General features: G+C 37.1%; 5 protein-coding genes across 8 annotated transcripts in view; 3 read left to right on the top strand and 2 right to left on the bottom strand.

Annotated features, from left to right (window-relative positions):
• Positions 1–1122: 1122 nt before the first annotated feature.
• Positions 1123–7644, bottom strand: LOC106077339 (uncharacterized). Its single transcript, XM_056041198.1, has 5 exons — positions 7571–7644; positions 5598–6136; positions 3139–3244; positions 2362–3000; positions 1123–1308 (listed from the first exon to the last, which is right to left on the bottom strand). Exons 1-5 carry the CDS (start codon positions 7642–7644, stop codon positions 1200–1202), a joined length of 1467 nt encoding a protein of 488 aa, XP_055897173.1. The 3' UTR covers positions 1123–1199.
• Positions 7645–9517: 1873 nt separating this feature from the next.
• Positions 9518–39464, top strand: LOC106059379 (uncharacterized). Of its 3 annotated transcripts, XM_056042006.1 has the most exons (14): positions 9518–9800; positions 23676–23743; positions 23913–24096; positions 26591–26720; positions 27528–27629; positions 30016–30189; positions 31567–31727; positions 32718–32856; positions 33152–33259; positions 34280–34376; positions 35836–35996; positions 36906–37068; positions 37831–38907; positions 38974–39464. In XM_056042006.1, exons 2-14 carry the CDS (start codon positions 23721–23723, stop codon positions 39335–39337), a joined length of 2883 nt encoding a protein of 960 aa, XP_055897981.1. In that variant the 5' UTR covers positions 9518–9800; positions 23676–23720; the 3' UTR covers positions 39338–39464. The 3 variants fall into 3 exon arrangements, with proteins under 3 accessions (XP_055897981.1, XP_055897979.1, XP_055897978.1); XM_056042004.1 differs by having other exon boundaries at positions 23679–23743; positions 37831–39464; XM_056042003.1 differs by having other exon boundaries at positions 9519–9800; positions 37831–39464.
• On the top strand, positions 16792–17808 carry LOC129928176 (uncharacterized). Its single transcript, XM_056041197.1, has one exon. The coding sequence runs from the start codon at positions 16792–16794 to the stop codon at positions 17806–17808; it is 1017 nt and encodes a 338-aa protein (XP_055897172.1).
• Positions 39465–45000: 5536 nt separating the features above from the next.
• On the top strand, positions 45001–54131 carry LOC106054428 (uncharacterized). 2 transcript variants are annotated; one of them, XM_056042215.1, is made up of 8 exons: positions 45001–45113; positions 46470–46581; positions 47972–48035; positions 48938–49075; positions 49501–49690; positions 51382–51499; positions 52820–53264; positions 53952–54131. In XM_056042215.1, the coding sequence occupies exons 2-8, from the start codon at positions 46477–46479 to the stop codon at positions 54038–54040; spliced, it is 1149 nt and encodes a 382-aa protein (XP_055898190.1). In that variant the 5' UTR covers positions 45001–45113; positions 46470–46476; the 3' UTR covers positions 54041–54131. The 2 variants fall into 2 exon arrangements, with proteins under 2 accessions (XP_055898190.1, XP_055898191.1); XM_056042216.1 differs by having other exon boundaries at positions 45048–45113; positions 46476–46581.
• Positions 54132–55910: 1779 nt separating this feature from the next.
• LOC106059385 (uncharacterized) overlaps positions 55911–60948 on the bottom strand; it is a 19814-nt gene continuing 14776 nt past the window's right edge. The window contains exons 7-8 of the mRNA XM_056042375.1: positions 60432–60762; positions 55911–56355 (exon numbers count right to left, since the gene is read on the bottom strand). Coding sequence (XP_055898350.1) covers positions 56177–56355; positions 60432–60762 — 510 coding nt within the window. The 3' untranslated portion in view covers positions 55911–56176. The remainder of the gene's footprint in view (positions 56356–60431; positions 60763–60948) is intronic.

Here is a 60948-nt window from a genome sequence, read left to right as displayed (position 1 = left end):
CATAAACACACACATTGACACACACACATTAACACTCACATAAACACACACATTGACACTCACATAAACACACACATTGACACTCACATAAACACACACACAATAACACTCACATAAACACACACATTAACACTCTAGATGCTCAATTTAGAACGATTGTTTTGCTTTTTATTTTATTTTTATTTCTTAAAGATTATTTTTTATTATTGAATTAGCAATAAGATAAGTATAATCTTGATGTTGTAAGGTTTTTGTATAAGACAAAGATCTAGTTGAGTTGATATGTTTGTTGGGCGCTTCGAACATTCAAAGATATGCAAGAATAAATTTTAGGCGTGACACAAATGAATGTAAACCATTGCCAAAGATAATCAACAAGGGACGTCTTTAATATTAATAAATAATAATGCATTCTTCTGTGAAAATACTCTTCTACTTAAAACTCAGTTCAAAATATCGAGAAGTCTTTTACTCCTTGTTCAGAATGGACTAGCGAATTGTTTCGTTTTACATAGGACAATAAATGAAAAGTAATTTAAATTTTGTATTACTCTTATTAACTATCGAGATATAAATATCCATTCACATTACGGTAGAGGTAGCAGGGCCCGCCTTAGGCAATTGTAGGTCTTAGAGAAAGTGAATGCGGTGGCCCCCAAGTGAAATAGAAAAACAGGAAATTACGACCGAAAAATACGGAATGAATTAAAAAGATTCCTGTATCTACATTTAAATCAACAAATAAGTTAAACTCATAAAACGCCAATAGCACGATATGTGCATCATGGTCGATTCATGATCACCAGCACTAAAGAAATAACTTTCTGACATTTCACAAGAAAAGGAAGAACCAAAGGTCTTCTCACATCGATTTCTGCTGTGTTTGAGATCTGATCCTTATTTTGCAATTATTTTTTGTTGGTTTAAAAAATAATTTTTATTGATTCCTTGTTGCCTAATATGCCTATGCCTAAGGACGGCCCTGGTGGTAGATCTAGTGAAAGAGCACATCAAAGACAATTTTTACGGTGAATGAAACTCCAGACTGAAATCACTTGCGACATACACTTTTGGGAATGTCAATTCCAATATATATATATATATACAATTTTTCGCCTTGACGAGTCCATGTTTAAATGTAATTTTAATGTTTTGAATGTTGTTAATATTTGCTTGTTTTTCTCTCACTTGTTCCCTTATTAATCAACATCGTTGGCATCTTTTCTGTCACATTTGTTCGGTTTCCTGTAATCTTCTTTGAAATTGAATGGTTCACTAGAATCTGGACCTTTCTCTGATTGAATCATTCTAGATGGGATGACAAAAAAAAAAGTTTTATTTAATTTCAGAACCAATGGTATCACTCTATCGTTTTCAAACCGAGAAATTTAGTGAACGCTGAAGCATTACCTAAAAAAGTAAAGTTGCAGAACTTGTTATCAATCTATAAGGCTGATAATTTGAAGATCATATTTTTCTTTGGCCAACGGTTAACGAGCAGGGTGTCATGTGGCCAACACAACGACCAACCGCCATTACTTTCCCTAACTAAAGTCAGGCACCCATTGGTGTTGGGTGGACTTTACCTAGCATTACCTAGAAACATGTTATCTCATTTTAAAAAAATGCATTAGGGTGAAACATTTAATTTGTATTTATAGAAAACACTTGACTGCTAAAAAGAAATCTTGCGATCTGTCATTTTCCGTGATGCCGTAGTTTGTTGAAGACATGGATCTACTGAACTATCAATGCATCAATAATAAACAGACAACTTACTGCACAGAAGGTCCAGATTCAATTAATTTTTTAAAAGACAATGAGGGGTACTGTCACAGAAATTAGATACACATTCAGTAATTTGAAGACCATAAGGTACTGACCTACACATTAGACTATGAGTAGTTTGAAGATATACTAACGACTGATTCTTGTAGAGCAAAACATGCATTCACAAAGTGCAAGGAACTTTGCAAGTTTTCAAAACATTGGCTGTGTCTAACAGATTTCATTACCATAAGTTTTTAAATATATGTTTAATAATTGTACCCATACGATAGGGATCATAGGATGCTTCACTAATATTTAAAATTTCGGAAAATTTTAAAATTGTTTTCTTTACAGAGCCGAGACAAAAATGGAAACTAGTTCTTTTTTTTTTCAATAACAAGTCAATATTAAAGTGTTAGAAACAGTAGAGTTTAAAACATTTAATTCTACAGTGCTAATATGTGGACGAAATTATAACATACATTTTCAAACATAGCTTGTTTACATTAGTTTACACCGGATGCACAAAAAAGATTGGTATTTTTTAAAGGTTTTCCGAATCTCCAATATTGAGTACAAATAATGGCATACCTATTAGGGTTGATCCTGTTAACATCGCCCTTAGCGTCAGACACCAAGACCGTCTGCCCCTTTCTGCCTCCAATGTCGATCTTGTCATCTGGACTCAGCGATTTGAAAAATGAATTCGGATCTTTCATTCTGTTTACAGTTCGTATGATCTTTGACGTGTCTTTGATGCCTCCGGCTCCGCGATTTCTGTCCATGAAGTATTTAAATGTTTCCTTGATGGTCACATCAGACATTTTATCCATGTAACTGTTTAAATGCATCTCCTGAGCTTGGCGTATGATGCTGCTGGCCACCTTCGGCTCCATCAAAGTGTTGGAGAAGAAGAACACGCTCATAGAAAAGTGCACAACGTCCAGCGCAGTGACCTCTTTTTTCGACGCCTTGTCGATCAGTTCCGCGAGTCCAAAACCAACCATGACACCGTCTACACCGAGTGTGGTGAAGTTCAACATAAAGGCTAGATTCCTTATCGAGTTGCTATAGATACGACCTTGTTGGGCCCCAGCCACGAGCCTAGCGTTATCAAAAGAGGAAGTGAACTGCAGTGGTGCCGCCACGATTTCCAACCAAAGAGTCAGACTTTCAAAGTCAACAAGACTTTCCCCATGCACGCCTTTGTCGTAAAGTCGACTTGCCCCTCTGCAAGATATGTACATACGAGGTCCAGAAGTCACGTTAGGGAAGGAAAGGTTTAAGGAGTTTCAATTACTAAAAATATGGTTAGATAATTTTGAATAAATCTAAATAGTTTTACGCCTAGGCTCCACAAATACTCACCTAATAGCACTATAGGCAGTTGACGTAATTCCTGCTCTGACAGCAGTTGCAAGCACTACAGGCCCCAATGGAGTGAAATAACCAGCTATTGCCACAATCCCAGAGCCTTAAAGTTAAAATATGATTTTTAAATGGCTTCATCTTGGATGCACATATTCCATTGTTAAATACAATTTGAGTATAAGCTAATCAAACATTGATACACTATGGTAAGTAGTTTACTATAAGATAGGACTTATTTACCTAAATCAGCATCATTATTCCTGCATAAGGAGGCGCGGTGGCTTAGCGGTAAAGCGCTTGGCTTCTGAACCGGGGGACCTGGGTTTAAATCCTAATGAAGACTGGGATTTTGAATTTAGGGAACTTTGGGCGCCTTTGAGTCCACTCATCAGCTCTAATGGGTATCTGAGTTAAGGAAAAGTAAAGGCGGTTGGTCGTTGTGCTGTCCACATGACACCCTCGTAAACCGTGGGCCACAGAACAGATGACCTTTACACCATCTGCCCTATAGATCGCAAGGTCTGAAAGGGAGAGCTTCACTACTTTTTACTTATTTCTCCATAATTGAAAATGACATATATCGGCTGTGTGGGGAAATGTTTCACTATCCAATATAACAAGCGACTAGTGTATGACGTCATTTCTCTTATTTTCTAGACCCTAGATAGATAGCTAAAAATAGCTAATAAAACTCTGAGACACTAATTAGAAACATAAGGTATACATGGAGCTTGGCTTCCGATCCTGGTGTCCTGGGTTCGAATCTCGGTTACGACTGGGATTTTGAATTTCGGGATTTTTAGGGCGTCCCTGTGTCCACCCAACCCTAATGGGTACCTGACTTTAGTTAGGGGAAAGTAAAGGCGGTTGGTCGTGGTGCTGGCTACTTGACGCTCTGCTTGTTGACCGTCGGCCAAATAAACAGATGACCTTAACATCATCTGCCCTATGGTCTGAAAAGGGAACTTTTCTACTTCCCTATTGCAGTGTATCCCAGTGGAGCTTCAATAGTTGCCTCTAACCACTCTCTAGTCTTCCACAGGTATTTAGCTGCATCATCACTTCAAAAAGAGAACACAGGATGGACGTGTTTTATTTTGCAAAGGGCAAGGGCCCATCTTACTGGCATAGTTTTCTCACCCAATTACAAGAGAGGACTTATGTAAGATTTAAGATGCCAGCGCTGCTGTTGAGATATACTCCAATATCGTAGTTATAAGGGCCGGTCTTAGGCCATTGCAACCTATACGGCCGCAGTGGGCCCTGCACATTCATAGGCCCCGCGCAAAGTTTTCTGAAATTGCAAAATTTACGAAAAAGTCATGAAAATCTGAAATTATTAAAATTTTCTAAAAAATCTCCTTCAAAAACAGACAAAATATCATTTCGGGGTTTCACTCAATATGGAAAACGCCAATCCTACTCGCGATAAAAAAAACGGCATTGTCAACTTTCATTTAATAAAAATGTAATAATAAGGCGAATATTTACCAAAACAAAAAGTTAAAATACTTTATTTACTTTAATAGTCTACGGCATATAAATATGTATCTATCTCGACCTCTTTAAAAAAAAATCAAAAACGATATTTTGCTAGTCGATAGTAAATCTAAATGGCAGATCTGAATGTTTATCGGCTTTTTGTTTAGAAACTACTATCTACTGTAGATGGCTCGTAAAGTTAATTTGACACTGATTTTGTACTTAGTCAAGTAGGTGAATAAAATGGAAAGACGAATTTAGTTTCTAATACAAAATCTTAATTTTCACTTAATACCCTTATCAAAACCTAGAATGGGCCCCATGCAATCCGTTTCGAATAGGGCCCCGCAATCTGTAGGACCGCCCTGTTAGTAATTACACTTTTTCCCCATTTCTTGACTCTCACCGCGTTTATGTATGTTATGGGTCTCTCATCTCTTGAGACCTTGACGACATCAAGTGACAAATGTTACACTACTTTAATTTTAATCTTCTCTTTAGTTTATACTTCTAAAGGGACTGGCGTTGCGGTTCATACTTGATTGTTAGTTGGTGTTAAATTCTAACATTGACGTTTACAACAAATGATACTGAAGCCAACGTCACACATTTGTGACATATCGTCTTGTTGTAAGCCTGAAATGCTAAATGAATAACTCCTTCTAACATCAACTTACGCATTTCAAATATTTTTCTATTTTCAGACATAAATACTATTCATTATCGTCGTTTAATTTTTAGTCCTAAAATAATCTATTTTAGTCCTTTACTTTTTAAAGTTTATTTTCTTTTGGATTAAGATTTTTAGATCAGCTCAACATGCTAGAAATGATCAGCCATGCAGCATTTAAGATGGTGTTCAATATAAAAGGTTATGAAACAGTGCTTTAAATGTTAATATTGGCCTCGTTGTTGTTGTTGAAAAGTATTATATTTAAGTGATGGGAAAGAAAATTAACAACAACTAAACTTACCAATAAAAGTTAATTTTGAGAGGGTATCCGTCCGGCTCAGAAATTGCGATGAAGTCTTACATGCTGGAGACTTTCCAAACTCCACATCAGGATCACGTTCAGCATCAAATGTGTAGCTTTCATCTCCACTGCATGTAAAGAAACCTCGTTTAGGATAGTAGTACTCAAGCTCGGGAAGACAGTTGTTAGATTTCCAGTCATCCCAGTCTTTGTAAGTCCGGCCCTGGAGGTCTAAAAAGGTTCTCAAATCTCGACCAGACCTATCTGGGCCGACAAATACGGAAAACACAGGAACATGGAACTGTTTTACGCCATGCTTGCAGCACACAAATACGAACCCAATTCGAAATTCGCCAAACATGGCGAAGCAAATCTTGGCCCTCATGATATCGTTGTCCGTAGATTTGTCGAACTGGTGCCACTGGGTCCCAGAAAAACCCAGATAATAAGACTTCAGAATCTTTTTAGCGGTTTCTTTCCAATCGCCGCCATCATCAGGCTGATCTTTTGATGCCAAACCTGGAACTTCCAGGTGGAGACTATACAAGCAAGCAAACACCAAAGAAATTCACAACAATAGTGGCCTATACATATCAAATACATATATAATTTCAATCTCTGATTAGCATCAATGACTAGATAAAGACAATGATTACAGAAAAAGAACAGGGCTTAGAAATCCTAAAATAAAACATAAGGCTCGGTAAAACGACTACCATCTTCCAACTGAACTTCCAGATAGAATAAGTTTCTCTGGCTGTTATTGGCAGCATGGACACGTCATATAGTAGCCCATACTGTCAATAATATAAACACAAAATGTAATTGAAATTTTCTAAAAACGATGTTTAGATTTTGTATATTTGTTTAGGTACAATCTTATAATAATGTTAAAACCAGAAATGTACGTACTCAGTAAACAAAATAATTGACAGCCAAACCTGAATCGTTCGTCGAGGCCCCAAACCTTCAAGTGTTTGTAGAATTCAGTCTTTCGATGTATTTCCAAAGAAAGGAGACACTGGACGACGTTCACGGCATAGTGTAGGGCCTAATACAGGGGTTCTCAACCTGTGGGTCGCGACCCCCTTAGGGGTCGATTGACGATTTTCCAGGGGTCGCCGAAGACCATCGAAAATATGCATGGTTTTTGTCTATTCTTCTATTACTGTATGGATGGGGGTCGCCGCAGAGTGGGAATTGTAAAAAGGGGTCGCCGAGCTTAAAAGGTTGAGAACCGCTGGCCTAATAGAACGTTATTCTTTATTTAGAATTTTCCGAGAAAACGAGGAGGTTTAAACATGACCTACTTTCTATGCATATATGATTAATGTTTACACCCTGATAGTTTATTTTTACCTATGTGATGATTAATATGTCTTTGTTAGTTACACTTGGGGCAGCTTTATAGACAGGCCAGTCGAGGGTTATCACCAAACATTCATTTCTAGAACTTATGTAATCATTGTTTAGTGCTCTGGAGAACCAGAGATTAAAACTGTACTCTGTGATTGGCAGCTAGAGTCCACTATTTAATAATAAGTTATCTAGTCTACAGTAACTTATGGTAGCCTGCAAAATGTAAATAAAAGTCAGTGCTGTAGATATAATTAATGTCATAGTTTTTTCCTTAAGTGGGGAAAACTTTAAGAAGAAAAATAAATTGGGCATTAACATTATGGGCAACTTATAAACTACCATCTCTCAACTAACCTCTGCCTTTGGTCAGAGGCGGCCTTAGGGGGTAGCGAGTGGGACAACCGCCCCAAACATCGCACCTCCGGGGGGGGGGGGCACGCGATAAAGAGAATCACCGTCAGCCCATCGTACAAGATATTCGTGGCCGTGATATGAGCACTGCAAGGGCCACTTCTACCGTGGGCATAGGCCACCAACCAGCTTCCTCCTGATGTCTCGGCTCCTCTTGCATTGGAAGTTCCAGGTTTGGCTTGTGATGTTGGATGCGGGCCTACCCATCGCCAGCGTCTCTAATGATATCTTCAATAGGCTGCTGCCACAGTTTCTTATCTGAGATCTTTTCAGGCATAAGGATCATCAGGATCTTCCTGAGGCAGGAATTTATGTATACCTGATTTTTTTTTTCAAGTTGGAGACAGCGGTTCCCCAGGTCTCTGCTCTGCTTAACAATGGTGTTGAAGTCCCTGACCTTAATGGTGGTTCTTATTTCCACATATCTCTAAGTGTTGTTTAGCTGACGGAAAGCTACTCAAGCTTTCACAGTGTGGGTTATGACATTTTCATCTGTTCCTCCATGCTTCCAGGATACTGCCAAGATAGATGAAGCTTTCCACCTCTTCCAGCGCCTCACCTTAAACTGTAAATATGAAAGGAGTAAATAACATTGTTTTAGTTCCTAAAAAAAATAAAATAATAAACACAACTTATTTCCAAGAAAGAAAATGACGCAGCCGAATTCTATCCATTGAAGATATAATACACATACACACACACATACACACACACACAGCTAAGAATTTCAGAATAAAAGAATTAAGCGTGACATGTACTACCTAGGGGAAAGGGGAGGGGGGGGGGGGCTTTTGAAATCTATTTATTGTGTTCAACTGTCTGTTTAAAAACATCGTATGCAGGTTTCCTAGAAAACTTTGAGGGCTAAGCAACGAAACAAGGCAGAGAATAAATATAGGCAATTTGGCAAATTTGCAGAAAAGAAAAATTAGCAGTCCCGGTTGATATATTTTTCTAACATCTTGTTTAGATTGATATTGTTACAGAGTACTTTTTCGAGTGTACACCTAGGTGGGTAGCGGTATAGGTAATACGAGCCGTGCCTTTGTACTGGCTCATCTGTGTTGTTAAAAGGGTGGAAAACATTTTCAACGTCTGTTATTATCAACATTCCAGTCAAAGAAATAACCCTCGCATAGAAAAATGCATTGACGGAGATTTTAAGTGAATAACATTTTCTTTATTTTACCATGTATCAGATGTGGTGTGTGTGTGTGAGAGAGAGAGAGAGAGAGAGAGAGAGAGAGATTCGTAGGTAACATGCTGTTCATTGTACCTGTGAACATTATGCCTTGTTATTTTGTAGTATTTTGTTATAGTGTTGTATGTTATAATATACGGGTACAGTCCATTAGGTTTCTTTCTCACTTCTGAAGATGAAGAATAAACCAAGGACTAGCCAGGTATCATTGTGTTCAATTACCAACCAAGTTAACACATCCTTTGTTGTATAGCAGAGAATGAGTACAACATGAACTTAAGAGAACAACAACAAATTAAATCCTTTTGTTAAAAAATAAAGGGAAAAAACTCCGTCCTTAAAACTATATCTTCAATAACGTACAAGTCATTTCCCTTATTCGATATCAAAGAAAATAATCAATTATTAATAATTAATTGACTGATTGAGTATTTTCGTTTATTGATTCATGTTTTGTTAGGTACAATAAATAATTGTTTAAACTTCAAGTCTTACAATATTTCGTAATAGAACATATAAAACAGAAGTGAGGGACTAGTTGATTACAATTCAAATTATCAGATCGGATTAAACTGGCTTTTATCGAAGAAGTTATTATAATTGCAATTTTTATCTTTCTGTGGACACCCTACGCTCCCTAAGGTCTTCACAATTTGAGAAACATTGGAATAAATGATTGATACATCCCTTAAACATCAAATTGATTTAATGATCTGGAGATAATAAAAAGATGTATAGAATTGTATCACGTCCAGAAATAAAAGAAACATGACTAATTGAGACATAGGGCATTGGTCAGTTTTAGACTTTATAAATAGAACTGAAAACGAAGTGTCTTCACTGTAATAAACACGCCATACTTTTGACCTAATTATTAATTGCACTCTTCCACAAATGCTCGTCAGATCTAGATCTACGGTGTGAAAGACATGTACTGAGATGTTAGAAGCAGTCTAGATGTGGCAGTGTGTGTGACACAGCGTCTCCAGTATACTAGTACACTGCTTAAATTGTTTATCCTTGTAAATACCGAGAACGAGTTGTTTATGATAAAAACTGACCCCCATGACCAGCTATCAGTTAGAAACTCCCCCCATTCCTTTATGTTTAAAAAAAATGTGAGGACGCAAACACTAGGTGAAGCTACTGTGAAGTCCAGAAGTGTACTCTCAGGAATAAGTTCTGCGTCTTATGATTGAAAGTAGAACTACCAAATAGACTGAGACAACAAAGTATGTAGAATGTTTTTACTTTAAAACTGCATTGCAATTTTTTTTTATTGCGCGTATTTTTTAGACGTTTGGTTATTTGTGTGTTTAGACGTAGGTTTAGTAATATATTTAGTTGTATATTTAGTTGTATATTTAGTTGTATATTTAGTCGTATGTTTAGTTGTATATTTAGTTGTATGTTTAGTTGTATATTTAGTATATTTAGTTGTATATTAAGTAATATATTTATTTGCATATTTAGTTGTATGCATAGTCGTATTCTTATTTGTATATTTAGTTGTATGTATAGTTGTATTCTTATTTGTATATTTAGTTGTATATTTAGTAATATATTTAGTTGCATATTTAGTTGTATGTATAGTTGTATTCTTATTTGTATATTTAGTTGTATGTATAGTTGTATTCTTATTTGTATATTTAGTTGTATATTTAGTAATATATTTAGTTGCATATTTAGTTGTATGTATAGTTGTATTCTTATTTGTATATTTAGTTGTATGTATAGTTGTATTCTTATTTGTATATTTAGTTGTATATTTAGTAATATATTTAGTTGCATATTTAGTTGTATGTATAGTTGTATTCTTATTTGTATATTTAGTTGTATGTATAGTTGTATTCTTATTTGTATATTTAGTTGTATATTTAGTAATATATTTATTTGCATATTTAGTTGTATGCATAGTCGTATTCTTATTTGTATATTTAGTTGTATGTATAGTTGTATTCTTATTTGTATATTTAGTTGTATATTTAGTAATATATTTAGTTGCATATTTAGTTGTATGTATAGTTGTATTCTTATTTGTATATTTAGTTGTATGTATAGTTGTATTCTTATTTGTATATTTAGTTGTATGTATAGTTGTATTCTTATTTGTATATTTAGTTGTATGTATAGTTGTATTCTTATTTGTATGTTTAGTTGTATGTTTAGACCTATGTGATAAGTATTTCATTGGCTGAATGAAATATCTTTTGATTTGTTTACTTCACACACTGCCTAGAATGGTACACACTGCTATAATATGTAAGGCAATTTACGACAAAGTAAACATAGAGATGTACAATGATCTAGGAAACAGGTGGACAATAAATAATAGTCATTATTGAGCCAGTAAAAGTGACCTGGTCACGGATGTGGTAAACGGTTAATCTCTTTCGGGCTTCTGTATTGGACATTTCGACTTCATGTGTTTTTAACTGTTTCATCATTTTGAAATTTCCGAAACTCTTGTAAAGTCTGTTTTCTTTCAACCGTATTTACATTATTTACAATTATGGTTTTGTCTGAATTTTATTAACAAAAATAGGGGGTAAAATCCTAATCATTGTAATAAAAAAAAATTATCAGTAATATATTAGGTTTCCATTTACTTTCTTCCTAATTTTGGATTGAATTGAATAGAAAGAAGATAAATAATCTTTAATCTTGAAATAATTAAAACTAAATAGCTATTTGTACAAAGCTTATATCAATTCACAATGTTTGACTGGGTGGAATCTAGTACCCGGTAATTCTTCCATTTCCCATTCTCGGATCAAGTCCAAACTTTGCACTATAATTGAATGTCGATGACAACACATGAATCAAAAAGGAAACAATTAACTGGCCTAAATCTACTTGTCGTGATTAATTTTCGTTTGTTTTAATAAGAAATGTTCAAAGAAGAGACAAGCCTTCTATAAAGAATAAGAAAATATTTAAATAATAAACTTATGTAGACTATGAAAGCTTCCACTTTTATAGAAACCTAAATAGTTTAGTGGCTAACGTGTCAGACTTTCCTCGTGGAGGCTCGAGACCTCGAGTTCGAATTCGTGCCTTTTTTTGTTTTCAAATAGTTTTTGAAACTGCAGCACAGAAACCTTTTCCCAGATGTCCCCCTCCCGCCAACTGGTCCACAATAGTGATTCATTTGGATCATAGATCGCTAAGCGTGCTGTAAACATGAAGGTTGTGCTTAACGAAAACAATTATTACAAATATTTCCAATCACACAAATGTATTATTGTTAGTCAAGATCTGTTAAGAATTAATATTAACACTTTCTCTCCTAACTGACGATACCAGCCTTGATTCGACCAGAATGTGGTAAATAATTACGGAGAGAAAGATTGATTCAAAATAATGGATGCAATTTCATTTAAAAGTTATATAAGCTTTGTTTTTTGTTTTTTTTTAAAGTATTTTGTATATCCTACTTGATAAAAAGTATATCACATTTATGTACAAAGGATAAAACTGGGATGGTTAGGATCGTTGCTGACTTGAGGGTTCAGAGACAGTAGCGCCCTCTCTCCTATTTCTTTTACTTCCTTAAAGGTTGAAACCTTGAACAGAACCGCGTGTAGGTTCAAGAGATTTAATAACAGGTAGAGATAGTACCGCGAGTTATTTTGAAACCTAGCAGACGATGGGACAGTTTGAGTTTCTCAAGTCTGCTGCCACTTCCCACCTCCTGGAGGGAAAAACGTTGTTCTCACCCAACTTGTTTTTTTATCTAAAAGAGAAGTGATACTGAGGACTAGCTAGTTCTCCACTACTAAAAGAGAAGTGATACTGAGGACTAGCTAGTTCTCCACTACTAAAAGAGAAGTGATACTGAGGACTAGCTAGTTCTCCACTACTAAAAGAGAAGTGATACTGAGGACTAGCTAGTTCTCCACTACTAAAAGAGAAGTGATACTGAGGACTAGCTAGTTCTCCACTAAATACTTCTTGTACTTTTTGTGTTTTCAGTGAACTAATTATGTAATATATATTATTGTAGGTGGAATGTTTTTTCTTTATTCGTATTAATAATAGACATTATATTTCAAATATTTCAATTTGCATAATTTATCATTAAATGTTGTCTAAACCAAAAAAAAAATATGTATAGAATTGTGTCAAGATATTTTATCCTATTAATGTTTTCTACTTCAATCTCCTTATCTTATAAAATACAGACGTTACTATAGCATTTAGTTCACTATTTGACTGTGATTGTCAAATTTCGTATCGTCTAATGCTGTCAAAACAAAGGTATTCTCAATAGAAATTCTATTAGCTCATGAAAATTCTGAAAGTAACCACCTTTTTTATTCATGTATGAATAAATCGTTAAGCAATAAATCTGCACAAATTTCAAGCTAAAGAAGATTATCTCAATCTGCTCCAAAAAAAGACACCCAAAATTAAAATATTGTAACATTGTGGTTGAAATAATGTATCTCGAATTTTGTTCATTGTTGTCTGTTTTAATAATAGAACGACTATGGTTCATTAGGCAGTGGAGCCCTGTTCTCGAGAGTCACTCTCGTACACATATAACGCAGGTCGCCTTCTCTTGGATGGTAGAGCAGCCATTTTTCTTTTGGCAATATAGTGCTGAGGTCAATGCTGTTTCGTTGTCCATAACTTTCTTGGTCACCATCTCTCTCCACATAGTGCGGTCATGCGGTCTAAGGTCTAGGGCTGTCTTCCAAGTAGTCAACATTAATATCCACTGCTTGATGGTGGCGTTTGATTACATCCATAGATCGGAGCTCGGACGATAAGTTTTTCTTCGAGCCTTTCACGAGTTCTCCATAAAGGATGATTTTTGGGATACGATTGTCATCCATCCGGCAGACATGAAGGACACGTCATCTTATATGTAATGTGTTTATGTTGTCCACTTGTCTTTGTGAGAGATAAACAATTAGATAGAGCCATCGTTTGTCTAATACATGCCTAACGGCTGTCTGTGTCGGCTCTATCGAAGTTGTTAGTGAACGGATGCTGCTAGGGTGGGGGAGGGGCTAGCTGGAGCTTGTGACCTTTGACCACTGGGGGTGGTAATTTGCATACGGGCGAAATGAGTCTGGATCAGAAGAATGTTTTTTTGGACATTCCGATGGTCTAGAGGCTAGTTTCGCTTGGTGCGTTATCGCTAGGCGGTGGTGTCGAATCCAGTGTCACAGGTTCGAGCCTCGGTCGGCGCATGCCCTTATTTTCGTAGCATTTCATTCACTACTTTCTCTCTTGGTCCCTGGTGCTGTTATTCATTCATGTTTAATATATGTATGTAGAAGACTTACATGTACGACTTCTAGGTTGTTTTCATCATGAGACTGGAGGGGTAGCATATGGTCCTCTCTCTTGGTTTTCTTCGTGCTAATGGTTAGCCCATTATGCATGAGAGAAGCGCAATATTAGTGTCTGAAGCTCCTCTTGTGTGTGTGTCACAACTATTGCGCCATCCTCGAATAACAGAGTCTGAAACTGCACTTTTTGTTGCATAGATTTTGGTGAAGTGTTCAACTCATCTGTGCATCTGTTGGCTCTTGTCTGTGATCATTTCGGCCAGTGGTTGATTTAAGAGGTGATGACTTGTTTTGGGACGTTCCAAGAGCTTTTATGTTTCCGTCCTACATCCCTCTTAAATTGCCTGCTTGGGCTGCATTCGGAATACTTTCACTGAGCTCTACCCACATTCATTGGCACAGTTCCATGCTGCGCGTTAGCTCTAGCTTCTTTCAGAGTAAGCAGATATCATTTAGAGGGATGCGCCTTGTATGCAATGAGTGCATGTTTTTTTTCTCTGATGATAGATGCTAGTAAAATCGATTAAGAGTTGTATCAATCATTCCGCTTTGTTATTTTTCTTCCAAAGATGTCCAGGCAAATCTTTTGTATGATGGACTTAATTTGTTCCCATTTTTCTGTTGCTGTGTTTCCAGGAACATTTTTATAGTCGCGTTTAAAAGATTCCGCAAACTGAATTGGGAGATCAGGGCGGCACATCTTGTTTACATCGGGTCGATGTGCTCCGTTCTACTCGGTAAGTTGAATTTGTTGAAGCAAAAGGTTGATGTTAAAACATACCAAGGAGTGGTCTGTGTCGCAGTCTGCGCTGGTGTAGGACCTGTCAAATGTGAGTCTTACCATGATTAGATCTAATTGGCGCCAATGTTTGGAGAGATGATGCTGCCATGATACTCTGTGCTATGCTTTAGTTTTACAAGAGGTATCAGTGACGCAGAGACAATGCAGAGAGCAAGACCCTTAAGTAGAGTTGTCAGATCTAACGCGTGGACTGAGATGTCCAAGCTTGAAAACCTGTTCAGTGTTTGGAATATCAGTGAAGACAGACGAAAGGTGACTGTAGAACATGTCTTTGGCCTCTGATTTTAAACATGTCTTTGGCCTCTGATTTTAAACATGTCTTTGGCCTCTGATGTAGAACATGTCTTTGGCCTCTGATGTAGAACTTGTCTTTGGCCTCTGATGTAGAACATGTCTTTGGCCTCTGATGTAGAACATGTCTTTGGCCTCTGATGTAGAACATGTCTTTGGCCTCTGATGTAGAACATGTCTTTGGCCTCTGATGTAGAACATGTCTTTGGCCTCTGATGTAGAACATGTCTTTGGCCTCTGATGTAGAACATGTCTTAGGCCTCTGATGTAGAACATGTCTTTGGCCTCTGATGTAGAACATGTCTTTGGCCTCTGATGTAGAACTCAACGTAGGAGTTTAGGCTTTTATCAAAGTCACGTGTCCAATAGATGTGTTTAGACGTAGTGACAGGAGTATTTCTGAATCATTGTACTTCAGCTCTACTCTGTTCATCTCTACTGTGTTCTGCTCTACTGTGTTCAGCAGTGTGTTCTTAACTGTGAAACCAAACGCCGTGTTCCCTTACTTCACTTTCTGCTTTGCCTTGCCAGAAGACGGTCTTGTCTTTTTCTTTGACTGAGAGTCAGCTAAGCGAGTTTCTTGGAGGGCAGCTATGTCTACCTTCAGCCTGGACAGTTCATCATTTATTGATACAGATTTTCTAGTATCTCAGCTCATTATAGAAATGTTAAGGGAGATAAGGTTTAGAAAGTTAAGGGAGATAAGGTTGAGAAAGTTAAGGGAGATAAGGTTTAGAAAGTTAAAGGAGATAAGGTTTAGAAAGTTAAGGGAGATAAGGTTTAGAAAGTTAAGGGAGATAAGGTTTAGAAAGTGTTCTTAAGAGCTGATGTATCGTACAACAGATTTTTTTTTTAAAATTGTCTATTAGAAATCAATGTCAAAGTACAGAACAGGGGAGTGGATGGGGGATTGCGTTTATTTTACCGAGTACAAAATGATAAGAAAAACAAATCTCCATATTTTAGTCAATAACAAAAGGAATTCTAGTCAACAAGTAACCGTGACAGTCGACTCACGAGGTGATTGCTTTATTTGTCTGTCATTCTATAATGACCCTGTTCTGTGGGTGCTACATCTACATTGACTGACTTTAAAGTACTTACCATTGAAAACACTCACTGTACACATTGATTTAGTTCCTTTTCTATGACGAGGAATTGCAATAATGTTACTGGGACAAAATATGTCACGGGAATTTACTGCATTTGTTTCTTTCCTTTGTGCCATACTTGGGCTGAGAAGTGATTGTAACTATTTTACTCAAAAATTGATCTTTGAAATTATAATAAGAACGCCTTAAAATAATAATTGGCCTCAGAAAAATTGATAGAAATTATTTTGAATTGCATGTAATCCTGTAAAATCTGTGCACGAGTTGTTGTTTTTTTTATACTTAAAACTCATACAGTGTAACTAGTGTCAAATTATCTTCCATTATAATAAATGCATGAACAAAGGTCTACTCTCTTAGAGGCTACGTTTTTTGTTTTTACATCCTTTTATTAATTACTAATTACAATTTCTAGAAAACAATTGTTGTCACGAATGTACACACATAAACACACACATTAACACTGTAGATGCTCAATTTAGAACCGTTATTTTGTCTTTGTTTTTGGTATTTTATTTTTATTTCTTTAAAAAAATATGTTTTTATTAAGTTAGCAATAAGAATATTTTTGATTAATTTTGGTATAATCTCGATGCTGTAAGGTTTTTGTATAAGACAAAGATCTAGTGAAGTTGATATGTTTGTTGGGCGCTTTGAACATTCAAAGATATGCAAGAGTCCCATTCGTAGTGAATATATTTCAGGCTTGACAATAATGAATGTAACCATTGTCAAAGATAATCAACAAGGGACGTCTTTAATAAGTCAGAACTATTATTACTGGGGCATGGGAGTACTTCATGTCGCTATAGTAGCCTTTAACGTCTTGGGTATCGTGACCAACGCCATCAACACCGTCGTCTTTGTTAAGCAAGGCGTGACATCAGACAGCATCAGCGTCTCTCTGTTCGCCATGTCCGTCTCAGATTTCCTGTCCAGCGTCCTGATGTTCCCTCAGCTGGTGTGCTACTACCTGGACACGTTTGATTTGACCTCAGAGAAAGGTTGTTACATTGTCACCTCTGTGGTCACCACGTACCCGCATATCATGTGTACGAAGTTTACCTGCTTGATTCAGACTTATATTAGCCTAGAGCGGGCAGTGTGTGTGGTTCTCCCGTTACACGTGAGACGTGCTTTCAAAGTGAAGAATACTGTTATAGTGAATGTCGTCTGCTGTATTGTCATCTTTATCATATTCACCCCTTATACCTTCACCGTACAGTTCACCACAGTGCGAGAGAAGAGCAACTCCACACACATTGTCCTGATTCTTACCAGCCTCGGACAAACCCTCGGATATATCAACTACATCATCAGTTCCTTCGTCATCAACAATACGTCGATCTGCGTCATCAGCGTAGCAACCGTTGTCACGTTAACGCGTCTGAACGTGACCCGGAAGTGGAGAGAATCCGTTTTTCACTCGCAGCGGAACACTGATGACACCAAAGCGAGACGTCTGTCCGCAAAGAGTCTGGAACTGACCAAGACTGTCACAGTCATCACGACCATATACCTGATCTGTTTACTTTGTAGCCAGCTGCCTGCGATGACCGTCTTTTCCCTGCCAGGGATGTCTGAGACAGGAGAAAACAAATATCTCTATCAAATTGTGTACACATTGAGGTTTGACATGGAGGCCATGCATTCTTCCCTTAACCTATTCTTCTACTTAAAACTCAGTTCCAAATATCGAGAGGTCTTTTACTCCTTGTTCAGGATGAACTAGAGAGTCTCTTCGTTTTTACATAGGACAATAAATGAAAAGCATCTTTAATTTTGTATTTATCTCAAATATCGAGATATAAATGTCCATTCACATTACGGTAGAGGTAGCAGGGCCCGCCTTAGGCAATTTTAGGTCCCGAGAAAAGTGAATGCGGTGGCCCCAATTGAAATAGAAAAACAGGAAATTAAGACCGAAAAATACGCAATGAACTAAAAGCATCCCTGTATATCTAAGTCAACAAATAAGTGAAATTCCTAAAAGGCCGATGGCATGAATCATTGATTCATGATCACCAGACTAAGGAAATATATTTCTGACATTTCACAAGAAAAGGAAGACGCAATGGTCTTCTAACAAATCTTGTCTAACAAGTAGATCTAAACATTCGTGAATAACCCTTGAATCCTAGTAGAGACTTAGAGCGAGGCTAGTAGCCTTCGAGTCCTGATGTGTTTTTGAGATCTAATCCATGTTTCACAATTTTCTTTGATTCCTAGTTGCCTAGTATGCCTATGCCTAAGGCCGGCCCTGGCAGTAGATCTAGTGTAAGAGCACATCAAAGACGATCAGTTAGATTTTACGGTGAATGAGATTCTAGATTGAAATCACTTGCAATATAAACTCTGGAAATGTCAATTCCTAAATGTTTCTTTTCAATCTACAACTTTTTCACTTGACTAGTCCATGTTTAAATGTAATGCTACAACTCTAAAGACTTGGCAAGATGATATATTCATGATATAAAATAAGATAATTGTACTGATCTAAATAACAATGAAAATTGAGTTTGGCTACAGTTGTCTATCTCAGCAATACTACTACAAAAAATTAACGATATAGATTGTTAGACACCTTATTTATATAGGTTAGTTATTTAGCGACGCACCATAGAAGACGCATATTGAACGGGACTAGTGACGTTTGGGATATGTTGGGTTAGAGACCGGAAAATCAGTTAGCGATAGAATACTCCAGGGTAACGACGTGTTTAGTGACAGAGACTTCTACTGTGGCCTTTTATTAGAATAAATCCATGTGAAATTGTTCATCAGTGTTGACTACATCTCTTCACTCGTTAAAACTGGTGTTAATTGTTCCTGTCTGTATTGTTGTTCAACTACACGGAATACACCCGAACATCTATACCCAAACGCTTGCAGAGTAATTGGTTGAAATTCAACAGTCATCCATAGTTGACCTCAAGACAGCCTGAATAAGCAACATCACAAGATGCAGATTCAAACAGTATACAAAGAGAAATCACTCGTACCACCAGGGCTTGATAAATTTGGCCTTTACGTACTTCTCTATGACGACCAATGACTATGAAACACTCTGAAGGTGGAATAAAGAAGTTTTCAACTCTTTTGTTCTACCCTTGATGGAAAAGAGTCGACCACTGCGTCCAGATCAGAAGTAACTTTGGTTTAACCCTTAAAGTGCTGAGCTGTTTTACAAAATGGAGTTACAATTCTGATGTTTAGAGGCTAAACTGCCACACGCGTTTTAAGAGTTAATGGAGACTTATTAGAACTTATTATAGTTTGGAAAGTCGTTTTCATAAAATAGTTCTTCAAGGGAGCCGCAGTGGCTGAGTGGTACAGCGCTTGGCTCTAAACCTATTCAAGACTGGGATTTTTACTTTCGGGATGACAACGTGAGTCTTGGAGATAGTGCTGAACAAAACCGATGAGAAAGAAACGTGTTTTATTTTTGTTTGTGTTTTTCTGGTGTGATAAAAAATATAAAAGTTTGTTTCGTTTTCTTTGTTGATTGTTTCATTTCTTTCGCTCTGTAGGCTTGATGGTTTAGGTTTAACTTTTTCTTTTCTTTAAAAAAGAAGATAGCCACAGCCTAAGTATACCAATGTGTTACTCTATTCGCGCATGTCTATTAGAGACTTGAACTCTGCTAAGTCGTTGGATTTTCCATGGTTTTTCTGGCCGATTCGTGTACGCTATTCCAATCGTAATGGGACTAGGAAAGAAGGAGCAATTTTACGACATTGTCCAAAAATATAGAATAGCAAGCAAAATATAGAAATACTTTTAAAAAACAAAGCTTATCTGAAACGTAATGGTATTAATTAGTTTGGATCAGTCATATCATTAAGTTTGTAATAGATCTATCATCTAAACCAGTGATTCCCAAAGTGGTCTATATGGACCCCCAGGGGTCTACGAAGACCTCCAAGGGGTCCACGAAAGTAAAAACTAAATTGGGGGTCCATGAGATGCCCACGGGGGTCTACGATAACAGATTTCATTTAAGCACATTTTATGTTCACATTCCACTATTGCATACACTAATATATGATTTGTATCTTCGTTAATCCTTTAAATATTTATCCTGCTATTCAAATGAAAAATTGTTGTAATCTATTTCAATACTTATTTAAATAGCTTAATTTTGTCTACATGTAACTAATATTTAGAACAAAAAAAAATGTAGACAGTACAGCATTAATTATTTTAAATTGGGATTCATTCTTTCCTTGTCGAACAAGCCTAAGTGACTTTTTTATGACGATATGAACCAGGTTCGCTGGAAGATCATCTGAGACAATGCTACCCTGACAAAAATAAAGATTTTAAAAACTTTCGAACACTCAAAGTTCAAAATAGACCCGCAAAATCATAGTTCGACATCATATAGAGAAGATGATGGTTTGTGAGCGTCTTACAAGATTTCTTTTCTTATAGCAAAATACGGAAAACAGCAAAGGTCAAACACTGATTCTACCAGCCGTTTTACACAAACCTACATATGTTATTATTAAAAGAATTTCTTTAAGCGACAATACAGTTCAAGGTCGCTTCGGTGGCATGAGTTATAAAATTAAAAGCTTCTTATGTAAATCTTTGCAAAAGACATAGATACAGTTTGGTCTGACAAGGTGTAGCGCTGTGTGCTACAAACTATATAAAGGTCACCATCTCATCTCATCTATGCCTGTAGTCCCTTCTGGGCATAGGTTACCAACCAGCTTCCTCCAGGCATCTCGGTTCTGGGCGAATCTCTCCAACTGTCGCCACGTCTTGCCCCTCTGCTTTCAAATCACGGAGATCTGAAGAACCACCATCACCACCATGAAAAAAAATCCAAGTATTCAACAATACCTGCCTTAGGAAAATTCTTATGATCCGCTGGCCAGACAAGATCTCGAATGAGGAACTGTGGCAAAGAACAAAGCAGCAGCCCACTGAAGTAGATATCCTTCAGAGACGCTGGAGATGGATAGTTCACACACTTCGCAAGCCTGCATCCAACATAACAAGGCAAGCCCTAACCTGGAACCCCCAAGAAAAGAAAAAGAGGGGACGGCCCAGAAATACATGGCGCTAATGGTCACCGTCTCCTTATATTTTCTTAGTATTGACCCACGAGACCTTTCCCATGTTTGGGAATAGTAGCAAGGCAGCAGAGGTTTGAATTCAGTTTTCCTTCTGCTAGGTGGGTAGCAAGCCAAGGCAAATGAGCCCTTCCTGCTCGAAGTTCACTGGTTTAGGCTCCAGTTACTCGCCTTTGACCCATCGCCTGTTAATGAAAACAGTTCATCAGATTCAACTTTTGAACCACACGTAAAAGATCAAGAAATACACGAGAAACTGCTCTTTGCGAAACCTTTTACAATGATACTTAAGGCATAATAATTAATTAAATAATATTTAATGTTGGAAAGACTACTTGATAGAACGACAAATTCGTATATTAAACATAATATCCTAAGTTGTGTAGTTTAAAATTACTTTTTCACTCCTCAACTCACTACAGTTAGAAATTTGTTTAAAAAATGTTAATGAATTTGCAAAAATGTGCAAGTTGAGCAAGTTGAGCAGGGGGTCTACCGAAAACAAGAAAACATGGCAAGGGGTCTACGAGACAAAAAAGTTTGGGAACCACTGATCTAAACCAACAACAACAAATCTGTGTGAATAATATTTTTACCAATTGTTTTTGTTTGCGCTATTTCATGCTTTTAGCTTAATCAATACGCTATGATGGGTTTTTAAAAGCATTAAATAAATAATAACCTAAATTCGGTATCGTGGCTTACGCCACCTAGAGTTATCGTGCTAACCGCTCTGCTAGTGAGATATTTATAAATAGAGAAGAATGTAGTTACATATTGTTGGTTAGAGCGGCAACCTATAAATGGGACTAATGCAGCTTGTACCACCTGTAGCTGGATTCTGCTCAGTTATTTCCTTTACTTCAGAACACAAGAATCAATTTTAAAAAATTAACCAACTAGTTAATTGGCAATTATTTATTTTGTTTGGTGTCCCAATCAAGGGAAAGAATTTGTACTTGGCTGAATTAGTCCCCTTTATAGGTCGTCGTCTGAGTGTTAGTGAACACAACTTGAAAAAAGGACGATACTATAGAAACAATAGATAACTCTACAATCTTCCACGTTCCTAGGCTCTCCATTAGCAGTGGCTACCTTTATCTGATAAAGGAAATACCGTCCTTATTGGCTACAATATCTCAGCCTGCGAATTTTTGATCGGCAAACCAAGTGCAAAACCTGGTACCTGTTCACAGTTCTCAAAAACGGCTCGAACGATTTTTTTCTAGAAATTTGACAATATTAGTTAATTGGTCACACACGGAAAACTCTGTTTTTTCCAATTATAGTCAATTAAGGATGTGTTAAAGAATTAAACAAATAATTAGTCGTGCAGGAACATTCTGCGCACCGTCTTAAAATTCTGGATCTATAGGCATGTCTTAGGCATGTCATAGGCATGTCATAGGCATGTCATAGGCATGTCATAGGCATGTCATTAGAATTGTATTCTGATGTATACATGCACTTAAGCAGGATTTGTTTTTCATGGGGAATGGGGGTTATGGCGGGATAAAAGAATGTTACATTTTCTAAAATATATCATTCATTAGTTATCAAGAGCAAATTATTCGCTGTTGCAAAGAATCATCAGCTTCACAGAGCAGGGATTATATTAAAAAAAAACTTTTTTTTTCCTTTTAAGTAGATCTTACAGCCTCTCTGAGACCCCCTTTAATTGGCTCAGGAGAGCGAGAATAAAAAATTTTATTCCTCTAGTGGGGGTGTCGTCACAAGAGAAAATAAATCGTATATCTTATCTCATCTTACATAATACAGACGTTACTTCAAAAAAGAAGATGATATACCGAGGGGACACTCGATCACTTCACGAGGTTGTAGCCGAGTGTCGCATTAGGGTTTCGGGGGATATTATTTGATAAAATTAAATCGCGCGTCTGATGGGTACCAATTACATGGAAGCTGATGCGAGCCTAATACCAGAAAAACACAAAACAGGGACGTAATCCAATAACATGGCGCCGCATCTTCGTGGAGGACATCAGGGCAGTAGACATCAGCTGGCAAGAGGCTGCAGACATTGCTAGAGATCGATATCTATAGACACAGCTCGCCGCCAATGGGCCGAACAGCAATGGAGGATCTAAGTAAGGAGGGTGTCACTGGTTAACGTTTGAGAAACACTGGTATATAAGTCTACTGTAAAGATAATTGTGGGGGCACGGCGGCTGAATGGTTAAGCGCTTGGCTTTCGAACCTGGGGTCCTGGGTTCGACTGACAGTGAAGACTCGGATTTTGAATTATGGGATTTTTTAGGCCGCTCCAGAGTTCACCTATCTCTAAAGGATACCTGACTTTAGTTAGAAAAAGTCGTTAGAGCCTCTCTAACATAATGACCTGCTCGTTAACTGTTGGCCAGAAAAAAAAAGATGATCTTAACATCATTTGCTCTCATTACAGAGTGCATGGTCTGAAAAGGGGAAACTTTAATTTGATAGTAAATGTACTTTGAAATAGATGTTGTATTATATTTTTGTATTTTAGTAGTTTTAGTAGTCCACACTTGGACTCATGTGCAACGTTTGACACAAGTGGAAAATGAAGTTGACTTCAGTTTTTAGGTGAGCTTTTAAAATTTCTGAATCTTGAAATTTTAATATAAAAAATTGACTAATCGTGTTCATTTAACCATAGTTCAGTTTCAACGTTCATCAGTTTTAAAAATGTTATTATTATTATTATTATTATATTATATTGTTATTGATGACTGTATCTCAATTTTTGTTGCAGTCTGGTCATTGTACTTCCTGCCTGTTTGGCTTACTCCTATTATACCAGCAGAATACCAAACGGGAACTATGTCATGCATCCTTGTAAACCCAACTCGTTCTGGCCAGGAGTGGGACATGAGGATAAAGATGGCGGAGGGCCGAAGAATGAGTTCGGCAAAAAATTCTCCAGAGCTTTCGGCAAGGTTTGAATGAGTTTGAAAAGAAAACTAATTATTTTTATGACTACAAGAAAACCAAAGAAAAAACCCACTAAATCATGATAAATTTTAAACATATTATTCTCCTTTTGAAACATTCATAATAAATAAAAGATCAGATTTATGTTCTTAAAGCAACAACATTTAAGTGAAGTAGAAAAACAAGAGAAAACAAATTTTGAACTAAATCCATAACTTAAACAATGTCAAGGTTGCTATATTGAAATTGAAATATGGCTGCTGCCAGCTAAATAGTGAAAATACATTTTTGAATCGAAAGAGCTTCAACTTTTGATTTTACCTTCAAAAGTGCCACAAAAAATTTATTTTCATATACCTTTTAAAATACAGGACTTATGTACAGGTTACATACATAATAGTTTAGAGCCCCCTCTAAAATAATATTCCGATTTAATTTTTATGAATAATTTTTATGAATAATAAAAAAAATTTAAGTTAATGGTGTATTATTTCAATGCTTGTATACTTATTAATTGTTTATCAGTTTTATCCATTATGTATCTGAAAATCATATTTTAATAATAGTTCGAAGGTTAATGAGGAATGCAGTATTTCCCGTGGCTGCACAGCTCCAGCTGTGACCTACATATTTTGACACAACCAGCTCAGGCATAACCATTGTCCGCCGGTGGTCGATTTAGATTTTCCTTTCGCCGCCTACGTCTGTCCTCGGCAGAGGATTTTCTTTTGGACTCAAATGTGTATCCGGCCGCCTATGTAAGTAATCTCCAGGCTCCAACTGTCTTGTTCTGAGGCCGCCTGCAACCAGGTGCTCTCTTCCATGTCAGTTTAAGCGTTGTCGCCTCAGCTGGTCTTTAAAGTGTTTCCGTAGGGCACTGGACATATAAAGGACCCCATATCTCAAATCAAGCCTAAATTCGGTTCTGTAGATAATTTATCCACACTTCGTCCATTCTGTACACCAGAAATACCAAACTATCTTGCTATTTAAAGTTGTCCGTTACCGATCATAATTTTCAAAAAACTTTATGATATTTTAAACCAGCACGTGTTTCAATAAGTCTTCACATATGAATTAACTTACAACGAGCAGCACAAGCACTCCGCTTTGGCAGTCACTGACTAGTTAGGCTACATATTTGACTTGAACGCCAAGATGATTAACAGATAAGACATGGGACACTACTGTCACAATATCAAAACGACGAAGCAAAGCTCGTGTACTAGATTTACCCACAATACATCAACATCATCAAACTCCATTTGAGTAAAGGCTTGAGAGGCTCAAATCCTCTCTTGCAAAAGCCCTGGACAGAAACCCTGCTGTCTTGCGTAGTGCATAAATGTCGCCATACAGGTCGAGAATTTTTTGTTTTCCCAGACCTGTCGTGTTATTACCTTACAAATATTCTTCTGTATTTCTATCACGTTTCGTGTTTCCGACATTTTGGGGGGGGGGGGCGGGGGGGGAGGGGGGGGGGGGAAAGCGTATCAAAACGACCTTTGAATAAATATGTGTCTATTAAGAAATTCTTTCTAATTTCAAAAGCCTTCTCTTCCTGCCTATTAGTTCATGTTTGAGTTTCTATGTTTCTGTGTGTTCCCTCTGTATTTGCAAAGGTTCTGTTTGGAGTAGCCTTTGTCATGTCTATATTTAATGTCCAAGATGTTTGGATGTAACGAAAAGATGAGATGTGTACACAGTCCAGAGTCCAGAGGATCCGTGGGCCTTATCTTTACCTACTTTCCTACTACACATGATTTAATGTAAATTGTTTACAAAACGTGACATATTTACATCTAACCCCTGACCTTTAAATCAGACTTCACGTCCGGACACTTTCTAGTTCTATTAGATGTAGCTCTAAATGCATTTTATTCTTATTTTGTTAGATAATTTAGTTAACGATTTTTCTTGAAATTTGGCTGTTTATATATATATATATATATATATATATATATATATGTATATATATATATATATATATATATATATCTTTAGGGGGGAGGGAATTTCTAGATAATTGACCACATTGTGAAAACTCTGGTTCGACCATTGTCATTTTTAAAAATATAATCACCTCATAATTAAATTTTGCTTTTTCTTTTATTTTGAGTTCGTCTTCTGTGGGTAAGACTCTAGTGTTTCTAGGTGTACAGTAAACAGCAAACTAAGTAAATAGATGTGCATGATTATTTTTGCGCACCGTCTTATGTAGAAATTATTGGTTGGGCTGTTCAGTAAAGGAACTTAATTGTTTGAAGCTCACTGGAGAAAACTCCTTACAATAATGAAGCATTACAAGAAATAAATAGAATAAGAAATTAGTGACCACCATCAAGTTCACATAATAGGAATTTTATAATTTATTTTACTTGTGTACATGTTAAGCCAGCAACAGACACGGCAATAGATTGTTCTGGAAGTTTAGTTTTATTCCTACTCAAACGTATTCAGATAGATGTGACAACTGTACACATGTTTATGTTTTTGTAGTGGACAAGATCTCTTTGTCTAGAAGACTCGGACGGTGATGGACGAACGAATGGGGAAGAGCTTGGTGACCCGTTATGTATCTGGAGTCCCGGCAAAACTCCATCACGCACAACCAATATCACACACCCAGGTAAGACAATATCACACACCCAGGTAAGACAATATCACACACCCAGGTAAGACAATATCACACACCCAGGTAAAACAATATCGCACACCCAGGTAAGACAATATCACACATCCAGGTAAGACAATATCGCACACCCAGGTAAAACTATATCACACACCCAGGTAAGACAATATCACACACCCAGGTAGGACAATATCACACATCCAGGTAAGACAATATCACACACCCAGGTAAAACAATATCACACATCCAGGTAAGACAATATCACACACCCCAGGTAAGACTATCACACATCCTGGAACGACAATATCACACATCCAGGTAAGACAATATGTCACATCCAGGAAAGTCAATATCACACATCCAGGTAATACAATATCTCACATCCAGGTAAGACAATATTACACATCCAGGTAAGACAATATCTCACAGCCAGGTAAGATAATATCTCACATCCAGGTAAGATAATAGGTCACATCCTGGTAGGATAATATTTCACATCCAGGCAAGACAATATCTCACAGACAGGTAAGATAATATCTCCCATCATAGAAATGAGATGAATGCCTGGGCATTAGCTATAGTTACCCCCTCCTCACACAGATGATCTATCCAAAAAAATGGCCAATGCGATACTGTTAAGGGTCAACAGCGCCGAAAGTTCTGCAAACACAGGGTCTCTGGCTTATGTTTTTTCCTCAGGGTTGACTATGTTAAGATCAAAACGATATGTCTTGACTAAAGTTAAAGGTAACATTTAGAATGACTAGATATTAAATTTTCATTATTTCATGTTCTCTTCACTAGGTGTGTGTGAGCCAATGGGAGACCCCAAATGTCGCGGAAAGAATCTGTTTGTTACTTGCCCAGCAGAAAGTTTCGATAGCTGTCCTGTTACTAAAACTTTTGGTATACACACGTTTTACTCAAAATTTAACTAGATTGCATAATATTACACACATATGTAAGCTTAGCTTCAGCTGTATGTATATCTATATCTAATGATCTAATCTACAGTCTCGCTTTCAATTAATGATTGTGTAGGCTATATTTGTTTAGCATGTTTTAAAATATTATCAGTATTGAAACTAACATGATCAATGATGAAGATGATGTTCATATCTCTTTATATTATTTTATAAAATAAAATGCTGAATTTTAATGTAATTTTGCTCAAACTTTTGGGTAAATTGTATTTTTATATTGAAATCAAATAAATGTCTGGATGGTGCCCCTTTGACTTTTGGTTCTAAGTTTTGGAATAAACAAGGTTACAAAGACAGTTTGTGTGGAAACACAAACTCAACATCGGCCCCCGAAGTGGTCCACCCAGGCAGGTAAAAAGGCAGGTATCAATGTTTTCAGAAAGAACATCAGAATTAAATTCTATCAAAGACAAATGACAGAGAAGAATGGAGAAAGAAGGTTGACAGATCTTGTGTGGTGCCCCAGCGGTCCAGCAGACCAAGGGTTAGGTGTAATTGAATGTGAAATTAGATGTGAACCTGGCCTAACGGATGTCTTAAAATGAGTATCTAATAGATGCTATCTTACTAGATTTTTCTAAGGCTTTTGACAAAGTTCACCACCATAGTTTGCTTAAAAAAATAAAATATTTCGGCATTAATGGTCCACTGCATCAGTGGATTAAAGATTTTCTGATAGGGAGAGAACAAACTGTAATAATAAATGGCTCTAAATCAACACCGATAACAGTAAACTCAGGGTCCACTACTATTTTTAATTTACATAAATGATTTACCAAATTGAATTACTTCAAGAACAAAAGTCAGATTATTTGCAGACGATTGCGCATAATATATAGAACAATAAAAACAACACAAGATACAGATATTTTACAAAGAGAATTAGATGAATTACAGAAATGGGAATCAAATTGGAGCATGTCTTTCCACCCAGAAAAATGTCAGTTGTTAAGAGTAACAAAAAAACTAAAACAAATTAATTCCACTTATCTTATTCATGGCAAACCAGTAACACAGACTAAAAACGCTAAATACCTAGGTGTTATAATAAATGAAAAACTGTCATGGAATCCACATATTGATGAAACTATTAAAAAATCAAACAAAGCATTAGGGTTTATTAAAAGAAATTTCTAAAAATCAAATAAGAACATAAAACTAAAATGTTATTTAACCTTGGTTAGGCCAATAATAGAATATGCATCCTCCGTTTGGGACCCCTCAACTCAAGAAAACATTAAGAAACTGGAACAGACACAAAATAGAGCAGTGAGATTCATAACAAACGAATATTCACATTTGACTAGAGTAACACCTTTAGTAAAATCACTAAATTTAGAAAGCCTTCAGGACAGAAGACTCAAAAGTAAAGTAGCAATTATACATAAAACACTGAACCATAATCTTCAAATACAAAAACAGAATTTAATAAAATACTCTGAAAGACACAAAGATAAAGGCACACTCTTCGTCCCATATGCTAGGACAAATTTGTACAAATACTCCTTCTTCCCTAGTGCTATTAGAGTATGGAATGGGTTGCCTGAGCTAGCCAGGAAGACCAGTGACTTGGCAGAGTTTAGGTCATTGGTTAATATGGATGACTAAATGCATGACGCCTAGGACGTAATCATCTTCTTTCTTGAAGTAACGTCTGTATCATATAAGATAAGATAAATGTCTTATAACTATGGTATAGGGTACCTACCTACTAAAGAGCCTTCCGTGTTTATTACTATTAATAGTGAATAGTTGTAAAAGTAGTGTATTTTTTATGAAATAAATGCTTGCATAAATAATTTTAAAAATTAGATTTTTCGCTTTTAGAAAAGAAAAAAGTAGCCGTTGCATCAAAACTTTGAAAGGACTAAAATATGATGTCTGGTTTTCACTATTCTAGTTTACGAGATCTAAACGGGACGAACGGGCGGACAGACTGACAGACAATTCACACAAAACTAATAGCGTCTTTTCCCCTTTCGGAGGCCGCTAAAAATGACAACGTGTGTTACCCTGTATCCTCGTGTCTAGTTGGATAATTACTTCATTTTCCAGACATTTTCTTTTTTTTCAAATTATGTACATGTATTTCACTTTTTAAAAGTTATACAAAGTTATTTCATATTTCACAAACCCGTTTTATATTTGCTAGCAGTCACTCCAAATATAAATTTTCTCTGACTTTCTTCACGTCACTTGCATAGTTGTATGCATTATTCACAATGATTGTGTGTATGTATTGTAAAAAAATATTGTTTATTTTTTTTAAACTTGTGAATATTATTCTGGGTATATTTTTGTCTGTCTAGGTATTAAACAGTGGGAGCTTAAGTTTCCAGCCTTCAGTGTCCCAAAGAACAAGACGTCTGCTACCTGTGTGTCCTATACCATGCCGAGGGACCAGAGCTATCACATTGTGGCTGTACAGCCTATCATTAGCAACGCCGATGTGCTTCATCGCATGGTGCTCTATGGTTGCCATGGTAACAATTCGTCTATGGTCCTTACTTATAAGCAGATATAAAATCTCATAATTTCATGAGTATGTGTGGTCATAACGCCGAAATGAGAGAGATGGCGTTTTAATAGAATAGAGTCAAGAATTATATCAAACAATAAACGCCCCCCCCCACACACACACGCACAGTACACAGACACACGTGCGCGTGTTCCTTATTGTCATCTCTATCTCCTTTCAACACACACATACACACATGATCCTTTTATTTACACACGAACACAGGCATTAATGATATGCATGTCTCCCACACCTACACACAGCCATTGTTATTTTTTTTAGGACTTATAGACAATGTCCTATTGTTTAGTAGGACTTATAGACAATGTCATATTGTTTAGTATGACTTATAGACAGTGTCATATTGTTTAGTAGGACTTATAGACAGTGTCCTATTGTTTAGTAGGACTTATAGACAGTGTCCTATTGTTTAGTAGGACTTATAGACAGTGTCCTATTGTTTAGAATTTATTAATGAGAAGACTTTAACATCATCTGCCCTATAGATCGCAAGGTCTGAAAGTAGAACTTCACTATTTACAAATGTGAAGTAGCCAAGAGACGAAAATAATAAATCTACATTTGTGTAATTTATACATATGTATATTTCCAAAAAAAAAAACTGCATTCGGACTTAATTCTCGGACTTATAGACAATGTCATATTGTTTAGTAGGACTTATAGACAATATCATATTGTTTAGTAGGACTTATAGACAATGTCATATTGTTTAGTAGGACTTATAGACAATGTCCTAATGTTTAGTAGGTTTAAAACAAATGCAAAAGTTGATAAGTAGAACTACCTGATCACTGTTCAGCAGCCGTGGGGGGCATAGAGTAGAAGTAGTGTGTAATTAAAGCAAAGTCTTAATGTGTTACATATCATGTACGTTTTGTTCAGCATGTCCTCTCTATATTAGTTCAGGATTTCACTTGTCCATTACATGTAGAACATCATATTTATTTATCAAGTCATGTACTTTAATTTTTTTTCTATTGGACAAACACAATAGGCTGTCAGATTACGGATAGATCTATTTTTAATCTATTCTTATAATCTTCTTGAGTTAGGATGAAACGTTTCGAGTCAGTATACTTTGTGCTTCTAAAATGATGATAGATTCTTTTAGTGTGTGCAAGCTTTGGGCTATCGATACAAGGGTCTTTGGTTAAATGTCTATGTTTATCTTTAGTCCCACCAGCGTCTACTACCAACAACGAATGGGTACTGATAAGTTAAAGTAACTCTAGTTAGTGTTACATAGTATATAACTTTCAAAATCTGGTCGGACTTGGAGTTTCCGGTACGATATAGCAGGACGTTCTTTTACTGTCTCCAGATGACAGCAAACTATTAACTCAGCCATCAAGCTGCGCCAACACCAGCACAGAGTGTAAGACAATCATTGCACTGTGGACCCCTGGACAGAAAGGAGAATGTTTCGGAGATACTGTTGGGTTTAGAATGGGCGCTACCGGTTTTAAACGTCTCAGATTACAGGTAACCTACAGAGTTCAAGTAGTTTCTGTATTCTGTTCTAACATGAAACTACTATTGACAAGTTGACATAGAGTGCATGTAGAGTACTTCACATTTTTTTAAGCTGTGATTTTGATAAGTAGCGAAATAGTAACCTAGAACTATACTTTTTTAATACCTATATTTAATTGTAACTTACTGTGTAGTATTTTGAAATAACTAAGTCTTACACTCTAATATTTTTTCTAATTTCTATGAGCAAATGTGTGAATTGATTGATCATAATTAAGTTTTTATATCTTGTAAATGAAGATGGTAGGTTGAATTCTGCTTTTACATTGATATTTAATTTCTTCCTTTAATAAAAATTTGCTATTGAGATCTTGTTTTCTGAAGCGTTTAAAAAAATCTGAAAGATTTTAAATGCATGTCATTTTTTTTTAACCAAACTTTATTGGTACTATATTGGCATTTATGAATTGACATACATAACAGTGTTTCCAATTGATTTCATCATTGACTCAATGAAAAAAACTATAATTTATTTTCATGAACTCTGAACCCAATTGAAAAACATTCACTGAAAGTAGTTGACCGCAACACATTAGTTAGGCAAAGCTAAACATATAATATCGTCATGGCTAAAACTTCAGAAATGTACCAAATTTCATAAATCTAGTTACTGACTCTTGATAACTCCAAATAACAATAATGTAAAAAAAATATGATGTAAAATACTATTTTTCATTAAAACATTTTGTATAGAAGGGTTATGAAATATAAAGTCAATGAGATTTATCTGCATTATAACAATAATACACATAAACTACGGTATCTATATAACTCAGTACAACGAGAAAAGAAGGGTGTGTATATCTATGTATATTTTCTAATATTATTTGGTATTTAACAAAAATGCGGTAAAGCTGTGATGGTAATGAGCTACTTAATACTTTAAACATTAACAAATTTTGCAGCTACTTTTATTTGTTACTAAATTTGATATTTTAGATTAACTACAAAAATCCTACCGAAGATCTGTCCCACAAAGATTCTAGTGGGTTGCGTTTACATTATCGTCCATATAGAGGTAGTGTCCAAGATGCGTTCACACTGGTCACTGGGCAGGCTACATTAGAGCTAGCAGCTGGTAAGTTTACATGTATTTACATTAGCTAGTCACAAGAAAATATTAAAATACTTTTTTTTTTAAAGCAAAGCTTATATTAGGCTTAGTTGTATTAACTCTTTCTCTCCATAATTATTTACCAGATTCTGATGGAATCAACGATGGTATCGTCAGTTAGGAGAGAAAGAGTTAATATATCTATTTTATCCCCCCCCCCCCTTTTCCATTATTGAGCCTTTTAATGAGACTTTTTCATTTTGATTTTCTGTGTAGTATTTTTTTTCATTATCTGTGTTTTTTTTTTGTTCCTTCCCAGGATTCCCCAGACTTGAGAACACAGGCACGTGTAAAAGTGACTGCACTCGAATGTTGTTCAACAAACCTGTGTTCGTCATCAGTGGCTTTAATCGCATGTACTCTCTGGGTGAGTCCGTACAAGACCATTCGTCATAGAGGGCCTCCACACTGACCTGCAACGTCACAACCTGTGGGCAGTTTAGACCAATAGCTCGTTGCCAAGCCGTACGTACCATTGGTCTAAACTGCCCACAGGTTGTGACGTTGCAGGCCAGTGTTCAGGCCTTCTAAAAAGATTGGTTTCGGTCCGTTAAAGACTTTCTCAATGTCAACCTACACTTTGTAAACATTGATTTATAGCGAGCAACTTCACATTTAAGGAATCAGTGAGGAGGAAATGTTGTCTTTAAAAGGAGGCTAGAACTGTTGATGTGTGTTTTATATAGGTTGCACCACTCGGTGTTTGGGAGTAACAGCCCTTGTAACTTTTGTTGTCAACCAAGATGGCGTTAGATTAAACAGCTGATTTCATGTCTTATAATTTATATCCAGAGTCTTGTTATTATTCGTTCATGATAATCAACGTTGTGGCAGATTTATAGTTAGATTTATAGCAGTTGTATAAATCTAGTAAAAAAAAAAAGAATAGATCTCAAGTGTAGATCTAGAGTTCTAGAGTCTTAGTCTAGAGAGGCTCGGGGTTCTTCTTCTTATATATTCAGTTACGGAAGTTACGGTATGTTACGCCAGTTACGGTATTCTAGATTTAGTTAACTCTACTATAGTCTAGATAATCAACAAGAACGACAAAACACATAGACATTGTAAAGTCTTGGACTCAACTCTACCATGACAGTCCAATGAGCAGGTTCTCTAGTTGGCTTACATGTATAGTACCTATATAAGTCCAAAGTAGTGTAAGTTCATAAAGACATTAAAAAAGGAAAGAAAAAAAAAACTATACATTCTGAGAAATTTAAAAAAAAAGTATCTGTCTCTAAGTTTTCACTTGATGGCAGTATCACATCTGTTATACATGATCTCATGATACTTAGACTATTACTTGAGTAAAATTACTATGATCATTGTAGATTTATTGTGTCATTTATCTAATCATTTCACTCACTATGTCTGCTTTGTGTTTCAGGTTCATCCATGAGCATTCAGCTCTACAGAAATAAAGTTTTTATTTACAATCTTACCAACGACGTGCTGTACAATCTGGATGCCCCAGTTACTCATTAGTAAATCTTTGGTTTTTATTTTGGTCCAATTAATCATGTTTCTCGTAGTCAAACATTTATAGGATTAGTTGGAGTCAACTAGTCAAATACATATTTCTAAACTATAACAATTACATTACAATGTATATTATTATACATCGGGTCAAATAGAGAATTGAATTTGAGTTGGAAGATAAAGTGAAAGAGAATTTGAGTTGGAAGATAAAGTGAAAGAGAATTTGAGTTGGAAGATAAAGTGAAAGAGAATTTGAGTTGGAAGATAAAGTGAAAGAGAATTTGAATTGGAAGATAAAGTGAAAGAGAATTTGAGTTGGAAGATAAAGTGAAAGAGAATTTGAGTTGGAAGATAGAGTGAAAGAGAATTTGAGTTGGAAGATAAAGTGAAAGAGAATTTGAGTTGGAAGATAAAGTGAAAGAGAATTTGAGTTGGAAGATAAAGTGAAAGAGAATTTCAGTTGGAAGATAAAGTGAAAGAGAATTTGAGTTGGAAGATAAAGTGAAAGAGAATTTGAGTTGGAAGATAAAGTGAAAGAGAATTTGAGTTGGAAGATAAAGTGAAAGAGAATTTGAGTTGGAAGATAAAGTGAAAGAGAATTTGAGTTGGAAGATAAAGTGAAAGAGAATTTGAATTGGAAGATAAAGTGAAAGAGAATTTGAGTTGGAAGATAAAGTGAAAGAGAATTTGAGTTGGAAGATAAAGTGAAAGAGAATTTGAGTTGGAAGATAAAGTGAAAGAGAATTTGAGTTGGAAGATAAAGTGAAAGAGAATTTGAGTTGGAAGATAAAGTGAAAGAGAATTTCAGTTGGAAGATAAAGTGAAAGAGAATTTGAGTTGGAAGATAAAGTGAAAGAGAATTTGAGTTGGAAGATAAAGTGAAAGAGAATTTAAGTTGGAAGATAAAGTGAAAGAGAATTTGAGTTGGAAGATAAAGTGAAAGAGAATTTGAGTTGGAAGATAAAGTGAAAGAGAATTTAAGTTGGAAGATAAAGTGAAAGAGAATTTGAGTTGGAAGATAAAGTGAAAGAGAATTTGAGTTGGAAGATAAAGTGAAAGAGAATTTGAGTTGGAAGATAAAGTGAAAGAGAATTTGAGTTGGAAGATAAAGTGAAAGAGAATTAGAGTTGGAAGATAAAGTGAAAGAGAATTAGAGAAAGAGAACAAGAGAGAATGATGAAGCACAATTGTGGACTTTATGTTATTGTTTTGTAGTGCAAGAATAGAATCATTCTTTATTGTTTAATAATCATACAAACCTATGTGGTTCTGTAATCATACAAATCTATGTGGTTCTATAATCATACAAACCTATGTGCTTCTATAATCATACAAACCTATGTGGTTCTATATTCATACAAACCTATGTGGTTCTATAATCATACAAAACTATGTGGTTCTATAATCATACAAACCAATGTGCCTCTGTAATCATACAAACTAATGTGGTTCTATAATCTTCAGCCCTAAACAGCATGTCCAGATATTACCTGGCGATGAAATCATCACAAGGTGTGTATACAACACGACGTCTGCTGCCACGTCTGATCCCAGCGGTCAAGTTCAAGGAGAAATGTGTTATGGATATTTAAATGTGTATCCACAAAGTGCCTTACGAATTCCTGGTTAGACTTTTAAAAAAATCAAACTAAGTAAGGAGTTGGCGGGGTGGGTAGAAGAGAAATTAAAAACGAGAACCGGGAACTTCTCAGAAACGAAGTGTTCTCGTAATCACAAGGTCGTGTGGCATGAGCCTTTGACTGCTGACCTATGGTCCTTGGTTCGAACCCTGCCCGCTGACATCCCCCGTCATCTTGCGGGAGGTTTTGATTGGGAGGCTATTATCTTCAAACCATAAGGAGCATTCAACTCATGTAATTCAAACATACTATTCCTCTAAGGATCAATATAGCAGTCTTAGTCTTGGCTGAGGTACTTAGAAGCACTAGTTTGAGAAACACTGACAAACATCACGAGTTGGGCTCAGCCGAGTATCACAAACGCTACCACAAGAGCTCATCAAAGAGACACTTGTACACCACCATAGGCGTAGTGAGGGGTGGGACAAGGGGTGCACGATGCCCCAGGCGCTACCTTTAGGGAACGCTACACGCAGGGAGGTGCCATAAAAAAAATGATTGTAGATATTTTAGTTAGGTAATACATTCCAAGGTTATTTGTATTATATTACTACTAAATACTTTTCAGTTACAAGCCTCTATTTCTATGCGATGTTCATGTAAACTGGGGGGGTGGGGCGGGGCGCCAATAAAGTTTCTTGCTAGGGGCGCACGTTTCGCTCACTACGCCCCTGTACACTACTAACTTGGACTAAGCTTAGTAACATTTCCTTTAACAACGAAAATATTTAGCCGAAGACTAGCCATTATTACAGCCCATAACGAACGAAAGATTTGTTTCTTTATCTAAACACAAATATACCAGCTACACCATTGAATATCTGATACATTGAGCATACACTATCCCTCTCTTATTGTGAGATCCAGTATGATGGATTTTATTTTTATCTGTAGATGGTACCTGCGTGGCGTCGTCCAGTTTGTCCTATTGTGAACGCTCACAAAGTATTCCAGTCGATGGTTGTGACTGGAAGACTTTCCTCAGTTATGGGGACCTGGAGTTGATCGATATGTATTGTCAGCTGAGATCAAGCTGTCAGCTGCAGGGATCTTGCAAGTAGGACAATGTTGTACATGTGTTTAGATTTGTAATTAGCCTACTATTATTAGCAAGCAACAAGTAAATATAACAAGTAGTCTATGTAAAACAAGGCATGAGTTGATCTGTAGTTGAAGAATGAAGATTGATTGTGTTTGTAGTAATATCAACGATATTGGTCTGTGTTGAGGCTTGAGTGTTGAAACTTGAATTTTGAGACTTGGGTGTTGGAACTTGAGTGTTGATTACGGGTTGAACTTTGGTTTCGCTCTTTTATCATTTATTCTTGATTTTTTTTAAGGGATGAGGAGAAAGATGAATAGTATTGATGACTGACCAGTGTATTATTGTGTGGACTGACTGGCCAGTATATTATTGTGTGGACTGACTGGCCAGTATATTATTGTCAGGACTGACTGACTGACCAGTGTATTATTGTATGGACTGACTGGCCAGTATATTATTGTCAGGACTGACTGACTGGCCACTGTATTATTGTGTGGACTGACTGACCAGTATATTATTGTGTGGACTGACTGACCAGTGTATTATTGTGTGGACTGACTGACCAGTATATTATTGTGTGGACTGACTGACCAGTGTATTATTGTGTGGACTAGCTGGCCAATATATTATTGTGTGGACTGACTGACCAGTATATTATTGTGTGGACTGACTGGCCACTGTATTATTGTGTGGACTGAATGACTGGCCACTGTATTATTGTGTGGACTGACTGGCCAGTGTATGTCATATTAATAATTGTACTTTTATTTTCAGTGCCCATTGTCACGAAGTGATCCAAAGTATTTCTTCACATCCTTGTTGGAAAGGAGGAGCTCAAGGTTACATTCAGAATTTTCTAAAGAAGACTAAACTCGGTTCTGATTTCTTTCGGCGTTTAGACTATTGCCATAGCAACCAACCCGGCAGCTGTACACAAAACTGTTCTAGTGATATCCAACCTGGATCTAGTAATAACAGCCAAAGTTCACAAAACAATGCGTCTAGTCCCAGTCATGATTTTAGCAGCATTCTAAGCATTGATGACACTGACAGTATCAGCATGAAATCCAATGTCACTGATGGTCGTGTTAGCAAGGGCAGCACAGACAATATTAGCGCCACTCAAAACAACACTAATGACACCTTTAATTCACAAAGCATCCCTGGCGATAACTCCATCGTTCCCAATATCAGCCTTGCTGACGTAAACACTAAAAATAGTACTTATAGTAGCAGCCTAATTGAAGCGAACACCACAAGTGTCAATCATAGTGCCAGCCTTGCTGACGTAAACACTAAAAATACTACTTATAGTAGCAGCCTAATTGAAGCGAACACCACAAGTGTCAATCATAGTGCCAGCCTTGCTGACGCCAGCATTGTTAAAATTTTGAGCTCTGACAGCATCGGCAACATTAACAGTCAAGTGGAAAATTATTTTAATGAGACAATTAAACACTTCGCCGGGAAAATGAGTGGCAATCAGACGGCCAGCAATGACCTAGATCTATTAGAGACTAAACGACAGGACACGACATTCAATATAACCAGCACTGCTCACCTTGGAGGTGTTCAGCTCAACGCTACACTCTCCGCGAATGATAAATCTGTTGCCGAAACTCGGAACTCAAGCAACGGATTAACTAGCACCTATCACAATAGCGACACTGGACACATCAGCACTACTCACATTAACAACAAAGGCCAGATTAGCAGCACTAGCGTTCTTGACCTTGGCCATGTGAGCACATCCTTCATTGACAGCAATGGTGCTATCTGCACCGTCTACATTGACAGCAATGGAAACGTCAGCACCAGCTACAACGACGGCAATGGGCGAGTCAGTACCAGCTACATTGACAGCAATGGAAACGTCAGCACCAGCTACAACGACGGCAATGGGCGAGTCAGTACCACCCACATCGACAGAAAAGGTCAAATTAGCACCACTCACCTAGACAGCGATGGTCACATCAGCATCTCTCGCATTGATAGCAAAGGTCTGGTCAGCACGATTCGCACTGACAGTAAGGGCCGTAATAGCAAAAGGGACGATACCAGCGTTGAAGTTGGTAGCTACACATATGGTGACAGCATTGGTCATGTTGAGCCCAAACCTAGCGTCAGAGATAATGAAACAGCCAGCCAAAGCCTAGAACTTAGCTTTAACCCCAAAGACATATTCCATAACGAAGCTATAAGCGTTCACGAAGTGGCCTGCTATTTGTCTTTTTACATGTGTCTAATTCAGGGGATTATTGTCACACTAAGACTTTTGTGATTGTATATAAAATGAACAACTGACATTTTTATATACTTACTGTATTAAATGTTTGTTATACCCGTCTATAATGACAGGGCACAGAATAGAGCTTGTGAATAGTTTTAATAAAAAAATGATTCTCCCATGTTCAGCTTGTCTTTGATTCGTACGTATTTCTCTATTGGGGCAGGTTGAACTGTCTCATTTGGCGTATTGTCTTTATTTTTCCATTGTATGATTTGTTGATTACTGAAATAGAAGAGAGCACCTGGTTGTACAGAGTTGCCCACACGGAAACGCTTTAAAGACCAGCTTAGGTGCCAACTTGCATTAGCTGACGTTTGGTTACATGCTGCCTCAGAACGAGACAGCTCCGGAGGTCACTCACAAGGGCCGCGGGATACACATTTGAGACCAAACGAAAATCCGCTGCCGAGGACAGACGCAGACGGCGAAAAGAATATCTTAATCGACCACCAGCTGACAATGGTGCTGGTTGTGGCAAAATATGTTGGTCACAGCTGTGGCTGCGTATTTCTCATTAATCTTCGGACTCGAAGACAAGCCTTATATTATTATTATTTACACTCAAATAGTTACACAGTTCAAATGTATCATACAACGCCAATAATTTTGTTTCTATATATTCTCCGCGTGCTACATCTGAATGTGACATTCTCTATCAGTTTTATTTAATGAGATTTTAAACTTAAGCGGTAAAAGAAAAATTATCCGTTATATAATAAGCTAATACACTTTTAAAAATAAAAGTACCCTTCTTTTCTAAAGTTTTTCATTCAAGGCCTAAATTAAAGTACACATATCTATTTGACATCTTTTTTTTATTTAATGTGCAATAACGGTTAAGAAATATCTTTCTCATTACTGATTTTTTAATATGGAGAAATATTTCTAAAATGTTACCCTCCCCCGCCCCCCCCCCCAAAAAAAAAAGAAAGTTATGAAAAGTCTGTATAGTTTAATTATATTTTTTTTTTAGTTTAGTTTAACTATATCTTGAAATTCATGATAAAGTAATAGTTTAACATGGTTTAATTACTTTATTTTAGTTGAAACTTAGTTTTAGTTTAACTTTATAAATTTAGTTTAGTTCCCATCACTGCTGGGAACAAATCCACGGGCGTAGCCGGTGGGTATTGCTAGTTTATAGATATACATAAACCTTGCCATTACATTAATGAATGAAAAAAAAAAGGCAATCATTTGCTGGAATGTTCTGCTAAAAATAGTCCCCACAGCGCACCATCGAGTGCCAACTAAACACAATGTGACGCTACTATCTACATTAGTGTAGCCTATTTTCTTTGTATCAGTCAATGTTTATTTTTTTTAAAGGAGAGTAAGAGAGAGAGAGAGAGAAATATATGTTGATATGGTGCGCAAAGGTGCACGCGTTCAATATAATAAAGTATCATTCTCCGCCATGACACTAATGGTTGCTGTTTGTTTATTGCTGACTGTGAACCTAGATCATAATTAACATGGTGGCAGCGGTATATTAATGATCAGAGGTAATCATTAATCAGTATATAAAGGTTAATTGTTTGCAATAATAAATAGACAACAATTCAAGGCTACGCCGTGCAATGGCAGCTAGAAATTTCCTTCCTGTACCCGAGCCGCTCGAGGTAGAAGGAAACATGGCCGCTAATTGGCAAAAGTTTCACCGGAGCTGGCGAAACTATGAGTTAGCCATTAAATTGTCGGAAGAATCAGAGGAGGTCAGAGTGGCCACCTTTCTAACAATTATAGGAACAAAAGCGATGGACATATATGATGGTCTTGAAATTGAGAAGGGAAAAGAAAGAAAGATGGAAGAAATAGTGAACAAATTTGAAAGTTTTTGCATTGGAAAAACGAATGAAACTTATGAGCGCTATGTGTTCAATACGCGTGAACAGCAAGAAGGCGAGGACATTGAAAAGTACATAACAAATCTGAGAAGACTAGCAAAAACGTGTAGTTTTGAACGCCTGGAAGATAGCTTGATTAGAGACAGAGTAGTTCTTGGTATTAGACATGAATGCCTCAAAATGAAATTGCTACAAGATAGTAGTCTCACATTGGAAAGGTGCAGAGATATTTGCAGAGCATACGAGACCGCCAACAAACAGTTGAGACAAATACAAGCCGACCCTCCAATCATTGAGAAAGTATCAACACCTTCAAGAACAAACATTCAGAAAGGTAAATGCAGGTATTGTGGAAGGATTCACGAATACATTAAAGAAAAGTGCCCTGCATGGGGTAAAATGTGCCTAGCATGCAAGGGGAGACATCATTTTGCTGTGATGTGCAAAAAGAAAATTCAGCAGGTGTCAGATGATATGTCTAACGACGAAAGACAGCTACAGTCGGACACAAGAGATGATGTCATGATGGTAAAAAATGAATGGGTGATGTCTTTGGAGAACCACAAAACGAAAAGGATGACAGCAGTTATGACAGTAAATGGTCACCGTGTAAGGTTTCAAATGGATAGTGGAGATGATGTAAATACCATCCAGGAAAAATACGTAAATAAGAATCAGATAGAAAAGGCAACGCAAAGATTACTAATGTGGAATAAGACTGAAATGAGACCCATAGGGAAAGCCACTCTAACGACGAGAAATGAGAAAACTAACGAAACATTTGAGGTGGAATATATAGTTGTACCAAATAATCTAGCATGCCTTCTAGGTCATGAAACTTTAACAAGAATGAAGTTAATCAAAGTCAATAAAGATAGGTTCATAGCATCAGTAGTGAATAACCAAGAAGAAGACTATAGTCCAAAGTTTACTGGTGATTTGGGTGACTTAGGAGAAGTGTCTTTAAAGATTGATAGCAGCATTAAGCCCAAGGTTCTGCCGTGTAGAAAGATCCCTATTGCTTTACAAGAAAGAGTTAAGGAGGAGTTAAAGACCCTAGTGCAGAGAGGAATCATAGAACCAGTGATAGAGCCTACAGAGTGGGTGAGTCAGATGGCAATTGTGGAAAAAGCTAATGGAAAAATTAGGATCTGCATAGATCCACAAGCCCTGAATAAAGTTTTACTAAGGGAATTCTATAATCTTGCTACTTTAGATGACATATTGGCAGATTTGAACGATGCCAAAATATTCAGCAAATTGGATGTGCAAGAAGCTTTCTGGCATGTCAGACTAGACACAGCGTCATCTAATTTGACAGCAATGATAACCCCTTTTGGTAGATACAAATGGAAACGATTACCATTTGGACTGAAAGTGAGTTCAGAAATTTTTCAGAGACGATTAAATCTAGCACTAGAAGGACTGAAAGGCTGCTTCAATTACGTTGATGATATTATAGTGGTAGGAAGAGGAAGAACGAAAGAAGAAGCACTCAGAAATCATGATATTAACCTAAGAGAGCTGATGAAGAGATGTCAAGAAAAGAAGATTAAACTGAACCATGAAAAGTCTGTTTTTAGAACAGCTGAGATTAATTTTTTGGGTCATATTATTACAGAAGCAGGAATAAAACCAGACCCGAACAAAGTATCTGCGATTTTGAGTTTGAATGCTCCAAAAGATATTTCATCAGTCCGAAGATTCTGTGGCATGGTTCAATATCTTGCAAGATTTGTTCCAGATTTGTCGACAGATTTACAGCCCATAACAGAGTTGATCAGAAAGAACACACCATTTGTTTGGTCTGATCAATGCACACGAGCTTTCAACAAGATAAAACAGAAAATATCGACTCATGGCACATTGATATATTTTGACCCTAACAAAGAGCTTACATTACAAGCAGATAGTAGCCAAAATGGGTTAGGAGCAGCGTTATTACAAGATGGCAGTCCAATAGCATATGCTTCTAGATCATTAACTGATACTCAGAAAAGATGGGCACAGATTGAAAAAGAATTGTTAGCAGTGGTTGTTGGTTTGGAACGTTTTGACCAGTATACGTATGGCAGGACAGTTATAGTTCAGAATGACCATAAACCACTGGAAAACATCCTTCAAAAACCACTGAGTTCTGCTCCGAGAAGGCTACAAAGTCTAATGATGCGTCTTTATCGTTACGATATCCAGTTTCAATATGTCAAAGGCAAAAATTTGTTCATAGCTGATACTTTGAGTAGAGACCCATCAGAGGAAAAGAGTGATATCCCTGATGTTTGTGTCAATACAGTGGGACTGGCAATACCAGATGCAGTGCTGGAGAAAGTCAGAATCGAGACAGAGAAAGATAGAACAATGCAAACACTTATTCAGTATATCCTAAATGGATGGCCAGACAAACATAATAGTTTACCTGAACTCAAACAATATTTTTCACTAAGAGACATGTTAACATACGAAGACGGACTCCTGTTGAAAGGAGAACAAATAATCATACCGATATCACTTCGCAAGGAAATAGAAGAAAAACTCCATGCAGCACATCTGGGAGTAGACTCAATGAAAAGAAGAGCAAAAGAAACAGTTTTCTGGCCTGGATTATCAGCTCGAATACAGGAAATAGCCAACTCATGCTACATTTGTCAGAAAAATAAACCAGCAAACCAGAGAGAAGAATTAATACATCACGAAATAGGTTCTAATCCGTGGGACAAGATTGGAATTGATTTATTTCAAATGTGTGACCAACAATATCTAGCCATAGTGGACTATTATTCAAATTTCATAGAGGTAGAAAACATGCAGTTGACAACAACACACGCAATTATAAAGAAACTGAAAGTTTTATTTGCAAGATATGGGGTGCCCAAAGTTTGTATATCTGATAGCGGACCTCAGTTCACATCGGAATATTTTTCCAAATTTATGATGGAATGGGGAGTGACTCATTTGAAATCTTCTCCAGGACACCATCAATCCAATGGAAAAGCTGAGTCAGCAGTTAAAATTTTGAAGAACATAATGAAGAAATCTAGAGAATCAAAGTCAGATGCTTATGAAGCTCTTCTGGAATTTAGAAATACTCCAAGGCAAGACACAAATCTAAGCCCAGTTCAGATGTTTTTTGGTCGGATGACTCGAACACTGATACCAAACAAAAGGAGTAACATTAAGATTTCTACATGTCAAGAGAACATTATGAGAAGGAAAGAAAAACGTCAGATGAGTGTAAAAACATCTTATGATAAGAGGTCAAGAAATTTAAGTCAGCTGAAAACTGGACAGATGGTCTATTTCCAATCTCCTAATGACCCTACATGGAGACGTGGAAGAATCCAGTCTCAAGTCAATCAGAGAGCTTACATTATTCGAGGTGACAATGGTGCAGTGTACCAAAGAAACAGAGTGCATATTAACCCGAACAGAGAAACAGAAGAAGATATATTTCCCGATACTGATAACAACATACAGGACAATAGAACTCAGGATCAACACGTTCGCCACTCATCAACTCATCATTCCCTGCGACCAAGGGATCAGTTGAAGAAACCGACAAGATTCAATGACTATGTGTCTTAATGAACTATTGAATGTTGATTTTTAAATGTGATATGTTTCATATTGATTGAAGCGTATACATGTATGTTACGTTTAGTTGTTTATGTTGTTGTTGTTTTATTTTTTTTCTATGATACTCCCCGAAATGTTTTATTTTTTTTTTAAAGAAAAGGGGATGTTGATATGGTGCGCAAAGGTGCACGCGTTCAATATAATAAAGTATCATTCTCCGCCATGACACTAATGGTTGCTGTTTGTTTATTGCTGACTGTGAACCTAGATCATAATTAACAATGTATAGAACCTATTATTTCGTATAGCGCATATCACGTCAGGGTAGTGTGTACTTATATATAAGGGTAAATACAGTAGCTGTTTACAATTTCAGACTATTTTAGAAAATCTAGATCTATTTAGTATTACTATTTGCAAAAGACAGCGTAGCCTCATTAATTTTCGGACTCGAAGATTATTATTATTATTATTATTATTATTATTATTGTTATTGTGTTAGGAACGATGGAGTATTCAATCTCTGGCGCTGCCAGGGTCAAGTTTCGCTAAAGAGAAACAAAATTCAATGTAGTCTCTTTATCAGTTTCCTCTGAGAGACTTTCTGGTGATGTGGCATGATTTGCCCAGCTCACTGCGGTCAAAGAAACTGCTATATGCGGATGACATTGTCCTCTGGTCAACCGGGAAGGAAGCCGACCAAATTCAGGTGGCATTACAAGCAGACCTCCAAACCATCTCCTTCGTATTGCGAAAAATGTCAGATACAAATCGTTGTTGCCAAAACGACCTGGTCCTTGTTCAGCCTGGGAATCAACATTCTTAAGGCTCCATTCGAGCTTCAACTCGGTGGGCTGCGACTCCAACGTGAAAATACGCCAAAAAATCTAGGGGTGACCCTGGATAGAAAACTGGCAATGCACCAGCATGTCCAGGATATACAAAGAAAGCCTCGGAGAAATTAACGTTACTCAGAAAGCTGGCCTGCACAACGTGGGGTGCCAAAGCTGACATTCTACGCACAATGTACTTAGGGGCAGTTAGATCGCAAATTTTGTGTTTAATTGATTCCCCAGTCTATTCACACTTACGCATTAGCCAACAACATTTTCTATCAGGTTATTTATGTCACATCACCTTTCTATCAGGATATTTATGTCACATCACTTTTCTATCAGGATATTTATGTCACATCACCTTTCTATCAGGATATTTATGTCACATCACTTTTCTATCAGGATATTTATGTCACATCACCTTTCTATCAGGATATTTATGTCACATCACTTTTCTATCAGGATATTTATGTCACATCACCTTTCTTTCAGGATATTTATGTCACATAACCTTTCTATCAGGATATTTATGTCACATCACTTTTCTATCAGGATATTTATGTCACATCACCTTTCTATCAGGATATTTATGTCACATCACCTTTCTATCAGGATATTTATGTCACATCACTTTTCTATCAGGATATTTATGTCACATCACCTTTCTATCAGGATATTTATGTCACATAACCTTTCTATCAGGATATTTATGTCACATCACCTTTCTATCAGGATATTTATGTCACATCACCTTTCTATCAGGATATTTATGTCACATCACTTTTCTATCAGGATATTTATGTCACATCACTTTTCTATCAGGATATTTTTGTATATATGTATCCCAATGCTTTACAAACGTGACAGTTTCAGGATGTACTTTGTTACAAAGCTAGTCTACATCACTTGCCTATATGTCCGCTGGACTGAGAGCTGTGGGCGAGGTCAACTCAATTGTACCTGTGTCACCTACTTCCAGGTGAGTTTGTCTGCTTGGATAAAATAGTTCCTCCATTATCGCCGCTGTTCCGTTCTAGGATGGCTTCCCTGTCGAGTGGTATGCGCTCTAGACTCCATGGTCCCTGATTTGAACCCTGCCAAGGCCATCCCCCACCGACATGCGAGAGGTTTGAGCTAGTGGTGTAATAATCTTCAGTTCTGAACAGACATCTGAAACATGTCAAACAAAACGATTCCCGCAGGGCGCTATACTTAAGTTAGTAGTTATACGTTATTATTTATCTTTATAAGACCTCTCCAAATTCTTAAGCATAACTCTTTCTCATTTCCTTCATAAAGTCTCATAATGTACATTGAAACAAAATACATATACGTTCATACAGATACTTGAAACTTCTTAACCTAATTAACTCTTTCTCTCCGAACTGACAATACCAACGTTGATTCCACCAGAATGTGGTAAATAATTACAGAGAAAAAGAGTTAACCTGATTTATACAAACTTGTTATATGTACTCATTGCCACGCATACTATGCACATGAGCGGATCTAAAAATTTTGAAGAGGGGGGTGATTTGTTTCCAAATCCACGTAAACCCTAACCCTGTGTACAAACACTTGCTCAATGAGGAAGTGCTATAAAGAGCAGGGTGCCAGGACATCCGCTGTGTTATCAGCAGCAGACGCCTTGGCTGGCTTGGCCACGTTCATAGAATGCCAGTAGGTCGACTTCCACAAGACATTCTGTATGGCCCACTTTTAAGTTATACTGATGTATGCAAACGCGACATGAAGCTCTTCAAAATCGACACTAGCAGATGGGAAGAGGTGGCACTGGATATATCCGCATGGAGAGAGAGCATAAAGGAAGGGACTTGAATTGCAGATGTCATACACAACAGAAGCAGAAAGAAGGATGAAAATGCAACGGCGCCTGGTGATTACAGATGCCTGACCTGTGACCGTATCTGTGTATCAAGGATTGGCCTCTTTAGTCACACAAGAAATTGCAAGGGTAAAAGACCTCTCTTTAGACGTACAATGCCACAGATATGTACAAAGACGTGTATATAACTTTAGAACAGTGTTTTTTTTAACGCTCGTCGAAAAACCAAATGTGCTAGTGACCCACCTCTTGGACAGCTTGGGGGGTCTGGGGAGCGCTGTATGCAATCTTTTGCATTTTTAGATGTATACAAGCATTCTCCTGACGTCTGCAGTTCACTATCTATCCTATTATAAATGGCATGTCAAATTAAGTGAAATAACGAAAGGTGTGTGTGTGTGTGTGGGGGGGGTAATTTTCTCATAACATAAAATATAATAGATTGGATCAAATGTGTGTTTATTTAAATCATAGATCTAATTAAATCTAATTACTTAATAATTTTCTTAACGGTGTTTCCCAGGCCTCTTCTGACGTGCTAGGACCAAATCATCCGAGACACTTAGGAAGTAAAGTTTATTTTAAAGGTCAGTAAAGAGGTGTTTTTTTGTTTTTTTTTACAAAGCTTATACTGTTTCTGTTTGTCTTTATGTCTGTCTGACTGGTAAAAAGTTTGGACACTTTATTTCTCCCACACCCAGTCTCGGATCAAGTTGAAATTTTAAACAATAATTTATTGAACCTAACAAACATGAATCAATAAATTAGTCAATTAATTAGTTTGTTTGATATCGAAAAAGAGGAATGTTGGTATCTAAGAAAATCATTAGTTACTAATCATTAATAAGCTAATAATTAATCAAACAGATTGAGTTGATATAAGCTTTGTAAAACATGACTCAACTATATATATATATACAGAGAGAGAGAGAGAGAGAGAGAGAGAGAGAGATTGCAAGACGAAATACTTAAGTGCAATATATTTTATAAAATTCAGTCTGTAATTAAAGACCTAGTACTGTATATAGTCTAAACAGTTTCTCTTCTACCTATTTACTTTTATGTTGGAGGGTTCAATTGACTATTGAGATAAACTGTACAGTAATGTCCAGATCAGGCAGCTCTCCGTGTAGTTATCATAGAGGAGTGTTTTGTAGCCAGTGCCTTGCTCGGCCCTCTCGATAGAGTATGCAGCTTTGAAGAACATGGTCGGCATTCTCTGGTGACATCCGCAAGTGCCTATTTCACTGGTCCCAATTTTCAGCTTGTCTAAATAGTAATTGTCAAGGCATTTGGTAGAGAAAAAAAAACACTTTATAAACACGATTTGAATGTATGATTAACATGAACAGTAACACTTGGATAAGTGCAGTACTTTAAATTCAATCCAAAATATATTTGAACTATATCTAAGTTTCGGTCATGCTCTTATTCCGAATTTGTTTTCGTTTTGGAGAAGTGTTGTACTCTTGCTGTTCTGTCATTGCAGCGTTGGCCAGTTGGGCTTTCAATCTGTCGTTGGGATTCAAAGCGTACGTCAACAACAAACTCATCATGACCTATCCCAGCAGCATCTACAACATGTCGTGCGGCTCTCAGATGTCCCGGTCCTTCAAGTTTGTCAATCGTAAGTTTGTATCATGGATGAGGACGGCTGTCGTGCGGTATACGCTTTGGACTGTCGTGACGATGGTTGGTCGTTGTGCTGGCCAGTTTTTTACTTTTTACCCATTGGAGCTGGGTGGACTCAGAGGCGCCCCTAAAGAACCCGAAAATAAAATGCAGTGGCGTAGCTAGGGGGGGGAGAAGGGGGGGAGAATTTGAAAATCCCCCGGGGCTCCCACTTGAGGGGGCCCCCAAATGAGTGTTTTTTTACATTAAAAATTAAATATTACTCAAAATGCAGAAGCCCCTAAAGAGGTCAAGCTCCCCGGGCCCCAAAACGATGGGAAATTCCTAGCTACCCCCCTGTCGCTATGTATAGTTATCCGTTATAGATTAAAATTTCCCATTGTTGAACATCAGCATCAAACTATTTTTTTTTCTTTGTAGAACGAATGGATACGGAAAACCCCTCTGGCCACCCTAGAGTGGACATTGTCCTGTATGCCGACCATCCAGATAATCCAGACGACGGGAACTTAACTTGTGACCATTTTCTGTGCCGGAAGTTTAAAGTGCACTACCACTTTCCACCAGGACCAGGAAACATAGACATCACTTTAGACCCGCCTGATGCTGTGTAAGTCTGGCTGGGTCATTGTAACGTAGGGAAATATAGACACCACTCTAGACCCGCCTGATGCTGTGTAAGTCTGGCTGGGTCATTGTAACGTAGGGAAATATAGACATCACTTTAGACCCGCCTGATGCTGTGTAAGTCTGGTTGGGTCATTGTAACATAGGGAAATATAGACATCATACTAGACCCGCCTGATGCTGTGTAAGTCTGGCTGGGTCATTGTAACAGGGAAATATAGACATCATTCTAGACTCGCCTGATGCTGTGTAAGTCTGGCTGGGTCATTGTAACTTAGGAAACTATGGACATCATTCTAGACCCGGCTGATTCTAAGTCTGGCTGTGGATCATTGTTCTCTTCTCAACCAACCAAACTGGTTTCTTGGTGTAAAGATCATTCGAATTTGAGTTCTTGATGTCAAGATGTCTTGATGTTACGATAGCATTGTGTTGATCAGGCAAAAAGTTTCTGATGTTATAATTTAGTGTAGAATTCTGTTTTAAACAATTACTGAACACTCAAACAAAATCGTTGCCGGAGCTTCAAACTATTAATTCAAACAATGAAGATCCTTAACGTAGCTATGTGACACTTAGATTGTGTCTTTAACCTTGTGTCTTTAACCTTGTGTCTTTAACCTTGTGTCTTTAACCTTGTGTCTTTAACCTTGTGTCTTTAACCTTGTGTCTTTAAATAACACAAAAATAAAACTGACATTATAAAAACAAAAATGTGTGGTCATAGCAGGTGTAGCAAAGAACAGCTCAATGATGAGGGATCTAAACATTGGACTCTTAAAAAGTCAAAAGAAAAAGTGAATAAAAATTTTTAAAAAGATAGTAGAAATGTGGTTCATTGAAATGTCTGTCTTTCACTTGTCTAGATCCTTTCAAAGTCGTACGATACATTTCATTGTTCATTTATTTATTTACCTATCAGTTTTTTTTTCCATTTATATTTTGTTCTTTGACATTGATCTATTTCTTACAAGAAACAGTTGCATAATTCAGAGGTTCTCAACCTGTGTGTCGCGACCCCATTTGGGGTCGAATGTCAAATTTTCTGGGGTCGCCTAAGACCCCAGGAAATTTGAATATTTTGTCTCTTCATCATTAAAAGATTTTGTTTCCCATTCTAACGTGCTGTAACATTTGAACTGCATATTTCAACGCTACTTGGTATTCCAAATAGTTTATATCCCGTTCTGCTTGAGATTGTGTTGCGCCATCTTCTTCCAATTCCAAGAACAAATCTTTGCGTACCAAGGTTTTCTAGCTTGTTAGTTAAGTCCAAATTCAGAAGCCGAGTTGATCAGACGGTGATAATCGTTGTGCTACTAGATTCCAGATCTGGAGGAACAGAAACAAGCTCAACCTTGGCATTACCATTGGATTGTTTGTAAAGCTGTCGAAACACTATTTCTGTACCAATGTAGTTGACTGTATCAAAGATTCTTATCCATACTCCACTATATTTATCAAACTGTCACTTAAGTATGTCTATAGTGAATACGCAAAAGAAAAGTAAATAAATGCAAGTCTGAATTTTAAAATTTAACTATGACCACAAAAATTAACGGTTGGGGGTCGCCGCCCAGTCGGAAATAATATTAGAGGGTCCAGGAACACAAAAAGTTCAGAACCTCTGGTATAATTGGTATATTTATTGTTGAATGCTAATGTACTTCCCAGCCAAGGTCAGCCGGCCACTATCACGTGTTCCACTATCGACGGATACCCTAAAGTCAGGTTCGGCATACGAGCCTTCTCCCTTGTGTACAACCTGGAACTTTTTTACACTCCTACAGAGGTCAGTGTCTGGCCATGTATTGTCATTAGTCTAAGAGACTTAAACTCTACTAAGTCATTAATGTAAGAGACTTAAACTCTACTAAGTCATTAGTCTAAGAGACTTAAACTCTACTAAGACATTAGTCTAAGAGACTTAAACTCTACTAAGTCATTAAACCAAGAGACTTAAACTCTACTAAGTCATTAGTCTAAGAGACTTAAACTCTACTGAGACATTAATCTGATAGACTTCAACTCTACTAGGTCAATGGTTTTCTGTTTCTGACTGCTTCATGAACTAATGTCACTAAGGCAGGAGGGGGCACTTATTCGAAATCGTCCTAGCATATGGAATAAGAAATGCACATTCTTTATCTTTGCTTCTTTCTAAATATTTTATCAGGTTCTCTCGTTGTATTCGTAAGTTATGGTTTAGTGTTAAATGTGTTATTACTACTTTACTTTTTTAGCCTTCTGTACATAAGTATCTCTTAAGCCTAGTGATTTTACTAATAGTGTTAGTCAAGTGAAATATTTGTCTGTCGATTGTCGATACGAATAATTAGTCATAAAAAGTACATTATTTAGTTCGAGGCCTTTAAAAGAATCCAATTCAGGTTTCATGGACCAACTATTAAATTTAATAAGTGCAACGAATGTGGTCAGCACAGCGGGTCTGAACAAAATCAAGTCAACAAAAAACAACAACAACAACAACAACAACAAAAACGAAGCCTCAAGTTCAGACTTCGGTCAGTTATTTTGTAATTAAGTCTAAATGACCGGCTTAAAACATTCTTAAAGAAGAGACATGTGCGTTTTAATCGATTAATCTCAGCTCTGCCAGTCAATATAAATTATTATCAGGTCATATCTACTGGTCAGTACAAATTATGTATTATCTGGTCAGTTCCACCTGTCAGTATAAATTGATTAATATCGAATCAGTTCTACCGGTCAAGTAGTATCTAATTATTATCAGGTCAGTTTTATCGGTCAGTAGTACTTAATAATTATGAGTTAATTGTACTAGTAAGTCATTTAGTGCATATCTATTTCAATTATTTCGAACTACAAGCAATGTCTTAGCGAGACAATACCATCGTGACACTAGTGATTTGTGATTTCTTAGTTCAAAGTTTTTGGATTTCTATTGAAGTGCGTGGCAGGAACTCAAATAGATCGAGCTTCAATCTTTAAGTTAAAATTGCGTCACTTGAGTGTATAAATTAACGAATCCGTATATTTGAAGTTTATTGAGAGACAATAACCAGCCAATGACAAAGAGTCAAATAAATTAACTCTGTACTTACTTGGTAACATCTATTTTTATTTTCAGAAACTGACCATGCCAGCCGCTGTGGCCGGAGTTTACATCTGTGAGGCAATTGCCTTCGTATTCCGACAGAGAATGGTGATTCCATCCGACAAGAAAGTCACCATACTAAGAAAACCCATGCTTGACTCTATCGGCATTCGTAACCAGGAGTCGAATTTAAACGACGTGACATCTAGGAAAACGAACTTGACTTTACATCAGCCAACAGGCAGTGTGGTCAGACCACGAGTTGTCCTCCCTAGCCACGCAGTAAAATACAAGCTCGTTTCTAATGTAAATTACTCTAAGAAACTGAACCGAAGATCTGAGAACAAGATGGTGCTAAAACGAGGCAATCGTCATAAAGATGGCAGCCAAATCAATGCTGCAGACGTGAAGGCGGTGAAACTAGAAAGAGGCTCTACTTTGTTGAATAGGATACAGTTAAAGAAACGCTCAGTACAAGGTAACTCTGACATTCTTTAGGTTTTAAATAAGTAACGCTTTAAAAAACCAGCTTACGCGCCAACTTGCCTTAGCTGACATAGAAGAGAGCAGCTGGTTGTATGCGGCTTCGGAACGAGACAGCTGGAGGTCACTCACAAAGGCCGCGGGCTACACATTTGAGACAAAAGAAAATCCGCTGCCGAGGACAGACGTAGACGGCGAAAAGAAAATCTTAATCAACCACAGGCGGACAATGGTTATGCTTGCTATGGTTGTGGCAAAAATATGCAGGTCACAGCTGGGGCTGCGTAGCCACGGGAAATACTGCATTCCTAACTAATCTTCGGACTCGAATACCAACCTTATTATAATTGTTAATTTTAATTACTTCTACATTTGTTTGGTCAGCATTTAGTGGAGCATAACAGAGTTGACTTAGATAGGACAACTGAGCTTTACACCAAAAAAGAATGTATTTATTAGAGGAGGACAAATTTGGATAAAGAAATTAATGTATGCAATTACTTTGAACTTTAATTTCTTAGAAAATTTGTTACGGGGTTAAAAGATTCGAAAAGAAAAAGCGTCTATATAACTTCTAGCTCTAAACAAGAAACTTTAAATGACAAGTTTGTAAACCTCGTGGGTACGGAATATTCATAAATATGTAAAAAAAAATATTTTTCTTTTTATTTCCCTCTTGTAGACAACCCGAATGTAGGATTTCGTTGGCGTGTGTCAGGCGTGATGGTCCTTCTTCAGACTCTGCTCAGCCAGGTCATGTCACAGTACTGATGTTACCGCTGGAACTAAGCGTTGAGGCTTATAATTAAACACCTTATAAAAGCTCTCTTTTTTAGCGAATGTAATAAATATACGAAATAGTTGAACCTCATTTTTATATTAACTCTGTCTGTCTGGTCAAAAATGTGCGCAAGTTATTTCTCCCACACCTACCTATTCACTGATCAAGCTGAAACTTCGCACAATTATTCATTGACGTAGAGAGGACATGAATTAATAAAAAAAAGTAGTCAATTAGACAATTAATTACTGGTAACTAATACTCCAGTATTTGAGTATATAGCTATTTTGTTGGGTTTAATCACCTTAAATAATTCTTAACGCTATTTCTCCCTCACGAATTCTCCGATCAAGTTGATATTTTAAATAATTAATTAGTGTACCTCACCAAAAAAAAAAAAAGAATCAATAAACAAAAATACTCAATTAGTCTATTACTTATTAGTAATGAATTATTTTATTTCATATCGAATAACGAAAATAACTTGTACATTATTGGTAGATATAGTTTGATGAAGTTATTCCCCTTTAGATAATTTTTTGAAAGTGCGGGGCTCACTGTAGACGCCGGCCCTGCAAAATAGCGGCTTATGTCGACTAGTTGTATATATTTTGCTTGTTTTTTTTTTAATTTTGGGTAAAATTAAAATACATACAATTCTACCAATAGATCTACATGGGAAATTTTGTTTTTGAAATTTCGTCCTTTGATTTTTTTTATCTAAGTGAAAAAAAACAAAACTATCAATGTTCAAGTGTAACAAGCTCTATGCTTGCAATAATTAATTCACAGACTTTTCACCTTTAAATGTCACTTATAATGTTGGACTGTTTAGGAACCACACATGATCGGTCAACCGTTAGTCTCCATTCCTTTGTCGTTTGCCTTTATTAGCCTATTTTTTCAGGTCCGTCTGTTCTTCGATGTCTTTCTATCGCGTTCCCTGTTTGCCTCTTCTTCTTTTGCCTGGTCCTGCTCCCTGCAGGAAGTTCTTTGAGCTCTGGGGGCCTCACACACGCAAACAGTGGTGGGAAAACTTTTTCAGGAGTGGGCCAGAAATTAGAGGGAAACATTTGACCGGCCATAATGATTTTTATTGAGAAGATATAGAAATTTAGTATCTGATTTTAACTTTAACTAACGTACGCGATGCACGTAGCTACCAGTGTTCTGATAATAGTTCTTCTTAATTTGGTTCAACTTCGGACATTATTCAAAGTTAACTGAGTAACTCATCCGTCAATCTATTTTGGACATCTTCTACGCTGCTTACAAGAATAGTATGATATAAATAAACATTGCACATTATCTGTGAGCATGAGATGAGATGTGACATTTGGAAAACTTTCGACAAACCCCATTGCCAGTTATTCTCTTTTTCATCGAGATAGAGTTTTTGTGGATGGAAGCATCTCTGTTGCGACGTGCTGTTGAAGTCCGACTGAAAGGATCGCTTTCTGGCTCTTCGTAAGCGCTAATGATAAACTCAGCGCCGTTTTGCCCTCACTTACATAGAGGAAAGTAGCTGTCAGCAGATGGTCTCTGAAAGAGACAGTTGGAGAGCTCTCACGAGTGCCGAGGGATACACATTTGGGTACCAAGGAAAAGCCTATGTGGAAGACAGGCGCAGAAGATGCAAAGAAACATATATAGACAACCAGCGGACAACGACTTTGTCTGCATCGTGTGGAAAAATATTTGGGTCGCAACTGGGTTTGCATAGTGATGTGAAGCAATGCACTTATTCTTAATCTTGGGCACCGAAAGACATTGCCTTTACTATCATTATTATTACAATCTTATTAGAAATAAACGTATCAATTACTTTAATGTTATCCATCAACAACGAAGTCTACTGTGTATGTCGACAACAAATTTCTTTATTGAGGACAACCAAACAAGACCTCGATAAAACACAAACTTAACTCAAGGTAAAAGAGCATTCTATTTGGCAATCAAAATTATATTCATTTGTGTTCATGAACAACAGCTTGACGTGGAAAGATTGAGGACCTGGCAAGCCACTAACAACAGTGTTTCAATAGCGTTCCTTTTTTTTTTCTTTCTTTTTGTTTTCTGTGATCTGAACTGGATCATATTAACTGAAGATTTTAAATTTGAATAAATCAATTCACTGATATAATAAAATGGTTGAGCGCAAATTTCCTGAAACACATCGTAAGCATCAGGATAGTCCAAAACAAGGTCAATGACATTTTCTGATGAGTTGACGTAGTACTAGAACCTGGAGTCATCACTACCATTGTTGGCTCTCGTGTCCTGCCTGCCATTGGTTCCATTTTGCCTGATAGAGAAAATGGAGAAAAAAAAACATGACCAAATTATTTTGTTTGTCCAAGTTTCTGTGAGGAAAACCACACACACACTCGCACACAGACACAGGAAACACAGGTTTAAATGAAAGTATCCTTTCCATTAGAACTTAGTCATTGATTTGTGAAGACAACACATTGCTGGACCAACTAGCCACTTAGTTCATGGGGCTCACGTGCCTTTGTTACATTTACTCTTCAAAGTAATAAGGTCACTTCATCTTCAGTTACAAGAATATCTTTATAGTTTGTTTTTTTTTTGTTTTTCCTTGGTTAAAATGTTAGAAATTTCTACTTCTAAGTTGACGAAATCTTCTTGGTCGGGCAGAAAAGTCAATTAGTTCGTTGTTTTACTTCTCCTCGTCACCCCCTCCTTCTCATTTTGAGGCACAACCTATTATTTTCTTTAATCCATCCCAGCATCCTTTTGATTTGTTGTTTCCGAAACAGGGCCGCCCTTAAGTAATTTGAGGCCTTAAGCGATTTTGGTGGCCCCAATTAAACACCAAAAAAATACATTTAGGCAATTCATACAAAAATTCATACTAGATTGGAATCCGCAAGGAAAGTGGAAAGTGGGCAGACCCAAGCAAACCCGGAAAAGGTCAGTCATCAGTGAAGCTGAGGGTACTAGAATGACATGGGAGAAGATGAAGAAAGCTGCTCAGAACCGAGTATAGTGGAGAGGTGTGGTTACGGCCCTATACTCCCCTGGGAGTGCACATGATTAAGTCAAGTAAGTCAATTCATAAAAAAAACAAGGGTCTTCAAACATAAGTAGTCTAACAAGTAGATTTAAACATTTGTCAACAAAAGCCTTGAGTCATAGTAATGACTTAGAGTTCGGCTAATACAGCGGTTCTCAACCTTTTAAGCTCGGCGACCCCTTTTTACAATATCACACTCTGCCTCGACCCCCCCCCCAATACACACACATACAGCAATAGAAGAATAGACAATAACAATCCTTATTTTTGGTGGTCATTGATGGTCTTAGGCGACCCCTGGAAAATCGTCAATCGACCGCCAAGGGGGTCGCGACCCACAGGTTGAGAACCCCTGGGCTAATAGAAGCAGAGCCCTGGTGTTCTGAGATTTTGATATTTGATACAAAGTTTCGCAATGTTTTTAGTCCTGTCAGAGGCCCCCCCCCCCCCCCACCAATCGGAGGCACTAAGCGGCTGCCTACTTTGCCTATGCCTAGGGCCTGCCTTGTCCGAAAGAAGTTCTCAATTTTTTTTATATGTTTGTTCCCCTCCTTGTTTTTGTTTCAGTGCTTTTTAGCCAATAGAAACTCTTGGTTGTTGGCCTTTTACTTTCTTTTCTTTTCGGTAGTAAGAGTGTTTCATGTTTTTGATCATCCAGGGATTATTATTGTCATAAACATGTATTATTTTGTGTTGGAATTGTTAGCTCCTGTGACAAAAGGGACAATAAGGGTGGCTACCTTTATTTTTTTTATTAGAGTTAGTCCCCTTTATTACTTGATTTAAGTCCCTGTTAACTGTTTACAATTGCCACTCTCTCTTGAGTCTTTCAACTGACCAGTGTAGTTTGAACTAAATCTCTATAATGTTTAACTAATACTATTGCTGTGTTACTCAAGAGGAGTGTGCCAATGTTGTGGGAAGAGTATTTCGATAATGAGCTAAGTAGACTTTATTTATTTATTAGTACTAAGTTGTTTTATGTAAATGGTATAGGTCTACTTAGTCTCTTATCCTCTCCCGTATGTTTTTTTTTTAAAGATATCTTTTGTTTAGATACGAGACAGTAGTGTGTCTCGTGAATGACGTCATTTCATTGTTTATGCATGTGTGATATTATTGTAAACCATCGCTTTGGTTTTTCGGCATAAGACATTATTGTGCCTCTATTATTTTTCATGATTTTTTTCTTTTTGTTTGTAAATAAACTCCTTTTTTTTTTTGTTGCAACTGAAATCTCAGAATTATTACTTGTCTGTCTCAGTAGTTCTGTACATCTAGAGGCTATAGTTATTAGCCTAGATAATATAATTGGGACCACAAAGTACCACTGAACTAACTTGCCAGCACAGTACAGGTCACTGGTCTTATGACCTATCCTAATTCTAGGTCACAGCTCATCAAAATTGTTTACATGTTTGAATTTGCAGTGCTAAAAAGTGCGCAAGTGGTTCCGTCTGACTCCCAAATTCCTGCGCATTAATCTAGCACTACAACACGATCTCGTAGTCATCCGCCAGATGATTTTGTTCGACATGGTACGGAGGATGCCCCGAACATTATTACCTCCTAGAACAAATATTCCATAGGACCGCTAGGGATGAAAGCTGTCAGGATTCGAACCCGGAACCCTCGCGACTACAGTTCTGAGCTCATACCACACCAACAGGCAGACATAGATAAAATCTCTAACAAATAGATGAATTACAAAACAGGCTAATTTTGTGTGTGTGTGTATTTTTTTTACTATACCTTGTTTGGTGACGCTTAACACATACCATCCTCACTGTTAGGTAAGAACACTCCTCCTGACTTAACACATACCATCCTCACTGTTAGGTAAGAACACTCCTCCTGACTTAACACATACCATCCTCACTGTTAGGTAAGAACACTCCTCCTGACTTAACACATACCACCATCATTGTTAAGTAAGAACACTCATCCTGACTTAACACATACCACCATCATTGTTAGGTAAGAACACTCATCCTGACTTAACACATACCACCATCATTGTTAAGTAAGAACAATCATCCTGACTTAACACATACCATCTTCATTGTTAGGTAAGAACACTCATCCTGACTTAACACATACCATTTCATTGTAAGGTATGAACACTCCTCTTGACTTAACACATACCATCTTCATTGTTAGGTAAGAACACTCATCCTGACCTAAAACAAACCATCTTCACTGTTACGTAATAACACTCATCCTGACTTAACACATACCATCCTCACTGTTAGGTAAGAACACTCCTCCTGACTTAACACATACCATCCTCACTGTTAGGTAAGAACACTCCTCCTGACTTAACACATACCATCCTCACTGTTAGGTAAGAACACTCCTCCTGACTTAACACATACCATCCTCACTGTTAGGTAAGAACACTCATCCTGACTTAACACATACCACCATCATTGTTAGGTAAGAACACTCATCCTGACTTAACACATACCACCATCATTGTTAAGTAAGAACAATCATCCTGACTTAACACATACCATCTTCATTGTTAGGTAAGAACACTCATCCTGACTTAACACATACCACCATCATTGTTAAGTAAGAACACTCATCCTGACTTAACACATACCACCATCATTGTTAAGTAAGAACACTCATCCTGACTTAACACATACCACCATCATTGTTAAGTAAGAACACTCATCCTGACTTAACACATACCACCATCATTGTTAAGTAAGAACACTCATCCTGACTTAACACATACCACCATCATTGTTAAGTAAGAACAATCATCCTGACTTAACACATACCACCATCATTGTTAAGTAAGAACAATCATCCTGACTTAACACATACTACCATCATTGTTAAGTAAGAACACTCATCCTGACTTAACACATACCACCATCATTGTTAGGTAAGAACACTCATCCTGACTTAACACATACCACCATCATTGTTAAGTAAGAACAATCATCCTGACTTAACACATACCATCTTCATTGTTAGGTAAGAACACTCATCCTGACTTAACACATACCATTTCATTGTAAGGTATGAACACTCCTCTTGACTTAACACATACCATCTTCATTGTTAGGTAAGAACACTCATCCTGACCTAAAACAAACCATCTTCACTGTTACGTAATAACACTCATCCTGACTTAACACATACCATCCTCACTGTTATGTAATAAAACTCATCCTGACCTAAAACAAACCATCCTCACTGTTAGGTAAGAACACTCCTCCTGAATTAAAAACGTACCATTCTCATTGTTAGGTAAGAACACTCACCATGATTTAACACATACCATTCTCATTGTTACGTAAGAATACACATCCTGACTTAACACATACCATCATCGAGTCCGACCGTCATTTCTGGTTTCATTGTTTTCATCCCATTCTTAGGCATCATCATCATATCCGTTTTCATGTTTTTCATGTCCTGGTTCGTGACTTGGTCCATCATAGCCCCCAACTTCAGCTTCAGCGTGGGCACGGCTTTGACAGTTTTTGTAGTGCTCGCGGTGGACTTAGTCGACTTCACCGTGGTGCTTCTGGTGGTCGTCTTGGCAGAGGGTTTGACGGTGATGATTCTTGAGAAGACCACCTGACGCATCCCAAAGGGATAATTGATGGAAGAGCAGCGGTACTTGCCTGGTTTGGCCTCTTCGAAATGCATAATCTGTTTAAAAAAAAGTCTCAATGCCCAAAAGCTAACAATCTCCTACATAGTTTGTCACTCGTCTAGATACAATAGCATTAAAAATAACATAGAATATAGAAACAATTAAACCACATGAAACAATGAAACAATGGGAATTTATCTACAGCAGTGTTTCCTAAAGTGGGGCGGCGAGGGGTACTCAGC

Source organism: Biomphalaria glabrata, chromosome 9 (assembly GCF_947242115.1).
Source record: "Biomphalaria glabrata chromosome 9, xgBioGlab47.1, whole genome shotgun sequence".
In the NCBI taxonomy this organism is placed as follows: Eukaryota; Metazoa; Mollusca; class Gastropoda; family Planorbidae; genus Biomphalaria; species Biomphalaria glabrata.
The sequence above is the reverse complement of the archived record's forward strand: the minus strand, read 5'-3'. Positions and strand labels throughout refer to the sequence as shown.

Bases quoted from the DNA above. Each gene is read 5' to 3' on its own strand.
- LOC106077339 (XM_056041198.1), bottom strand. From the start codon at position 7,644: ATGCCTGAAAAGATCTCAGATAAGAAACTGTGGCAGCAGCCTATTGAA. The intron at 6,137-7,570 runs GTAGGCCCGCAT...TTGCTTGTATAG, and splicing joins ATTAGAGACGCTGGCGATGG to TCTCCACCTGGAAGTTCCAG. The intron at 3,245-5,597 runs GTAAGTTTAGTT...TTTAACTTTAAG, and splicing joins CTCAAAATTAACTTTTATTG to GCTCTGGGATTGTGGCAATA.
- LOC129928176 (XM_056041197.1), top strand. From the start codon at position 16,792: ATGAATGTAACCATTGTCAAAGATAATCAACAAGGGACGTCTTTAATA.
- LOC106059379 (XM_056042004.1), top strand. From the start codon at position 23,721: ATGAAGTTGACTTCAGTTTTTAG. The intron at 26,721-27,527 runs GTAAGACAATAT...TCTCTTCACTAG, and splicing joins AACCAATATCACACACCCAG to GTGTGTGTGAGCCAATGGGA. The intron at 32,857-33,151 runs GTAAGTTTACAT...GTTCCTTCCCAG, and splicing joins TACATTAGAGCTAGCAGCTG to GATTCCCCAGACTTGAGAAC.
- LOC106054428 (XM_056042215.1), top strand. From the start codon at position 46,477: ATGTACTTTGTTACAAAGCTAGTCTACATCACTTGCCTATATGTCCGC. The intron at 46,582-47,971 runs GTGAGTTTGTCT...GGTGTTTCCCAG, and splicing joins CCTGTGTCACCTACTTCCAG to GCCTCTTCTGACGTGCTAGG. The intron at 49,076-49,500 runs GTAAGTTTGTAT...TTTTCTTTGTAG, and splicing joins GTCCTTCAAGTTTGTCAATC to AACGAATGGATACGGAAAAC.